Source organism: Schistocerca nitens, chromosome 12 (assembly GCF_023898315.1).
Source record: "Schistocerca nitens isolate TAMUIC-IGC-003100 chromosome 12, iqSchNite1.1, whole genome shotgun sequence".
In the NCBI taxonomy this organism is placed as follows: Eukaryota; Metazoa; Arthropoda; class Insecta; order Orthoptera; family Acrididae; genus Schistocerca; species Schistocerca nitens.
Genome location: NC_064625.1, coordinates 179,812,393 through 179,884,481, shown reverse-complemented (window position 1 = coordinate 179,884,481; position 72,089 = coordinate 179,812,393). Strand labels below are relative to the sequence as shown.

The window sequence follows — 72,089 nt, the reverse complement described above, 5'->3', positions numbered from 1 at the left end:
AACTGCTTACCATAGAAAAATAATGTATACTGCTCTGCACCCTCCACCCGCCCTGTGCAGCAACAGATGTCCCTTTCTCCAAAAATGTACTCAATAGGACCGTAATGTTGCTACCACACACAAGTTGACCTGCTTGAGGAAAAAACGAGTACATTTCATACATGAAAAAGGTCGTTTTAAAAGCAACCTGAAAAACCAAAATACCAAAAGTATAAAACACAAAAAATGCTTACCAAAGAAAGAAAATGAATACTGCTCTGCACCCTCCTGCCGCCCTGTGGAGCATCAGATGTCCATTTCTCCAAAAATGTACTCAATAGGACCGTAATGTTGCTACCACACACAAGTTGACCTGCTTGAGGAAAAAACGAGTACATTTCATACATGAAAAAGGTCGTTTTAAAAGCAACCTGAAAAACTAAATAACAAAAGTATAAAACACAAAAAATGCTTACCAAAGAAAGAAAATGAATTCTGCTCTGCACTCTTCTCCCGCCCTGTGCAGCAACAGATGTCCCTTTCTCCAAAAATGTACTCAATAGGACCGTAATGTTGCTACCACACACAAGTTGACCTGCTTGAGGAAAAAACGAGTACATTTCATACATGAAAAAGGTCGTTTTAAAAGCAACCTTCAAAACCAAAATACCAAAAGTATAAAACACAAAAAATGCTTACCAAAGAAAGAAAATGAATACTGCTCTGCACCCTCCTCCCGCCCTGTGGAGCATCAGATGTCCACTTCTCCAAAAATGTACTCAATAGGACCGTAACGTTGCTACCACACACAAGTTGACCTGCTTGAGGAAAAAACGAGTACATTTCATACATGAAAAAGGTCGTTTTAAAAGCAACCTGAAAAACCAAATAACAAAAGTATAAAACACAAAAAATGCTTACCAAAGAAAGAAAATGAATACTGCTCTGCACCCTCCTCCCGCCCTGTGCAGCAACAGATGTCCCTTTCTCCAAAAATGTACTCAATAGGACCGTAATGTTGCTCCACACACAAGTTGACCTGCTTGAGGAAAAAACGAGTACATTTCATACATGAAAAAGGTCGTTTTAAAAGCAACCTGAAAAACCAAAATACCAAAAGTATAAAACACAAAAAATGCTTACCAAAGAAAGAAAATGAATACTGCTCTGCACCCTCCTCCCGCCCTGTGGAGCATCAGATGTCCATTTCTCCAAAAATGTACTCAATAGGACCGTAATGTTGCTACCACTCACAAGTTGACCTGCTTGAGGAAAAAACGAGTACACATCATACATGAAAAAGGTCGTTTTAAAAGCAACCTGAAAAACCAAAATACCAAAAGTATAAAACACTAAAAATGCTTACCAAAGAAAGAAAATAAATACTGCTCTGCACCCTCCACCCGCCCAGTGGAGCAACAGATGTCCCTTTCTCCAAAAATGTACTCAATAGGACCGTAATGTTACTACCAGACACAAGTTGACCTGCTTGAGGAAAAAACGAGTACATTTCATACATGAAAAAGGTCGTTTTAAAAGCAACCTGAAAAACCAAAATACCAAAAGTCTAAAACACAAAAAATGCTTACCAAAGAAAGAAAATGAATACTGCTCTGCACCCTCCTCCCGCCCTGTGGAGCATCAGATGTCCATTTCTCCAAAAATGTACTCAATAGGACCGTAATGTTGCTACCACTCACAAGTTGACCTGCTTGAGGAAAAAACGAGTACATTTCATACATGAAAAAGGCCATTTTAAAATCAACTTGAAAAAGCAAAATTCTAAAAGTATAAACACAAATAATTGCTTACCATAGAAAAATAATGTATACTGCTCTGCACCCTCCACCCGCCCTGTGCAGCAACAGATGTCCCTTTCTCCAAAAATGTACTCAATAGGACCGTAATGTTACTACCACACACAAGTTGACCTGCTTGAGGAAAAAACGAGTACATTTCATACATGAAAAAGGTCGTTTTAAAAGCAACCTGAAAAACCAAAATACCAAAAGTATAAAACACAAAAAATGCTTACCAAAGAAAGAAAATGAATACTGCTCTGCACCCTCCTCCCGCCCTGTGGAGCATCAGATGTCCATTTCTCCAAAAATGTACTCAATAGGACCGTAATGTTGCTACCACTCACAAGTTGACCTGCTTGAGGAAAAAACGAGTACATTTCATACATGAAAAAGGCCATTTTAAAATCAACTTGAAAAAGCAAAATTCAAAAAGTATAAACACAAATAATTGCTTACCATAGAAAAATAATGTATACTGCTCTGCACCCTCCACCCGCCCTGTGCAGCAACAGATGTCCATTTCTCCAAAAATGTACTCAATAGGACCGTAATGTTGCTACCACACACAAGTTGACCTGCTTGAGGAAAAAACGAGTACATTTCATACATGAAAAAGGTCGTTTTAAAAGCAACCTGAAAAACCAAAATACCAAAATATAAAACACAAAAAATGCTTACCAAAGAAAGAAAATGAATACTGCTCTGCACCCTCCTCCCGCCCTGTGGAGCATCAGATGTCCATTTCTCCAAAAATGTACTCAATAGGACCGTAATGTTGCTACCACTCTCAAGTTGACCTGCTTGAGGAAAAAACGAGTACATTTCATACATGAAAAAGGCCATTTTAAAATCAACTTGAAAAAGCAAAATTCTAAAAGTATAAACACAAATAATTGCTTACCATAGAAAAATAATGTATACTGCTCTGCACCCTCCACCCGCCCTGTGCAGCAACAGATGTCCCTTTCTCCAAAAATGTACTCAATAGGACCGTAATGTTACTACCAGACACAAGTTGACCTGCTTGAGGAAAAAACGAGTACATTTCATACATGAAAAAGGTCGTTTTAAAAGCAACCTGAAAAACCAAAATACCAAAAGTCTAAAACACAAAAAATGCTTACCAAAGAAAGAAAATGAATACTGCTCTGCACCCTCCTCCCGCCCTGTGGAGCATCAGATGTCCATTTCTCCAAAAATGTACTCAATAGGACCGTAATGTTGCTACCACTCACAAGTTGACCTGCTTGAGGAAAAAACGAGTACATTTCATACATGAAAAAGGCCATTTTAAAATCAACTTGAAAAAGCAAAATTCTAAAAGTATAAACACAAATAATTGCTTACCATAGAAAAATAATGTATACTGCTCTGCACCCTCCACCCGCCCTGTGCAGCAACAGATGTCCCTTTCTCCAAAAATGTACTCAATAGGACCGTAATGTTACTACCACACACAAGTTGACCTGCTTGAGGAAAAAACGAGTACATTTCATACATGAAAAAGGTCGTTTTAAAAGCAACCTGAAAAACCAAAATACCAAAAGTATAAAACACAAAAAATGCTTACCAAAGAAAGAAAATGAATACTGCTCTGCACCCTCCTCCCGCCCTGTGGAGCATCAGATGTCCATTTCTCCAAAAATGTACTCAATAGGACCGTAATGTTGCTACCACTCACAAGTTGACCTGCTTGAGGAAAAAACGAGTACATTTCATACATGAAAAAGGCCATTTTAAAATCAACTTGAAAAAGCAAAATTCTAAAAGTATAAACACAAATAATTGCTTACCATAGAAAAATAATGTATACTGCTCTGCACCCTCCACCCGCCCTGTGCAGCAACAGATGTCCCTTTCTCCAAAAATGTACTCAATAGGACCGTAATGTTGCTACCACACACAAGTTGACCTGCTTGAGGAAAAAACGAGTACATTTCATACATGAAAAAGGTCGTTTTAAAAGCAACCTGAAAAACCAAAATACCAAAAGTATAAAACACAAAAAATGCTTACCAAAGAAAGAAAATGAATACTGCTCTGCACCCTCCTCCCGCCCTGTGGAGCATCAGATGTCCATTTCTCCAAAAATGTACTCAATAGGACCGTAATGTTGCTACCACTCACAAGTTCACCTGCTTGAGGAAAAAACGAGTACATTTCATACATGAAAAAGGCCATTTTAAAATCAACTTGAAAAAGCAAAATTCAAAAAGTATAAACACAAATAATTGCTTACCATAGAAAAATAATGTATACTGCTCTGCACCCTCCACCCGCCCTGTGCAGCAACAGATGTCCATTTCTCCAAAAATGTACTCAATAGGACCGTAATGTTGCTACCACACACAAGTTGACCTGCTTGAGGAAAAAACGAGTACATTTCATACATGAAAAAGGTCGTTTTAAAAGCAACCTGAAAAACCAAAATACCAAAAGTATAAAACACTAAAAATGCTTACCAAAGAAAGAAAATGAATACTGCTCTGCACCCTCCTCCCGCCCTGTGGAGCATCAGATGTCCATTTCTCCAAAAATGTACTCAATAGGACCGTAATGTTGCTACCACACACAAGTTGACCTGCTTGAGGAAAAAACGAGTACATTTCATACATGAAAAAGGTCGTTTTAAAAGCAACCTCAAAAACCAAATAACAAAAGTATAAAACACAAAAAATGCTTACCAAAGAAAGAAAATGAATTCTGCTCTGCACCCTTCTCCCGCCCTGGGCAGCAACAGATGTCCCTTTCTCCAAAAATGTACTCAATAGGACCGTAATGTTGCTACCACACACAAGTTGACCTGCTTGAGGAAAAAACGAGTACATTTCATACATGAAAAAGGTCGTTTTAAAAGCAACCTGAAAAACCAAAATACCAAAAGTATAAAACACAAAAATGCTTACCAAAGAAAGAAAATGAATACTGCTCTGCACCCTCCTCCCGCCCTGTGGAGCATCAGATGTCCATTTCTCCAAAAATGTACTCAATGGGACCGTAATGTTGCTACCACTCACAAGTTGACCTGCTTGATGAAAAAACGAGTACATTTCATACATGAAAAAGGTCGTTTTAAAATCAACTTGAAAAACCAACATTCCAAAAGTATGAAACACAAAAAATGCTTACCAAAGAAAGATAATGTATACTGCTCTGCACCCTCCTCCCGCCCTGTGGTGCAACAGATGTCCCTTTCTCCAAAAATGTACTCAATAGGACCGTAATGTTGCTACCACACACAAGTTGACCTGCTTGAGGAAAAAACGAGTACATTTCATACATGAAAAAGGTCGTTTTAAAGTCAACTTGAAAAACCAACATTCCAAAAGTATGAAACACAAAAAATGCTTACCAAAGAAAGATAATGTATACTGCTCTGCACCCTCCTCCCGCCCTTTGGAGCAACAGATGTCCCTTTCTCCAAAAATGTACTCAATAGGACCGTAATGTTGCTACGACACACAAGTTGACCTGCTTGAGGAAAAAACGAGTTAGTACATTTCAAACATAAAAAAGGTAATTTTAAAATCAACTTGAAAAACCAACATTCCAAAAGTATAAATCACAAAAAATTCTTACCAAAGGAAGATAATGTATACTGCTCTGCACCCTCCTCCCGCCCTGTGGAGCAACAGATGTCCCTTTCTCCAAAAATGTACTCAATAGGACCGTAATGTTGCTACCACACACAAGCTGACCTGCTTGAGGAAAAAACGAGTACATTTCATACATGAAAAAGGTCGTTTTAAAATCAACCTGAAAAACCAACATTCCAAAAGTATGAAACACAAAAAATGCTTACCAAAGAAAGATAATGTATACTGCTCTGCACCCTCCTCCCGCCCTTTGGAGCAACAGATGTCCCTTTCTCCAAAAATGTACTCAATAGGACCGTAATGTTGCTACCACACACAAGTTGACCTGCTTGAGGAAAAAACGAGTAAGTACATTTCAAACAAAAAAAAGGTAATTTTAAAATCAACTTCAAAAACCAACATTCCAAAAGTATAAAACACAAAAAATTCTTACCAAAGAAAGATAATGTATACTGCTCTGCACCCTCCTCCCGCCCTGTGGAGCAACAGATGTCCCTTTCTCCAAAAATGTACTCAATAGGACCGTAATGTTGCTACCACACACAAGTTGACGTGCTTGAGGAAAAAACGAGTACATTTCATACATGAAAAAGGTCGTTTTAAAATCAACCTGAAAAACCAACATTCCAAAAGTATGAAACACAAAAAATGCTTACCAAAGAAAGATAATGTATACAGCTCTGCACCCTCCTCCCGCCCTGTGGTGCAACAGATGTCCCTTTCTCCAAAAATGTACTCAATAGGACCGTAATGTTGCTACCACACACAAGTTGACCTGCTTGAGGAAAAAACGAGTACATTTCATACATGAAAAAGGTCGTTTTAAAATCAACTTGATAAACCAACATTCCAAAAGTATGAAACACAAAAAATGCTTACCAAAGAAAGATAATGTATAGTGCTCTGCACCCTCCTCCCGCCCTGTGGAGCAACAGATGTCCCTTTCTCCAAAAATGTACTCAATGGGACCGTAATGTTGCTACCACACACAAGTTGACCTGCTTGAGGAAAAAACAAGTTAGTACATTTCAAACATAAAAAAGGTAATTTTAAAATCAACTTGAAAAACCAACATTCCAAAAGTATAAATCACAAAAAATTCTTACCAAAGAAAGATAATGTATACTGCTCTGCACCCTCCTCCCGCCCTGTGGAGCAACAGATGTCCCTTTCTCCAAAAATGTACTCAATAGGACCGTAATGTTGCTACCACACACAAGTTGACCTGCTTGAGGAAAAAACGAGTACATTTCATACATGAAAAAGGTCATTTTAAAATCAACTTGAAAAACCAACATTCCAAAAGTATGAAACACAAAAAATGCTTACCAAAGAAAGATAATGTATACTGCTCTGCACCCTCCTCCCGCCCTATGGAGCAACAGATGTCCCTTTCTCCAAAAATGTACTCAATAGGACCGTAATGTTGCTACCACACACAAGTTGACCTGCTTGAGGAAAAAACGAGTACATTTCATACATGAAAAGGTCGTTTTAAAATCAACCTGAAGAACCAAAATTCCAAAAGTATACAACACAAAAAATGCTTACCAAAGAAAGAAAATTAATACTGCTCTGCACCCTCCTCCCGCCCAGTGGAGCAACAGATGTCCCTTTCTCCAAAAATGTACTCAATAGGACCGTAATGTTGCTACCACACACAAGTTGACCTGCTTGAGGAAAAAACGAGTACATTTCATACATGAAAAAGGTCATTTTAAAATCTACTTGATAAACCAAAATACCAAAAGTATAAAACACAAAAAAATGCTTACCAAAGAAAGAAAATGAATACTGCTCTGCACCCTCCTCCCGCCCTGTGGAGCAACAGATGTCCCTTTCTCCCAAAATGTTCTCAATAGGACCGTAATGTTGCTACCACACACAAGTTGACCTGCTTGAGGAAAAAACGAGTACATTTAATACATGAAAAAGGTCATTTTAAAATCAACTTGAAAAACCAACATTCCAAAAGTATGAAACACAAAAAATGCTTACCAAAGAAAGATAATGTATACTGCTCTGCAACCTCCTCCCGCCCTATGGAGCAACAGATGTCCCTTTCTCCAAAAATGTACTCAATAGGACCGTAATGTTGCTACCACACACAAGTTGACCTGCTTGAGGAAAAAACGAGTACATTTCATACATGAAAAAGGCCGTTTTAAAATCAACCTGAAGAACCAAAATTCCAAAAGTATAAAACACAAAAAATGCTTACCAAAGAAAGAAATTGAATACTGCTCTGCACCCTCCTCCCGCCCAGTGGAGCAACAGATGTCCCTTTCTCCAAAAATGTACTCAATAGGACCGTAATGTTGCTACCACACACAAGTTGACCTGCTTGAGGAAAAAACGAGTACATTTCATACATGAAAAAGGTCGTTTTAAAATCAGCCTGAAGAACCAAAATTCCAAAAGTATAAAACACAAAAAATGCTTACCAAAGAAAGAAAATTAATACTGCTCTGCACCCTCCTCCCGCCCAGTGGAGCAACAGATGTCCCTTTCTCCAAAAATGTACTCAATAGGACCGTAATGTTGCTACCACACACAAGTTGACCTGCTTGAGGAAAAAACGAGTACATTTCATACATGAAAAAGGTCGTTTTAAAATCAACCTGAAGAACCAAAATTCCAAAAGTATAAAACACAAAAAATGCTTACCAAAGAAAGAAAATGAATACTGCTCTGCACCCTCCTCCCGCCCAGTGGAGCAACAGATGTCCCTTTCTCCAAAAATGTACTCAATAGGACCGTAATGTTGCTACCACACACAAATTGACCTGCTTGAGGAAAAAACGAGTACATTTAATACATGAAAAAGGTCATTTTAAAATCAACTTGAAAAACCAACATTCCAAAAGTATGAAACACAAAAAATGCTTACCAAAGAAAGATAATGTATACTGCTCTGCACCCTCCTCCCGCCCTATGGAGCAACAGATGTCCCTTTCTCCAAAAATGTACTCAATAGGACCGTAATGTTGCTACCACACACAAGTTGACCTGCTTGAGGAAAAAACGAGTACATTTCATACATGAAAAAGGTCGTTTTAAAATCAACCTGAAGAACCAAAATTCCAAAAGTATAAAACACAAAAAATGCTTACCAAAGAAAGAAAATGAATACTGCTCTGCACCCTCCTCCCGCCCAGTGGAGCAACAGATGTCCCTTTCTCCAAAAATGTACTCAATAGGACCGTAATGTTGCTACCACACACAAGTTGACCTGCTTGAGGAAAAAACGAGTACATTTAATACATGAAAAAGGTCATTTTAAAATCAACTTGAAAAACCAACATTCCAAAAGTATGAAACACAAAAAATGCTTACCAAAGAAAGATAATGTATACTGCTCTGCACCCTCCTCCCGCCCTATGGAGCAACAGATGTCCCTTTCTCCAAAAATGTACTCAATAGGACCGTAATGTTGCTACCACACACAAGTTGACCTGCTTGAGGAAAAAACGAGTACATTTAATACATGAAAAAGGTCATTTTAAAATCAACTTGAAAAACCAACATTCCAAAAGTATGAAACACAAAAAATGCTTACCAAAGAAAGAAAATGAATACTGCTCTGCACCCTCCTCCCGCCCTATGGAGCAACAGATGTCCCTTTCTCCAAAAATGTACTCAATAGGACCGTAATGTTGCTACCACACACAAGTTGACCTGCTTGAGGAAAAAACGAGTACATTTCATACATGAAAAAGGTCGTTTTAAAAGCAACCTTAGAAACCAAAATACCAAAAGTATAAAACACAAAAAATGCTTACCAAAGAAAGAAAATGAATACTGCTCTGCACCCTCCTCCCGCCCTGTGGAGCATCAGATGTCCATTTCTCCAAAAATGTACTCAATAGGACCGTAACGTTGCTACCACACACAAGTTGACCTGCTTGAGGAAAAAACGAGTACCTTTCATACATGAAAAAGGCCATTTTAAAATCAACCTGAAAAACCAAAATTCCGAACGTATAAAACTCAAAAAATGCTTACCAAGGAAAGAAAATGTATCGTGCTCTGACCCTCCTCCCTGGCCTGTGGTGAAACAGCGCTCGAAGTATAAAACTCTCCCCTGACGTTTCGTCTCCGACTGCGGGAGACATCCTCGGAGGTACATCTTGGATGTCAGCGTTGCACCGCAAGCGTGACGATCGATTACTTTCAATCGACAATGCGTACAATGCGCCCTCGTAATTTTTTCACGTAAAAAATGTCTAATACCAATCCAACAAACTTAACATCCTCGAAGAACAGAAACATGAATAATTTTTGCAAGTACCTGTAAGCACAGCCGCTAATGATAATACAGTCCTGGAAATTTAAATAAGAACACCGTGAATTCATTGTCCCAGGAAGGGGAAACTTTATTGACACATTCCTGGGGTCAGATACATCACATGATCACACTGACAGATCCACAGGCACATAGACACAGGCAACAGAGCATGCACAATGTCGGCACTAGTACAGTGTATATCCACCTTTCGCAGCAATGCAGGCTTCTATTCTCCCATGGAGACGATCGTAGAGATGCTGGATGTAGTCCTGTGGAACGGCTTGCCATGCCATTTCCACCTGGCGCCTCAGTTGGACCAGCGTTCGTGCTGGACGTGCAGACCGCGTGAGACGACGCTTCATCCAGTCCCAAACATGCTCAATGGGGGACAGATCCGGAGATCTTGCTGGCCAGGGTAGTTGACTTACACCTTCTAGAGCACGTTGGGTGGCACGGGATACATGCGGACGTGCATTGTCCTGTTGGAACAGCAAGTTCCCTTGCCGGTCTAGGAATGGTAGAACGATGGGTTCGATGACGGTTTGGATGTACCGTGCACTATTCAGTGTCCCCTCGACGATCACCAGTGGTGTACGGCCAGTGTAGGAGATCGCTCCCCACACCGTGATGCCGGGTGTTGGCCCTGTGTGCCTCGGTCGTATGCAGTCCTGATTGTGGCGCTCACCTGCACGGCGCCAAACACGCATACGACCATCATTGGCACCAAGGCAAAAGCGACTCTCATCGCTGAAGACGACACGTCTCCATTCGTCCCTCCATTCACGCCTGTCGCGATACCACTGGAGGCGGGCTGCACGATGTTGGGGCGTGAGCGGAAGACGGCCTAACGGTGTGCGGGACCGTAGCCCAGCTTCATGGAGACGGTTGCGAATGGTCCTCGCCGATACCCCAGGAGCAACAGAGTCCCTAATTTGCTGGGAAGTGGCGGTGCGGTCCCCTACGGCACTGCGTAGGATCCTACGGTCTTGGCGTGCATCCGTGCGTCGCTGCGGTCCGGTCCCAGGTCGACGGGCACGTGCACCTTCCGCCGACCACTGGCGACAACATCGATGTACTGTGGAGACCTCACGCCCCACGTGTTGAGCAATTCGGCGGTACGTCCACCCGGCCTCCCGCATGCCCACTATACGCCCTCGCTCAAAGTCCGTCAACTGCACATACGGTTCACGTCCACGCTGTCGCGGCATGCTACCAGTGTTAAAGACTGCGATGGAGCTCCGTATGCCACGGCAAACTGGCTGACACTGACGGCGGCGGTGCACAAATGCTGCGCAGCTAGCGCCATTCGACGGCCAACACCGCGGTTCCTGGTGTGTCCGCTGAGCCGTGCGTGTGATCATTGCTTGTACAGCCCTCTCGCAGTGTCCGGAGCAAGTATGGTGGGTCTGACACACCGGTGTCAATGTGTTCTTTTTTCCATTTCCAGGAGTGTACGTCAGTCTCATCCTGGGCTACAAAAGAGGAGTATCTCTTACCTTCATGCCGAGTAGATTTCTGCTGGACGGTGGTAACAGAAAATAAAATCTTCCGTTACAGAAGTCCTTTATAGAATACTGGAAGTTTGGAATTCGCCTTGTATGTAACTGTCGAAGGCGGAGCAAAAAAGACAAGTTTTGCGAAGTGACAGCTACTTGTATACATAACATCATTCAAAGAGCAGTTATTCCTTGCGGGAAAACAGAGAGTAATTAATACGTGGCGGGAAAACAATCAAAGAGTAAATGTACGTGGCGGGAGAAACAATCTCGTAGCGAACATGACTAAAAGCTACGTATCAGTCGTACAGATTTTTGACATGAGCTCAAAATATAATATATGAATTCGAGTAATGTACTGTTCTGTCAATAGCAACGTCGATTGCAGTAGCCCTCTGTCGACCTGTATGTTTACAGAAATTATGGCCAAATTCTTCCATCCATTTATAAAGACCAGCTATTTATAAAGACCAAAGATTCGAAATTCATTTTTGCTTGACTCAGTGCCGTAACTTTAAATTTTTAGCTGACAGTTCGTTACACCGATAGCTAAACATGTACGCAAAAGAGCTATCAAATTTTAGTTTTCCTTTGTTTGTTACAGACTTGCGTAGTAAAGAAATAAACTTTTGCAAAACCCTTTGTTTATTTTCATAAAAAGCAACCTTTACACATGATTCATGTGGTTCTGTATTATTAACGATTTATTCCTATTGAGTATGTGGATTTTAAAAGTAGTCTCACGGAAAGAGGTGTTACCAGGAACTACGATACGTGTCAAAGACAAAATAGAAAACTCAGCATACCACATTATTCATAACCGACATTTGTTTGCCCAGTCGTAGCTCAACAAGTTTTAATGATAACATAGTGAACGGTCTGCTACGAGCTCACATTGATTTCTTGTCTCAGAGTATGTGCTCTATTGTGGTTAGCCGACATCAACAAGGACGAGAAACATCCCACTTGTCTACATCTACATGGTTACTCTGCACTTCACAATTATGTGCGTGGCAGAGGGTTCATCGAGCCACCTTCGAGCTATTTCTGTACGGTTCCACTCTCTAACAGCGCACAGGAAAAACGAGCACTATGCGAGCTCTGATCATGATTATGATTTCTAGCTATGTGGGTGGGTGCCAACAAAATATTTTCGAATTCGGAGGAGAATGTTGGTGATCGAAATTTCACGAGAAGATTCTACCGCAACGGAAAGCGCCTTTTAATGACTGTCACCCTAATTCGGGCATCATGTGCGCTGCACTCTCTCCCCTATTTCGCAACAATAAAAAACGAGCTGCCCTTCTTTGAACGTTTTCGATGTCCTGCGTCAGTCCCACCTGATGCGGATCACACACCGCACATCAATACTCCAGTAGAGGGCGCACAAGCAAGGTGTACGCAGTCTCTTTAGTCGATCTGTTGCATTTTCTACATTCTCTACCAATAGATCGCAGTCTTCAGTTTGCTTTACCCACAGCATTATCTATATGATCATTCAACCTGAAGTTATTCGTAACTGTAATCGCCAAGAATTTAGTTGAGTTTACAGCCTTTAGATTCGTGTGATTCATAGCGCTACCGAAATTTAGCGGATTTCTTTTAGTACTCATGTGAATAACTTCACACTTCTCTTTATTCAGGCTCGACTGCCACTTTTTGCACCATACAGATATTTTATCGAATTCCTTTTGGTCACCTTTTGACTTACAAGACGGTAAATGTCAGTATTTTCTGCAAACAATCTAGGAGGGCCTAAACACTTCCTTGGGAAACACCATACATTACTTCTATTTTACTAGATGATTTTACATCAGTTACTATGAACTGTGACTTGCCCAACAGGAACACACGAATCCAGCCGCACAACTTACACGATACTTCATAGGCACGCGAGTTGATTAGAAGACACTTGTGAGGAACGGTGCCGAAAGCCTTCTGGAAATATAAAAATACGGAATCAGTTTAACAACCCCTGTCGACAGCACTCATTACTTCATGAGAACAGAGAGCTAGTTGTGTTTCACATGAACGATGTTTCCTGAATCCGTGCTATTAGTCAGTAAATCGTTTTCTTCGACATAATTCATTATGTTTGAACACAGAGTACGTTCCAAAAACCTACTGCAAATGGACGTTAGTGATAGGGGTCTGTTATTCAACGGATTACTCATGTTTCCTTTCTCGATGCGAATTGTACGACTTTCCAGTCTTTAGGTACCGATTTTTCAATGAGCGAGCGTTTGTGTATCATTGTTAGATGCGGAACTGTTGCTGAAAGGAATCCGACTTTTATGCAATTTGGACCGGATACCTTGCCTTTATTAAGTGATTTAAGATGCTTCACTACACTGATGATATCTACTTCTAAGAAACTCAAGTTGGCAGGTGTTCTGGATTCGAATTCTCGAAGGTTTACTTCGCCCCATTTGGTGAACGAGTTTCTGAAAACCGTGTTTCATAACTCTGATTTAGAGGCACTGTCATCAGTGGCATAGCCATTGTTATTGCGCGGAAAATTATTATACACGCTATGTGATCAAAAGAATCCTGCGCGTTGTCTGCGCGCATTGTCACGGTCCGTGCGGCTACCCCCGGCGGTGGTTCGAGTCCGCACGCGGGCCTTGGTATGTGTGTTGTCCATAGCGTAAGTTAGTTTAAGTAGTACGTAGGCTTAGGGACCGATGACCTAAATAGTTTGGTACTATAAGACCTTACCACGAATGTTTTTAATAGTATCCTGACACCCCCAAAAACATAAGTTTTTCATGTTAGGTGCATTGTGCTGCCACCTACTGCCAGGTACTCCACATCAGCCACCTCAGTAGTCATCAGACATTGTGAGAGAACAGAAAGCGGAACTCACGAACTTTGATCGCAGTCAGGTGTATGGGTGTAACATGTCATACGTCTGTATGCGAGATTTCCACAATACTAAACATCCACAGATACACTGTTTCCGATGTGATAGTGAAGTGGAAACGTGTAGGGACAAGTATAGCACAAAATCGTACAGGCCGACCTCGTCTGTTGACTAACAGAGACCGCCGACAGTTGAAGATGGTCGTAATGTGTTATAGGCAGGCATCTATCCAGACCGTCACACAGGAATTTCAAACTGCATCAGGATTCACTGCAAGTACTATGACAGTTAGGTGGGAGGTGAGAAAACTTGCATTTCGTGGTCGAGCGGCTGCTCATAAGTCACACATCACGCCGGTAAATGCCAAACGTAGTCTCGCTTGGTGTAAGGAGCGTAAACATTGGACGCTTGAACAGTGGAAAAACGTTGTGTGTAGTGACGAATCACACTACACCAGGGCTTCACGACATACGTGAGCAGCAAGGCGCGAGCACGGAGCAGCGCGAGCACGCTACCCCCACTACCGGACCAGAGCGGAGAGTGGGGAGAGTCAGGTGGGGCACACAACAGCTGCCGCCAGTCTATGTAAATCCGCGGCCAGCTGCAGGGATATCACTCACGAATTATTACTGCGACAAATGAAACAAATAAAGGAGAATGTACACGTGCCACATAATTTTATTAGCTTAGTGTATGCCTCTACCATCTGTAGACACTGAAACTAAAGAATTCCACGACAATCCTATATTTTCAACACTTTCTTTAACACTACTTAAAATATCACCTCCGGTTGTAGTGTTCTTCATGGCTACTACATCGAGGAGCTCCTCCCTCACCTGAAGATCTCTATTAACACCTCTAATAAATATGGCAAGCTGCGCTGTTCCAGTGATATCAACACTTTCGTCCAGAGCTAGAGAATACGCCATAAAATCTTAACAGATATTTGCAAGCTGGCTCTGGACGTCGTCTGCCACGTCCTGTATGCGACGCATAATGGTCATGTTAGATAATGGCAAAATCCGAAACTCTTCAAATTGAGATGGACACAAATGTTCCGCTGCAACTACCAAACATTCTTTTATTAAATCGCCAGCAGTTAAGGGGCGCAGGGATTTTGCTAAAAGCAAAGCAATTTTGTAACCCACTCTGAGAGCTGCCTCAGTTGATTTTTCTTCGTCGTCCAGATCTCCTTCGGATAGCTTCCTTTTATGTTTAATAACTTCCTGTGCACGATCTGGTCAATCACATTTTCCACGTCCGTAGTCTTTCGCGTGGTACGACATATAATGTCGCTGCAAATTAAATTTCGTAAAAGAATTCACCGTTTTGTGACATACTAAACAATTTGCAACACCATCTTTTTCAGTAAACAGATAAAATTCCTCCCAATGCGGGTTGAACTGCGAAAGCATGGTTGGGGTTACACAACGGCGGCTTCACATGATTCTTAACCAGCGAAGTGACTGTTAAGAGCTGATCGTAGTACTTTAAACGTTACACAGTCGGCGCGAATTCAATAGGCACGCTGCGGCCCTATTCAAACGTGCGAGCGCATTTCCCCTCCCTCCCCTCCCACCGTACTCCACGACCTTGTAGCTGCTCGCGAGCACGTGCCCAAGCAGACGCGAGTACTCGCGCTCAAAACCGGCCAGTTGTTAAGGCTAGGCGCAAATTGAGACGCGTATAGCGCGACGCAGCGCAGCGCGTGGTTTTGTAACATCACAGGTTCAAATGGGACCGCACAAATTGCGACGCGACGCGACTGGGACGCGACACGCGCCTGCGCCAGGTCGCGCGGCGTTGTGGTTGAGGCACAGTTTCTCGCGCCGCGCGTCGCGCTTGTTTCGCTAGCACCGTGGGAAATTTGAGGCGGGGAGCGGAAAAGTAGCCCGGCCATATACTCACATCGCAACGGCGCATTTGAGTATTGCCCATACGATAAATTTTACCTTACTGTGTACTAAATTTTATTGCCTTTGGGCAGTGTTTCGTTTTTCGCCATTTAAACGCTCCAAATTTCTTCGTTAGTATGTTATACTTTTCTGTTATTTATATCTGTATAGTTTTGTTCTGTTTTTCTTCTGTTAAGAAAAATGCATACTTCAGTAACTGATAAGCCATTGGCCGTTGGAATTGCATCATACGCCTCCGCGATGTTTTCAGATTGCAAGAAGGGACAGAGGGTAGTGAATAAGGAAGCAAGGGATATTATAAAATCATGTGATTAAGAATCAAGGCTGGAAAGTGAAACAAGGTTATCTTCTCACTGCCTAGTATGCTGGCGTATCTGTACGATGTGTTCAAAAGTAACCAGTATCTGGCATGTGCCTGTCATTCCGCCTGAAGGAACGCTCGTCATTGTTTTAATACTGCTCAGATCAAGAGAAGGAATAAAATCCTTTGGTAAGTTTCCATTCCAGTCGCTCAGTGTTAAAAATACGATGGATTACGGGGATTCCACCAAAATTCCAACAGATTTGCCAATCTGTTTTTGTGTGAGTTGTTAACCTTTGCCGGTGTGGCCGTGCGGTTAAAGGCGCTTCAGTCTGGAACCGCGTGACCGCTACGGTCGCAGGTTCTAATCCTGCCTCGGGCATGGATGTGTGTGATGCCCTTAGGTTAGTTAGGTTTAATTAGTTCTAAGTTCTAGGCGACTGATGACCTCAGCAGTTAAGTCGCATAGTGCTCAGGGCCATTGTTAACCTTTTCTCATTCAAAGAAGCATCTCCATTTATGAGTAACGGCCACATTTCTCTTGGTAACTGGTTTAATTGTACTTCCTTTGTCACAATGTAATTTGCCAAACTCATTTCACAGCAGCTATTGAGACAGAATTCCGAAACGGAGGGCCTCATTAAACAAGTAACTGGCAATCACAGAGCTCAATAGCTTACGAAAAACCTCATAGTATCGGTTTGAAGTAACATAAAAGAAGAAATTTCATGTTTAATACTAGGAAGCTCTTGTTTCGCTAGCTGTCGATAACTGTCAAAAAATTACAGTCACTGGAGTGAAATAAATAAAAAAAGAAGTATAAGTACTGATATATCGCCACAGATAAGAAGGTTCCGTGTGTTTAATAATTGGCAAAACACTCTCCTCCTTGTGTGCTATCATTCGCCAAACTTTCGTTTCGATGTCTCGAGCGGTTTAGGAGATACGAGAGATGTTGCGAGTATTTCATTCTCGCGGGCGTGAGATCGGAAGTGAGCGCGCTACATGGGATCCATTTTCTCGAGATCGGAGGCAGATAGAGATCTCCTCCCAAGTCTAAACAAAAATCCAGCATATTAGCTAAATTTCATACGCAGCAACATATGGTGTAATACGCACCAAACGCAAAATCATAGCGACCCCTAATTTTCGTTGCAAACTTTTTGAGTTTTGCGTTGTGTCTTACTAAAATGCGTACATCACTATAAGAATGGTCATTAGCGAGGTGATGGGCACTTCGCCACGAAGCTGACATGTAACGCTACAAGTAAGGCAAAAATCATATATTTTCAGAGAATAGTTTCTGTAAAATCGTTTGAGAAAGATAACAGGTAGCGCGCGCTTCGGCTCAGTAAGTGCAGAGCGTCGCCAGTCGGAGCGTGCGAAGTATGGTGTACGCGTCGCAATATGCGCTGCACCCGCGCGACTCGTGTGGCACGTGCGTGTCGCGCTGTAGTCTAGTGTCACGTCAGACGTGCTATACGCGTCCCAATTTGCGCCTAACCTTTAAGCCCTGCACTACACAATGTGGCGATCCGAAGGCAGGGTGTGGGTATGGCGAATGCCCAGTGAACTTGATCTGCCAGCGTGTGTAGTGCAACGTTAAAATTTGAATGTGGTGGTGTTATGGTGTGGTCGTGTGTTTCATGGAGGGGGCTAGCACCCCTTGTTGTTTTGCGTGGCACTACCACAGCACAGGCCTATATTGATGTTTTAAGCAGCTTCTTGATTCCCACTGTTGAAGAGCAATTTGGGAATGGCGATTGCATCTTTCAACACCATCGAGCACCTGTTCATAATGCATGGCCTGTGGCGGAGTGGTTACACGACAATAACATGCCTGTAATGGACCGCCCTGCACAGAGTCCTCACCTGAATCCTATAGAACAGCTTTGGGATGTTTTGGAACGCCGACTTCGTGCCAGGCCTCACCGACCGACATCGATACCTCTCCTCAGTGCAGCACTCCGTGAAAAATGGGTTGCCATTCCCCAATAAACATTCCAGCACCTGATCGAACGTATGCCTGTGAGAGTGGAAGCTGTCATAAAGGCTAAGGGTGGGCCAACACCATACTCAATTCCAGCATTACCGATGGAGGGCGCCACAAACTTGTAAGTCATTTTCATCAGGTAGTGTAAGGGCCGCTTAAAAAGTTTCCGCTTGAGGAGCTGCTGCAGCGTATATGCAACATCGCGCGACTCGGATGAGAGCATACAAGCACCAACACGTTGGTAAGGGGTTAGTGTGACATTCGTGTCTTCCCGACACTCGTGTTGTAAATGAGGAAACCTGAAATACGACGACGTTATTACCAAATGTGTCCAAAAGCACCAACCTTTTGTTATTCTGCTCGTGACTGCTGAAGGACGAACACCAGTAGACATCCACCAGAGAATGGAGAATGTGCCGTTGTGGAATGGTGCAAGACTTTTTGTGCTGGTCGCGATTCGACACGAGGCACATTTCGAACTGGGAATCCAGCCTCATTTCAAGGAACCTGTGGCGTCCACCATGGGGGAACATTAACTGTGCAACGCTGGAGACTGTGTAGGATTTTGCTTCGACGGATGTTCTACAATGGCGGGCAGAGAGAGCGGTGTACAAGCCATTTTAAGACAGAACATTATCGATCCTCACACTTTCTTCGGTCAAGCCACAAACTCAATCTTGTGGCTTGCTGTGTCGTCTGAACAAGACACAGTCAGGGCAAAATCACCACAGGCGCAAAGATGCGAGCCGAGCAGCTCTCGCCCAGTTGGTAATAGATCATCGTCCAGTCCTGACTCAGTCAGGGAACGTCGTTTAGCGAACTCTTAGCGAACAGAGTGTTGTTGCCGGCCGTGGTGGCCATGCGGTTCTAGGCGCTTCAGTCCGGAACCCCACGACTGCTATGGTCGCAGGTTCGAATCCTTAGGTTTAAGTAGTTCTAAGTTCTAGGGGACTGATGACCTCAGATGTTAAGTCCCGTAGTGCTCAGAGCCATTTGAACCAAGACTGTTGTTGTAATTGCATTTGCTATGTACTGTGAAGATTACCTACAATTATTTTCATTTAGCCATTGAGGGTCTTTTTGTGTTATATTACAAGCAGTGTTGCAGACTTCATTGTTCAACAAGTGACAAAGATAAATCAACCTTTTCAACTCATTTGTGTCACTTCGTTACTAATTTGTTAGGGTGTTGTAGAACGTATCCTGCTACCTGGCCCTGGCGCACAGCTGTGTAACAGTGGCAGGGAGAAATTGTCTTAGCGTTGTATTGCACCAGAAGCCGTTTCACCAACTCACAAGCTCGATCTCCACAGCAGTAGCGACGAGACCTTTACAAAATTGGCGACGAGGCTTTACAAAATGGGTTACGATACAAACACAGTGCCGAAAATTAGGAATATTGTTGCCATTGTAAAAGACACTATAAACATTTTTAGAGAATCGACTACACGCTGTAAATATGATTCGAATTTATCACGAATGTATAAGACGAGCTGGCCTGAGAAATATGAAACCATCAGACTATTTTCTCAACATCGTGGGAGCTGGAAAAAAAAATTCTACAGACGGATATTATGCAACGAGAGTATCTGTGTATCAGTTACATTCAGACAAACCAGTGTTGATCTTAGCTTTACAAACAATAACCGAGTGCCCAGCAGTTTTGGAACCAGTAGTTCATGTCCAACTATCTAACAAGTCTATAGATATGACCTTGGCGAGGGAAAACATCACAGGAATCCTTCACGTTCTCAGTAACGACCGGAATGAAGCAGACAGAATAATTACAGCATTACTTGGAAAAACACGAACTACTCTAGGGGATCATACAATGTAAGGTTTCACGGCCAGTATTGTCTTCACTTAAAACTTCCGGCCTGATAGGTCGTGGTCGAAGTATAAAACTCTCCCCTGACGTTTCGTCTCCGACTGCGGGAGACATCCTCGGAGGTACAGCTTGGATGTCAGCGTTGCACCGCAAGCGTGACGATCGATTACTTTCAATCGAGAATGTTGGCATTACCAGAGACAATCTCATAGCCGACGCCACGTGATCGACAGTGGCGCCTTCTGTACTGCCTATATATAATCAGCGCTTCCTCGAGTTCTCTTAGCAGTTCGCCGCTGTACCTCCGAGGATGTCTCCCCCAGTCGAAACGTCAGGGGAGAGTTTTATACTTCGATCACGGCCTATCAGCCCGGAAGTTTTAAGTAAATACTGCAGAGGAATTGAAAATAGAAATTAATGTTCTATGTTCTGGATGCTAGCAAAAATTCAGAAGCAATCCGGAAAATGACACCGAATACTGGCGTCGTTCACTGATAATACAATACATCGAATCGCTCATATAACAAACTGTGCGGATGAGATACCGATTTTGTAATATCCAGTAATACTGATAAAGCACTTTGAATGAGATAGTTTGCCTCGGAAAGTTTTCACAGTGGTTGGCAGAAAATAATGGACATCCAATATTCCGTTTAAGTAATTATTACACTATCCGACCCAAAGTTTCAAATCAAAGTGTACAATTTTACCCCAAACAAGGCAGCACTATTTGTGATGAACGTATACGCCACTAGAAGGAAAGTGCTTGTTTCTCCCTAGGGTCATGCCTGCCTTACACGTGTGAACATCTGTGGGCTATAGGCAGGTCGGGCAAGGATCATTTAATACCTTTTAAATGCCCGACACTAGGCCAATCACCAAAATCATTTATGCGTGTCGAATTAGATAGTGTTTCAGTATTTATTTCTGTTTCCATTCTTTTTAATGTCATCACCGCCTACTTTGGGTGGTCAAGATCAACCGCTCTTGCTCCACCATTTCCTTCACCATCCGGGTCCATGCAACAGCGCCCCTGTCATCCCAGTCTCGATGCGTTCGGAACTGGGAAACTAAAATACGGCGTCTGAGTCAGACCTGTCACTCCTACGGTTTTATGCAGAGCTGGACTGAGTAACGTCTGCTAAGCTTAGCGATCGCAGGCGCCAGGCAGTTGGCTTGGACCACGGTCAACATAACCTCATTCAAACATAAGTCGATTTGTGTCTGCATCATAAAGTCGTTCTTGATTGAAAATGTCAGTTTACGAGCCTAATTCTCGTCATTTGCGGAGGTGTTACTGTTTTGTTTCAGTATGAAGAAAACAGCGGTTGAGTATCATCGAATGCTCTCAAGTACTTATGGTAAGGACGCTATTAGCGACAGAACGTGTTGTGAGTGGTTTCAACGCTTCAAGAACGGTGGGTTTTAATGTCGTAGACCGGGAGTGGTGGAAGAGAGAATGTTTTCGAGGATGCAGAATTGGAGACATTGCTGAGTGAAGACTCGCGTCAAACTCAAGAAGAATTGGCACGATTAGTGGGAGTGACGCAGTAAGCCATTTCAAAACGTCTCAAGGCTATGGGCACGATTCAGAAAGAAAGATCGTGGGTCCCGTGTGAGCTGAAACCGAGAGACGTTGAATGGCGTTTGTGTGTCTGTGAACAGTTGCTTCAGAGGCAAAAACGGAAGGAATTTCTGCATCGTATTGTGACCGGAGACGAAAAATGGGTTCATTATGATAACCCTAAACCCAAATCAATGGGATATCCCGGCAATGCTTCCAAACCGAATATTCACGGCTCGAAGATCATGCTCTGCATTTGGTGGGACCAGCTCGGCGTCGTGTACTACGAGGTGGTAAAACCAAGTGAAACATTCACAGGAGCAGAGCATTAAAAGACAAACGGCCGCAATACAGCGAGAGACTCGATAAAGTGACTTTCCAGCACGACAACGATCGACCCCACATTGCAAAAGAGGTCAAAACGTACTTGGAAACGTTAAAATGGGAAGTCCTACCCCACCCGCCATATTCGCCAGATATTGCTCTCTCTGACTATCACCTGTTTAGATCAATGGTGCATGGCCTCGCTGGCCAACACTTCCGGTCTCATGAAGAAATCACAAATTGGATCGATCTGTGGATCGCTTCAAAAGATGAACAATTTTTTCGAAGCGGTATTCGTACACTGTCCGAAAGGTGGGAGAAAGTAGTGGCCAGCGATGAAAAATACTTTGAATGAGACATGAGTAACCACCAAATGTTGGGGAAAAAACGGCGGAAGCAAAGTTGCAGAGCTTGTATTTGCCATGCAGATATAAAATTAATTTTCAGGGTTATTATGGGCTCATGTGCTGCTCAAAGTATTTTAAAGAAGATCCGTCTTACGTGTATGTAGTAGTGTAATCTATTGGCAGTTACGGGTAATACAAGTATTGAAGCCCACCTAGAATTAGGTTCTATGTTTCCGGCCTGGCCTTGAATACGAGGGCGAAGGGGAGCTAGCGACATCTGCCAGTAGATGCTCTCACAAACTGCAGCCCGCTGCTAGCCTCAGTCGTATGGTGACACTCGTTTCAGTAAGGCGTTGCTTGCTGCGGTGCTGCAATGGATAAAATCGAGTACCGTGCAGGGATAAAGTTCCTCGGGTTTCCACTGGCTGAAATCACAGTGCACTTGGATGGTATTATGGTGATGCTTCCCCTTCATACTGCACAGTGAAGGAATGGTCTAAACAGTTTCGTCTAGGCAGAGAGAGAGTTGGTGATCCCCCCTCCATGCCCATGTGCCTTTGTTCTCTATAGTGCAGTGTTTTCCGTGAGTGTTCAGGGTTGTGCGTCCCCTTTTGAAAGTGCTGCGTACAGAACCAGACTGTCGCCGTGTTTTTTAATTGTGCCTGGCTATTTCCTAAGTGTTTTTAATCAGCATCACTGACCTCTTTGTTTTTTATGTTTTCTTCACTACTTTTTCGCCATGTACCAGTTTTAAACAGTCACCGGTTTATCACCTCTTTTTATTGTTATGTCCCCTCATTATGTTTTTAACTTTATCTGTAGGCTGCAGAGCGGCGTATTACACTGCTGCCAGCCCGCCCCCCTCCATCTGGGGGGGGGGGGGGTCGACATATAATAAAAAAAAAAGCTGAGATGGTGACTGAGAAAACTATAGCTATTTCTGAAAGTGAAGTTCTGAGCGACAGGCGGTTGAAAGTTAAGGACATTGCAGCAAGGTTAGAGTTATCTAAAACAAGTCGGGTGCCCAGACTTCTCTTTGCAGTGCGGAAGGAACAGTGCGTGACTCGTGCACCGAGTTTTTGGAGCTGTGCCGTGGCAACCAGAAAGAAGTTCTGGAATGTATGTTACAGGGGATGAATCTTTGGTTCTTTATTATGATCCTCTGTCCAAAAGAGAATCTCTCGAATGGCAGATAAACCAGATGATGCTCCTCAAAGAAAGGCGAAGGCTACTCAGTCCACAAAGAAGGTGGAACAATCTTCTGTGATTCCAAAGGAATTCTTATAGTTCATTTCAAAGAAAGGTATACCACTGTGAACGCACAATACTATGCTTCACTTCTGCACAAATAACACGAGTCCATCATACTACAGGGGTGATGAAGGTCGTGACATGGCATTCGTCTTCTCCACGGCACTGCGCCAGTGCACACAGGGGCAGTTGTGAAGGCTGCAGTAAAGGGATGTGGCTTCTACGAGACTGACCACCCACCTGTAGTCCAGATCTAGCCAACAATAACTACTCCTCCAAACTAAAGAAAGTTCTTCGAAGAAGGCCATCTGTTGTGGCCGAGCGGTTGTAGGCTCTTCAGTCTGGAATAGCGCGACCGCTACGGTCGTAGGTTAAAATCCTGCATCGGGCATGGATGTGTGTGATGTCTTTACGTTAGTTAGGTTTAAGTAGTTCTAAGTTCTAGCGGACTGATGGCCTCGGATGTCAAGTCCCAAAGTGCTCGAGCCATTTCTTCGAAGAAGAAATTTGATGATGATAAAGTGAAAGCTGCTGTAATGGGAGATTTTGCCGACACAGTATAAGATTATTTTTTGAAAGGCATAGAGGTGTGAAAAGTATATTGACATAAAGAGTGGTTAGGTTGAAACATAGTACCATTGAATGTAGTCAGGCAAGAGAGTTGTGGGACCTACGCGGTATAAGCAAACACCGTCTAAAGAGCTGTTGATTCACTACTGCTTATTTGATATAGAGTTCCATTCGTAATCCACCTCATCGGCATCTCTGTTTATGCATAAAGAATACGTTATTCCGAGACATGAGATACTTTGTCTCTGTTGTGGCTATTCCGAATATGTAGAGACGCGCAGGGCGTGGAACAATAAGTACAACGCAATATCATATACGTCTCCAAGAAAATGTTTCGTGTTGAATGCAGGGTGAAACATTGACGAGGGTGAGAAATTTCAGATAAATCTGGTTAACGTCACCCATAGCAAACTAACAAAACATGGTAACATACGTGTACGTAACTATGTGTTAGTGAGAATGAAGCCATGTTCAAAATAGTTTCGATTATCGAACGTTTTTTCTTCATAAGTGGCGGAACGACAGTAACTGTCTCCGAGAAAATGTTTCGTGTTGAATGCAGGGTGAAAGACTTATCAAGGTGAGAAACTTCATATAAATCTGATTAACGTCACCCGCAGCAAACTAACAAAACATGATAACATATGTGAACGTAACTTTGAATTTTGAACATGGCTTCATTCTCACAAACACAGTTTCGATTATCGCACTGTAACAGCATGCGTTCTCAGAAATGATAAGTTCACAAAGGTACATGTATCACATTGGAACAACCGAAATAAAATGTTCAAATGTACCCACATTCTGTATTTTAATTTAAAAAACCTACCTGTTACCAACTGTTCATCTAAAATTGTGAGCCATATGTTTGGGACTATTACAGCGCCATCTATCACAAAGCGAAAAAAGTGGTCCAACTAAAACATTCATATTTCTTCACGTATTAAACGAATATGCAATAAAATGTGGGGGTTCCTATTTAAAAACTACAATTGATATCCATTTGACCTATGGCAGCGCCATCTAGCGGGCCAACCATAGCGCCATCTGGTTTCCCCCTTCAAGCTAGACGAGTTTCGTTCTTTGTAGTTTTTTCGTTTGACGTTTATTTTGTGAGATATTTGCCCCGGTCACTATCAATGGACGACCCTGTATAGCAGTGAGAACATTTGTGTTTCAGAGATGTTTGTTGAAAACAGGACTTAACGATTTCCAGGAAGGGTGCCACGTTAGGAGCATCAGGAGGAATATATTCAGCGTTATTCTAGGCTATTTTCGTAAACAGGTTCTGTCAGGTCAGGAACTTCCGTGCGGACAAGCTGAGACATCACGAAAGCTCCTAAAAAGCGACCATTAACTATTTCTGCGACACTTTACAGTTTCCGAGAGGTTATTTACATAGCCATGTGACGTCAGTACAATATTGAGAACTTTTAGATGGTGAGTCACTACGCTAACATTTTGCAGTGATGCATCAGCCACGTTGGGCAGGTAAACACGCGTGCGCAGCTAGACACAGCTTGCATTTCCCATTAGGATGACTAGGAACACTGCACCCTGAGCAATGCTGGTAAGCATTGGAACAAATTTCTGAAGCACTAGACCTGCAGTTTTGCATCATCGCGCCAGCAACGGTGCCTAGATGAATACGTAGTTTGATACTTACTTCTCAGGTGTCAGGTATCACAGGTATGCTACCACCTCATCCTTGCAGGACCCGAACTGACACCTGCGCTCGGTTTGGCTGCTGACGGCCACGTTGTCACTTTGTGGGGGCCACCGGTGCATCCCGACTCCCGGGAGCATGTGCGGTAGCGTCCTGTCCAGTCGGTGGGCGCTGCATGCTTCGCGATCGAAAGATTTTTAACTATGTGTAATTACGTGTGACGTGTGTTTCATGATGGTATTCCTCGCGCAATCGGAATAAAAAAAGAAATGTGATCCATGTAATTACTTCTCACAAGACCTGCATCTTTTCAAACAGCAGAGAATGATGAGAGAGTGAAATCCAAGCCCGGCAAACTGATTTTTTTTATAAAAAGAACGATGTACCCTTGAATTTCCCTTCGTGACATCCTTCCTCTCCACTGCAGAGCCGCCAGTTTCCAGGTAGAGGAGGGGAAGGGGAAGTGGGGAGGGGGTGAGGGAGGTGAGGGTGGGGCGGCAGTGGTCGTGATCATTTTCCTGATAAATTCTTTAAATAAATAAATAAACTATATTCCATACACTGCCATGAATCCCCTAAATTGTTTAAATAAAAATATTCCACACATTGTCTAATTTGTTTAAACAATATTCCATAAACAGCAATCTACTTCCAGACAAATTCTTTAACTGAGTAAATAAACTATATTCCATACACTGCCATAAATAACTAAACAATATTCTATACAGAGTTTAAATTGTTTAAACAATATTCCATCCACTGCAATCGAATTCCCTCCAAATGACAGACCAACTGAGTCTGAGGGTGGGACGGGAGGGGTTTTACCAGAGGGGGAGAGGTTAATTAATTGACCAGTTTAATTAAGTAGTCAATCGAATTGATAAGAGTGAGAGGGGCTATTACAGTAACTCAGACCTGAAAGTATACCAGTAGCAGCGAGGGGGGAGCTTTCCTAGGAGGTAGGGAGGGGGGGGGGGTAGGAGGCAAGGAACAATAAGTTAAGGACCTGTCAATCAAAAGGAAGGATCCTTTTAGCAGAACAATAGGTTAAGGGCCTGTCAATCAAAGGAGAACAATAGGTTAATGACCTGTCAATCAAAGGAGAACAATAGATTTGCCTCTGAGTGCATACCTGCGCCTTATGTAGGGAACTGGCACTAGCAAAATGCGCTGGTGGCTGCTTTGTCCCACTACTCACAAGCTGCTAAGTGAGCGTTACAAGAGAATCGTAAATGATCTATCCTATGACTTACCAGTTGACAGCAACAGAAAAGCTGAATCACAAGTAACTAGTTTTGTTTTAAGGAGATCAGTAACACAAAATTTGAATTTCGTCTTTCAGTGTGGACGAGGAAGTTTCCTTGGCATAAAGGTTAGATTATATTAACAGTAAGAGAGTGTGGACAGCTGAGATTGTGCCCACTAAAAACTGCAGGTCTTCGAGATGTGTGTTACTTCCATCCAGACGAGCTACGAAATGTGATGAAATTCTCACATGTAGTCTGTGCAACATGTATGAGTCACACATATACTCGAAATGCTGACATTTCAAGAGTTCTCGCTCTTTCACGGCAGTCGTTATCCATCACGTTAACCCATGGGCAAAACCTATATTGTAAGTGAAATTGCTTTTCTATTTATTGACTGTGCGTCGGAACAGGTAAAAAAGTCAGGTGTGTTGTTATTAATGACGTAACAGCGTTCCATTGCAGTCATTTCGAATATTACTTGTCGCTTCCGTTCTTCCGATGTGAGAATCAGGAAATACAAGACACGAATCTGATGACGTCTATTTTGAGGCAGACGACAGTTTTATGTTCATCTTATGGTACATTGTGACACGTTAGCGATCTGGATTCGAAAACGCTATGGTGAACAAAATGACTACTTTGGAAGTCGTGTCGGTGACGCCCACTTGGTGCAATAATACCGTACAGTTATTTCCACAGCGTGAACTGACTCCGTCAGGCTGTTGTGTACGTTAGAGCTTTACGCTAGAATATATCTGACATACGCAGGTGTCCAGTCCAGTGAAATTAATGATCCGTGATCGTAATCATCCCTGTAGTTCCAGTTTTTTTAGTGTGTTGCATGCACTGGCCTCCTCTTATAAAATCCAAATCTCGTCATTGGAGCGCATGTGTGCACTCGGCCATGTTTGAGCAAACCAGCCGAAATCATGGCAAAATCCTTTTCCCCCACATATCTCCCGTCCAATGGAATTTCGGTTAAAATAGCCTGAATAACTTTTGTAGATGATAAAACTTACGACAAAGTTGTGTGTACAATTCTTTTATTCCTTGCGTGTTTCTAGATATCACGCCTTAAAAATGCGTATGAGTTTGCCAAAACACGTATTTTGCACTAATAGGTTTGATTTGTCTTGAGTACTTCGTTCCCAGTGCAATTTTGAGAAAAATCAACTGTCAAAAATATAGTACAGCATAAAAGTTGATATAAGCAGTACCGAGGTAATCCTGCGCCCTTCATAGATCTGCCAAAACTGTACCCAAAGAAGGTTGGAGGAGGATGGGAAGGGTTGGCAACAGGAAGGGGCATCGTGCTCCCTGTACCACTGATAAATTAACATACTGACCCCGTGAAGATACGGCATACAGACTAGGAAAAAGAAGAAGAAGGGCAGATAATTTACATCTGAACACCATCTTAGTTAATGTGTTACGGTTTCCAACCGGAAAGTCAAAACTATCAAACTGGTGGTCTCCCTATAAATTTTATTTTCACAAACATCTACTTTTCTCAAAACTTTGTGTATGTTATTCGGGCCCTTGTGGTTCTCAATGCCTCAATTATAGTCAGAGTTTACGTGAGTAGTCGTGAAAGAACCATATACGATATTTACAGTTCACTACAATATTACGCATAGTAAACACGTAATGTTATGGAATAGTGGTACTTCTTAGTAATAGGTATTGAATCTAACGGGATTAACGTGCGAAGGTGGGGGTTTTGGGCGGGGGCAACTAACATCTAACACAACACCTGCAAAACAGAAAATATACAGAAACCGTAACAAGGACATAAGCAGGAAATAAGGAGAAAAAATACTGAATTCCATAGAGTAAGGGCACTACACAGGTAACGAAAATACACAAACAAATCTTGGAATCGATAAATGGAATGGAGCTATACAGGACAGTTCTACTTATCGATCCCAACATTCATTATTTTCAGCGTTGTTTTCGTACTAGGTGTGTGCAGTTCTTTGCTACAGGATTTCTGTACTACCGTGATAAATAAAATATCTAGGAACCGGTAACTTGATTTGACCTACATTGGTCAATTCCAGTCGTCGATTCCACGGTTTGCTATTTATAGCGTTTTTGCAGTAGTACAGGAAGCAATATCATAAGTTGAATCCTAAAGGAATTAGCAACCCTCACGTAAAGAAAATGACGTAATAAAGGAACGTAGAATCGGCAATTAGAGCGGTACCACATACGAAAACTCTAAAAGAATGCACTGTAGATTATGCTTTCTTGGTGTTGCTTTCTGTACTGCTGTTGTTACAGTAGGTGTGTATTGTGCATTCTTTGGGAATTGTCATCCATGCTATCACTCTTAATTGTTGATTCCACATTCCGTTATTCTTCATTTTTACTGGCTGTTAATTATTTCGTTAAGGAATTGACTTGTTCGTATCGCTCACCAAGCTACTGGTAAAACGCTAAAAATAACAAATGTTGGAATCGACAACTAGACTGGTATAGAGACACAAAAAAAGTCGCAGCAGAAATAAACACAAACACTCTATGAAAAATAGCGACTTGACTCGTATAGAAACACAAAAAAACACGTAGCAGAAATAAACATAAACACTATGATTTGCTCTTAGGTTCTTACTTAAAAGTCCCCTTCCGAAATCATGCCATACTCGGAAAAAAATAGCCATATATATTTAGGAGAACCAAGATTATAAATACGATTGCTACTTGATTCAGTGACACCAATTCGGGCTGTTCACTTTGGTTCCTGCCTAGCCACACCCTCGAAAATAGCGACATATTTGCAAAAAACAGCATATTTTAAGTCAGTTACTAAGAGAACCACAGATAACATTTAATAACAACGCCAGTACATCAGGCAGTACATTCTTCACATCGTGAACTCATGGCGTCACACAGGGCGTGACAGGTAAAAGCTGACAGTTGGAATCGCAAATAGCACTTAATACCAGAAATTCATCTACAGCCCGTTATAAATTCTTTTGAAGGTATATTATTTCTTACGATAGGACCCTAGAAAACGTGTGTTTCAAGACAGCCTGGCGATGTACCAAACTTGTCGAACGTTATTTAAACGAGCGAATACGACAAGCACGTGGCACGGGCAGCTCCATATGAGCATTTATAATTTGCAGCATTCCGATCTCACTCTAATTACAAGGTATATATAAAATTAATTTGTCTCCAATACAAACTGCTTTAGACTAACCGCGATAAACAGTCTGGACGATTGGTTTGCAGAATTAAATCACCCTGAATATAACTGCTGTGTCGAAGGTCTCCATATTCATTAAACATATCTGACGTGAGAATTTGTGTTATGCGTCCGCAGAAAGGTACAATTGATTCGACGCCTCTTGTTTTAGCTGCTAAGGATTCGCAGAAATAAGAGGCTGGTTCGTGACTTACCAGACACCGCCATAGTTGCCCGCGCCCCTACTGCATTTCACGAATTTTGAAGGTTTTGCTGAATGCGGTCACGAACACTCGTGTTGCTCGCCATTCGAATCGTCTCAGACTGTTGCTAAGATACGGCCCGGGCCGTTAAAGAGACCGCAGTATTGTTGAAAACTGCGTCACATCGCGATTTGTGTTGTTTACTCTAAGAGGGTATGCGGACAATTATCACCGTACAATTAAAGAAACTGCGAGCGATAATGGCAGGGCCACGAATCGTTGTGGCGTCTGGGGCAATGCCGCCGAGAATTAGGTCTGCCTAGTGCCCGAACGAAGGAAAGAAAGAAAACATATAATGAAACATTAAAACAGGAGGGAGAGATGGATAAAAATGAATCAGCCAGAACAAATTTTTCGCTACTTTAACGGAATCAAAATAATTCATTGAAGCTTTTCGGCAGATTAAAAATTGTTTTCGGGATCGAAAACCTAAATCAAGGACACTTTGAAGTTTATGTTTGACAATAACTATGCACGATCTAAGCCGTTTGTGGTACAGGACTTCATAGAAGAAGCAGTGTACAGTTGAGGATATAGGTTCGAATCCTGCCTCGGGTATGGATGTGCGTGATGTCCTTACGTTAGTTAGGTTTAAGTAGTTCTAGGGGACTGATGACCTCAGAAGTTAAGTCCCATACTGGTCAGAGCTATTTTTTTCTTTGTTCGACCAGTAGTAGACTGTCTATCTTAAGCTAAAGAATCCCGAAAAATGTGATCTAATTGTGGAATTATACACTATGTGATCAAAAGTGTCCGGACACCTGGCTGAAAATGACCTACACGTTCGTGGCGCACTTCATCGGTAATGCTGGAATTCAGTACGGTGTTGGCCCACCCTTAGCCTTGATGACAGCTTCCACTCTCACATTCAGGTGCTGGAAGGCTTCTTGGGGAATGGCAACCCATTTTTCACGGAGTGCTGCACTGAGGAGAGGTATCGATGTCGGTCGGTGAGGCCTGGCACGAAGTCGGTTTTCCAAAACATCCCAAAGCTGTTTTATAGAATTCGGGTCAGGACTCTGTGCAGGGCGGTCCATTACAGGGATGTTGTTGTCGTGTAACCACTCCGCCACAGGCCGTGCATTATGAACAGGTGCTCGATGGTGTTGAAAGATGCAATCGCCATTCCCAAATTGTTCTCCAACAGTGGGAATCAAGAAGCTGCTTAAATCGTCAATATAGGCCTGTGCTGTGGTGGTGCCACGCAAAACAACAAGGGGTGCTAGCCCCCTCCATGAAACACACGACCACACCATAACACCACCACATTCAAATTTTAACGTTGCACTACACACGCTGGCAGATCAAGTTCACTGGGCATTCGCCATACCCACACCCTGCCTTCGGATCGCCACATTGTGTAGTGTGATTCGTCACTACACACAACGTTTTTCCACTGTTCAATCGTGCAATGTTTACCCTCCTTGCACCAAGGGAGGCGTCGTTTGGCATTTACTGGCGTGATGTGTGTCTTACGAGCAGCCGCTCGACCATGAAATTCATGTTTTCTCACCTCCCACCTAACTGTCATAGTGCTTGCAGTGGATCCTGATGCAGTTTGGAATTCCTGTGGATAGATGTCCGCCTATTACACATTCAACTGTCGGCGGTCTCTGTCAGTCAACAGACGAGATCGGCCTGTACGCTTTTGTGCTGTGCGTGCCCCTTCACGTTTCCATATTACTATCACATTGGAAACAGTGGACCTACGGATGTTTAGGAGTGTGGGAATCTCGTGTTCAGTGACATCCGATCACCCGCCCTCGTTCGAAGTCCGTGAGTTCAGCGGAGCGGCCCATTCTCGCCTCTCACGATGTCTAATGACTACTGAGGTCACTTATATGGAGTACCTGGCAGTAGGTGGCAGCACAATGCACCTAATATGAAAAACGTATGTTTTTGGGGGTGTCAGGATACTTTTGATCACATAGGGTAGCTGAAATTCATCCGTCGACCAGTAGCAGTCTGTCTATCTTACGATAAAGAATCCCGAAAAATGTGACCTAATTGTGGAATTATACTGAACATTCTGTCGGCAATGTCAGTGATGTAACTGTTATGAAAACAAGACTTGGAATGTTCCCTCACGTATAATCGTCTGTGGATATACGGCTATTGATATTTATGAGGGGCAGCCTACAGCATGCAGTGGATGTGGTTCCACGCGACATGCGCCCTTCCAGTGTCCGGAGCGCCGAGTGACACAACTACGGACGAGGGAGGCAGCTGTCCCACCCACTATGTCGCAACTAACTACTCATAACTTACGTCCCAGCAGTTCCTGGAACCCTAGCTAAGACATCAGAGGAAGTTACTGATGACCCTGCGGGCCACGTCGAAGAGGACACACGAATGGAAAAGACCAAAGCAGAAAATGGAGATATGCGACCCCGCGACAATGAACGAGGCAGTGGGGCAGATATTGCGCACAACAGCGCAAGCGACGACCACATGACCGCAGCTCCAAATACTCAACAGAAGTCCGCACATGAGACTGTATCACAGATGACAAACGACGAAACGACAGAAAGCTCCACCACAGGAAACAAAAAACGGAGGATTGCCCATCACGGAATTGAAAAAACTGCGCCCACCTGAGAGGAAAAGCGAAGCAAGCACTACAGAAACTACATGACACACCACCGGAAATAAGATCATCAATAAATGGCGAAGAAATCACGGGTGGCAGAACTGTCAGACCGTGAAATAGGAAAATTAGAGGAATACAAAAACACCATAAAATTTTTAAAAAAAGTTTAGCAAATATGAACATCCAACATACGGAGGCACGAAATGAGAAAAAAGGAACACGGAAAGCCAACCATCCACAGGCATCGGAAGACGATAAGGAAGAAGGTGTTTGAAACTAAGCAATGGTGGCGACTCTAGAAGACGACGCTCGAAGAATCGGAAAACATTTCTGAAGAAAGCATTCGTAATAAATCCCAAAGCAAAGAATGCCAGATGGCTCGCGTAGAACGCAGGGACGTATCGAAAATCTCACTCCGTACAGCAAGGACTTGTCTGCAACATTACACGACAACACACCTAGGCAACACACGGCGGCGGACGCGATAGAGGGACGCTTGGTGGCTTCGGTGCAGACATGGGAGACAACTTCTATTAACGCACAGCTGTGAATCGAGGACTGACCGAAATGAGTACTGGCACTGATTTACAATCATATAGAACAGCTTATAAGACATGAGTTTCTCCTGGCGTATACAATTTTCGTATAACTTCCGGGATTTCAGCCAGGTAGCACATTCAGTGACCGTCGATATTTCGGCGGGAGAACACCCCGCCATTTTCAAGGCAAACTGCAACGGACAGGCGACGTACATGCAAATTATGTTATATAATAACACAGAGATATTGACATGCACGTCATGCTATTGGGACAGTGATATTAAGGAGGCAGTTGAGATTAAATTAGCGAGCAACCTCGGTAACAGGGATGGAGGTTTTTGTTTAAACTCTGTTTGGAATCCGGCTCTCTCCCTTGTCAAAAAACAGAGGGTCAGAGTTAATGCTACCTCACCTGCGAGTTCGTAGTCTCACTATCGACAGCTCTGACTTCGATCATCTTTGGTGGCACTAATGTTCAGTGTGTGTGTTATCTTTCCTGCATCAGTCCGAGAACCGAGGTTTTAAATTTGCATGTACGTCGCCTGTCCGTTGCAGTTTGCCTTGAAAATGGCGGGGTGTTCTCCCGCCGAAATATCGGCGGTCGCTGAAAGTGTTACGTGGATGAATTCCCGGAAGTTATTTGAAATATAGAAAAGCTACCGTTAACATTAACAGAATCTCTAATCTGACTGAAATAGAGTGAATACGAGATTTTATATATACTTTCGGTAAGACAGTCATGTTGCACGAAGTGTGAGTGAACAGGGTGGGACATATCGCGATATACAATGCTATCCTCAATAGAGGACCTAAAAGCGGTACCCCCACGTTATTCAAGGATGGAACTAGACGTGTTAAAGATTTAGGAAGTGGACGAGGAATTTCTGTCGAAACAGTTTTAGCCAGTGTGGCTTTCGAACCGAGCTGTGTCTATCTTCTTTCAGGAAAGCATAGTTCAATTAATCAATCCTGCGAAACAAAACTCCAACCTTGCTGGAGATTTCAACTGTGTTCTTTCCGCCGCCGACAAATCACCCGATCCCAACATAGGATTAGAATGGTTCAAATGGCTCTGAGCACTATGGGACTTAACATCTGAGGTCATCAGTCCCCTAGAACTCAGAACTACTTAAACCTAACTAACCTAAGGACATCACACACATCCATGCCCGAGGCAGGATTCGAACCTGCGACCGCACAGGTCGCGCGGTTCCAGACTGTAGCGCCTAGAACCGCTCGGCCAACGCGGCCGGCTAGGATTAGATCTGGGAGACTTAGTGAAGGGATTGCACCTCGTTGACATCTTGCACGGCTAGCCAAGAGGGAACCCAGGGTTCACCTATATTACTCTAGCCACTCTATGAGCAGAGTAGACCAAATCTACGCCTGTAGTACCCTGAAAGTGTATTCAACGCAGAAACTTGTCCTGTCAGTTTTTCTGCTCATTTGGCAGTTGTGACTAATATTAACATGCCGAGGCAAAGGACATTTAGGGGTAGGAGTGTGTGGAAATTCAATATCTCACACTTGATGGGCACAGCTTGAGCACGAGTTAAATTGAGGTTGGTAAGTGTGCTTAAGGAACATACGGCGCTGCAGAACTAAGCTGGAATGGTGGGTAACACACACAAAACCTAATATACGAAATTTACTAAAAAGTTATGCTTTTGAAAAGAAATGATGGGAAACACACACAATGGAATTCTACTTCCGGTGTCTAAGAGAATTACATGGAGATGCTGCAAATATGCCACGTCACATCATGAAAATAAAACGGGCCAAAGCCAAATTTACGCTGTGAAACGTCAACAAATATAGGGAGTTAAAATAAGATCGAGAGACAAAAGCGACGTCGAGCACGAAATGGTGATTGATGGCAACTTATCCACCTACAGTACACCAAAAATTTTGTCCAACGAGACTGTATTCTGCAGAAAACACTGACGACAACGACAATTTGGAGGGTTTTTTAAACTGCACTGAACCGACTATAACGGAAGCAGAAAATGCAGATCTGGACTCTCAGATTACTGAAGAGAACTGTACGAAGCGTTGAAAGGAACCCCGGGAAACAAACACGCTCAACCTGATGGATTACGTGTAGGGTTTTACTTAAAGTACTGGAATTTGATCGGCAGTATGTTGACTGCAGTGCTCAACGAAAAATGTACGTCTGCCGCCGGCCGTAGTGGCCGAGCGGTTCTAGGCGCTACAGTCTGGAACCGCGCGACCGCTACGGTCGCAGGTTCGAATCCTGCCTCGGGCATGGATGTGTGTGATGTCCTTAGGTTAGCTGGGTTTCATTAGTTCTAAGTTCTAGGGGCTGATGACCTCAGAAGTTAAGTCCCATAGTGCTCAGAGTCATTTTGTACGTCTGCCACACTTCCTCGTGAGTTTTTAGAAGAGCTCATAATGTTGATCCCTAAAGAGAACTGCGCTAATGATTTGCAAAACACTCGTCCTAAATCGCTTCTAAACGCTGACTACGAAACTAGCTGTTATCGTATTGCTTCATCGACTGAACACCGTTGTTGGTCTCCTTATAGATCAGTATCAGACGCGTACCGTCCCTAGGAGGACAATACAGCAAGCGCTGTAGGAATACCGTGATCTAACGGCTGTCGCTTCTGCATCCAACTGCACAGTGACCATCATGTTGTTAGACATAGACAAAGCGTTTGACAGGGTCCATCACAACTACCTGCTGCGTGTCATGTCGAAAATGAGATTGAAGCCATTTTTTGTAAATCAGGAGATTATACATTCATGTAACTTCAAGAATTCTTGTATATGGACAATTAACATAAAGAATTCCCATTCTAGCATCGATACGACAAGGCTGCCCCCTCTCGATGCTACCGTTCTCAATATCAATCGAGCAAGTTCTACGACCACTATCTGAGAAGCTTAATGCAAATGAAAATGGAGGCAACAAATATGTTTGTAGATGTTACAGTGATGACCTGGCCGTGTACATGTCTGATCCAACCGATGTTATGAAGATACAAGACGTGATTCAGCTATGTAGTTACTATTCTGGAGCTAAAGTCAATGTAAGGAAATCCAGCATTTTGCAGTTAGGTCGTGGGATATGATTCATTGAAACTGGACCAGTAGAAAAGCAGATAGCATCAAACTTGTAGGGATGTGGTTCAGCGAATGCCCTACCAACAGCCGCATCCGGTAGGCGCACGGTGTACGGCGTCTTGTCACGGTCCGCGAGACTCCCCCCGTCGGAAATTCGAGTCCTCCCTCCGGCATGGGTGTGTGTTGTCCTTAGTGTAAGTTAGATTAAGTAGTGCGTAAGCTTAGGGACCGATGACCTCAGCAATTTGGTCCGATAAAACCTTACCACAAATTTCCAATTTCCTACCAAGACAACAGCCTTGAATTTTAAAATGAAGCTCAGTAACATCTGAGCGATATTAAGAAAGAATTCCACTCGTCTTCTAGTAATAACAGAAAAAATCACGCTGATAAATCATGCTATGCTACTTAAGGTGTACTCCCTCGCAAGTATTTTCCCCTTGCCTCCAACAATACGGAAACGCAATGAATCTGTTCCAGCGTAGTTCATATGGACATGGTGTGTCCTTATGGTTAATTACCAAACCATGAATCTACCTGAAACAAATGGTGGCTTAAGGGGCTCCGGAACGCCCTATACTTGCAATGTTAAAATAACGCTTATAAATTACATCTTTCCTCACAAAGTATTTGAGGTAGGAAGTTGAACTTTTTACAGATTATTTATTGGAATATGAGCTACAACTTAACACAGGGATTTTACAAAATTTTAGTTCAGTTATTAAAGATGATTTTTTTTTCAATTGTAATGAAAATTCACAACATTTTTTGCAATTTTTTATTTATATATTCAAAAATATACAGTTTTTTGGAAAAAGGCTGTGTTAAATTATGCAGAAGGTAATGTGTAACATTTACTGAAAGTTTGAAACAAATATGTTTGGAAGATCCTTAGAAAACATGTAATTAGTATGAGAAAATAAAAGTTTTGGGAATCGAGCGACAAAGATTGGATTAACTTTTTAGTGTATTCCAGGTCCATAGGATGGATTATCTTCATCCTCTGCAAACTCCTCCTCTAGCTTCCTCTTGTTCCTCCTCCTGTTTACTCTTGCTTGTATTTCTAGACTCTTTACAGCCCTGTCTGCAGCCCGAAGGCGTTCCTTGTCTAAAGCAAGCATCGCTCGTACCATGTTAGAACCTATCTTCATTCCCATATTTCTAAATACTTTTGGCTTTCCAACATTTCTCCTTTTCTTAAAATCCTTTAGAGGATTTCTAATAACTTTACTTTTACTCTTTATTATACTTCAACAAAACAGAGACTCAAGAAACAGAATTAATTACGAATATTTTCGAGATAACGACAGAGTAAATAAACATGAAACAATCGACAATCACACCAGCGATATATATTGAACCATCACAGGTTAGCCACAACACATACTTTATCTCACATCACTAAAATGTACCTGATGAACACGGACGTTAATAATAACACCATTTGACAGCAGTTTAACAGCGCCACAGTGGGTCACGCCCATGTAGAACACATTTCAAAAAAAATTTAAAAATAGTTGTAGTCTTCGGAATTGAATAAATTATATATCTATTAAAAGGTAATAGTCTGCAGATTCAGAAAACGCAAAAAAGTAAAAATTGAACTTTTCATGATTTTGAGCCTTTCCGGAGCCCCTTAAGGCTAACCAACGTTAGAGATAAATGCAGAGCTCTGTTGATATTTAGGACAGCAAATGTCCTAGCAACAGGTGACGGAAATCCCACAGCAGACGTTGTGAATGTGGCGTCTCCTCCAGATAGCAGGTTTCCAGCTATGGTCGGCCATATTAGTTATAGGTTGTTGCATATTAAAACATATATTATAGAGAATAGCTACGTCAGATAAAGGGTAAGGAACTGAACAAGCAAGGAAGTCTATAAAGTGCTGGCAGAAGATAAGTGTATAAGCAAATTAGCAAAGAACTTCCCCACAATCACTTGGAGTAAAGTTTGGCAAAATATTCATGTTACAACCTTACTGTCGCATGTATGAGCTACGTGATTCAAATGGTTCTAAGCACTATGGGACTTAACATTTGAAGTCATCAGTCCCATAGACTTAGAACTACTTAAACCGTCACACACATCCATGCCCGAGGCACGATTCGAACCTGCAAGCATAGCAGCAGTGTGGTTCCAGGCTGAAGTGCCTAGAACCGCTCGACCACAGTGGCCGGCAGCTACATGGTATTGCGCTTTGTACAACACCACAAGCACAAATGAGCGTCTATTCGTGATCGGCTTGTCAAATACTGGACTGTCAGAACACTGATACACTCCTCCACCGTTTTATTTGCAGTGCTGCTAACGAGATATGGAAATGGACATGACATAAACTTGCCATTATGATCTGTACGACTGACAATAATATATGTGCTGGCTTAAGCTGTCGCTAGCGCACCAAGTGGCAAACAGGTTGCGAGAAGATCGATAGTAGGCACAAGCAATGCACCTACGAAGAGAGAGGCCAAAAACAGACTCGCAGGCGACGCGCCGCCAACGGCCTCTCGGCCGCCAGTATTTAGATAGCCGCTGTAGACCGGAGGGCTACCTTGGCGTCACCCTCGACCGTCGCCTCTCCTGGACTCCCCACCTCCGGACAATCCAAGCCGAGGCACGCTCCCGACTCAGTCTCCTCCAGCTCCTCTCTGGCCGTACGTGGGGTCTGGACCCCTCCACCATCCTCCACACCTATAAATCCCTCATCCGCCCTATCCTTTGTTATGCCCATCTGGCTTGGATCTCCGCCCCCCCTCCCCTTTATAAATCCCTCCAAATCCTTGAACGCCATGCTTTCCGCCTCGCCTATCGCATCCGTCTCCCCTCCCCCACGCACATCCTGTATGATCTCATCCCCTTCCCCCATCTCCTCCTTTTCCTCGAAAGGATACGGATCCTGTACACCTCCCGTAAACTCGACCCTCCTCACCCGCTCGTCTCCCCGATCCTCTCCCACCCCCGCCCGCTGCCGCTCCTGTATTCGCACGTCCCACCCGATCTCCGTCTCTCCACCCTCCTTACCCTCTCCCGAGGTGGCTTCCGCCAGCTCCCCCTCCCTGATGATGTCCTCCTCCCCTGCATCTACCCCTCCTATCAACTTTGATCCTTCCCCCACCTCCTGTGTCCTTTCCTTTCGGCACCCTCCCTCCCTCCCTTCCCCTCCCTTCTCTTTCCTTTCCACCCTCCCTCCTCCCCTCTCCCCCGGGCTTCCCCACCCCCTTCCTCCCTCCCCCTCTCTCCTTTGCCCATGGCATCTCTGCTCTCCCCTCTCCCATTCCCCTTCCCCTTCCTCCTCCTCCACCTCCTCTCTTGGCAAGTCCCCGGACTCGTACACGCTCAGTGAACATTCGCGCGCCGGAGATCGTCGCCGTCAGTGTTTCGTGTGTGTGCCTTCGTTTGTGTGTAGTGTTGTTCGCCGTCACGCCACCACCGTTCACGTGCCGTCGCCATCATCCGTGTTCTGTGCACCGTGTCGCCCAGTGTTAGTGCTGTTTCTCGTCCAGCGTGAACGGCTCCATGTTTTTTCGATTTTTAGTGTCTACATTTTTTGCCCACCTTTTTTACTGTCTACTCTGTGCCACCTTTATGTACTAATTGTTGTCAAACTCAAGGCTGAAGAGCGGCGTATTGTGCTGCTGACAGCCCGCCTTTATATAAGGTGTATAAAATCACAATAAAGAAAAAAAAACCCAGAGGGCCTGGTCAATCCTGGGCAGTCATCCAGTGAGTGAACGAGTCGAGTCATCAGTCGCAGCCCAAAGGGAATTGCATTCGCAGTTAGCTGAGCCTCTAACCCGGAGTCAGTCAGTACCTAGTGACCAGGGTAGTGTGCATAGCGGGACGTGTACTTCACCAGCAGTGAGGCTAACGTGGACTATTACAGAAGAACTGGTACCACAACACCTGGACTGTCTTAAGTGACTTCTTGTTCTTATGAATAAAGAACCTTGTTAATACAAGCGTGCAGTTTGTGTTATTCAAGGAGATACCGGCCACCAAACAACATTGTCTCCTTGCTTCCCAGGGTACAAGCCTACAGTGACAATGAGTCGACACAAAAACTGGCGACGAGTACAATTCAGTGCAGATTTACTTGCTTTTCTTGCGTTTTTACTTGTAGGACTGCTCGTATTCAAGTATTGCTAATCTCTTATTGTATTCTTACATGTATTCCAGGAGGGGAGCCGCAGAACTAATCAAATTTCTCTTTTCAGAGGCTTTGATTGCTTTTTTGGTACAACATATTTGTGTAAGCCACGGCTACCCCACCCCTTCTACCCCAGCCCCAGCGCCTCAGCCGCAGACGGCCAGTACGATGGGTCTAACACAAGCTTTTCAGTTTCAGAACCAACAAATTGCTGCTTTGATGACGACAGCACAACAACTTGTGGCTGCACAAGCCACGTCGGCCACACAACAGCAACCGACCGATTGACTAGCGCAACAAGTGCCGCTACCCAGCATACCGGCGTTCCGGCAATTTAACGACACGGAAGAGGAATGGCTCGAATACCTGATACAGTTCCAAGCACATTATCAATTTCATAGTGTAGAACAGGGCTTAACAACTGGCCGGTTTTGAGCGCGAGTACTCGCGTCTGCTCAGGGACGTGCTCGCGAGCAGCTGCATGGTCGAGGAGTACGGGGGGAGGGGAGGGAGGGGAAATGCGCGCGCACGTTTGAATAGGGCCGCAGCGTGCCTATTGAATTCGCGCCGAGTGTGTAACGTTTAAAGTACTGCGATCAGCTCTTAACAGTCACTTCGCTGGTTAAGAATCATGTGAAGCCGCCATTGTGTAACCCCAACCATGCTTTCGCAGTTCAACCCCCATTGGGAGGAATTGTATCTGTTTACTGAAAAAGATGGTGTTGCAAAATGTTTAGTATGTCACAAAACGCTGAATTCTTTTACGAAATTTAATTTGCAGCGACATTATATGTCGTACCACGCGAAAGACTACGGACGTGGAAAATGTGATCGACCAGATCGTGCACAGGAAGTTATTAAAGTTAAAAGGAAGCTATCCGAAGAAGATCTGGACGACGAAGAAAAATCAACTGAGGCAGCTCTCAGAGTGGGTTACAAAATTGCTTTGCTTTTAGCAAAATCCCTGCGCCCCTTAACTGATGGCGATTTAATAAAAGAATGTTTGGTAGTTGCAGCGGAACATTTGTGTCCATCTCAAGTTGAACAGTTTCGGATTGTGCCATTATCTAACATGACCATTATGCGTCGCATACAGGACATGGCAGACGACGTCCAGAGCCAGCTTGCAAATATCTGTTAAGATTTTATGGCGTATTCTCTAGCTGTGGACGAAAGTGTTGATATCACTGGAACAGCGCAGCTTGCCATATTTATTAGAGGTGTTAACAGAGATCTTCAGGTGAGGGAGGAGCTCCTCGATGTAGTAGCCATGAAGAACACTACAACCGGAGGTGATATTTTAAGTAGTGTTAAAGAAAGTGTTGAAAATATAGGATTGTCGTGGAATTCTTTAGTTTCAGTGTCTACAGATGGTAGAGGCATACACTAAGCTAATAAAATTATGTGGCACGTGTACATTCTCCTTTATTTGTTTCATTTGTCGCAGTAATAATTCGTGAGTGATATCCCTGCAGCTGGCCGCGGATTTACATCGACTGGCGGCAGCTTTTGTGTACCCCACGTGACTCTCCCCACTCTCCGCTCTGGTCCGGTAGTGGGGGTAGCGTGCTCGCGCTGCTCCTTGCTCGCGCCTTGCTGCTCACAGCTTGCTCCGCGAGCACTTATGTTGTGAAGCCCTGGTGTAGAAGGTGCTGTATAGCTACCTACAATACTTTCTTCTGATTGAGGGGTCCCGATTGGTCAGGTTAATACAAAAACTATTCCCAACTGTATCTCCCTGTAGCACAGGCTCATCCCGTGCCCCGCGGGCCCACGGCAGTGTAGTTCAGCGCCCCGGCCGCGACCGTGTGTCGCTAGTGTCGCCATAGGAGCGAGAGAGAGAGAGAGAGAGAGAGAGCTGCTGAGCGAGTGAGACTGCACAGCACTGCTCTGCGGTGGACTCTCCCACGGTCAGATCCAAAGAAAACAAAATAATAGAGGAAGCGCACCTCTGTAAAAGTTGCCGATGAGCAGTAAAACAAGCAAACCATTTACCGTGGAGGTAAGAATAGAGGGAGACGCCGTGGCGTCACAGCTGTGAAGCTATGTGAAGCCGAGGGTAGCCATCTCAATCCGACCAAAACATTGCTGCTGTAAGCTTGTGTGCATAGGCTTGTCGCTCGCTATTGGAAGGATTTTGCGCTATTATGGTGACTTGTGTGGTGTTCGGATGTACGAATCGTTCTGATTGTGATGCGAAATCGAAGGGAATAACATTTCATGTGTAAGTTGTCCCGTTAAGTGTGATTTTACAACTTCATTGTGAATGAACGTGTGCTACATCGGTACTCGTACTACAGCGTGTTTTTCTCCTGTATGATTTTAGATTTCCTAAAAATGAAAGTCGGAAAGCTCTGTGGGAGAATGCCGTGAGGAGGAAGAATTGGCGTGTGTCTAAATGGAGCACTATATGTTGTCAGCATTTCCGAGAAGAGGATATAGACCGAACAGTAAGGCTCGGAGAAAATGCTGTACCATCAGTTTTCCCTACACACCCAAAACATTTGCAAAAGGTATGTTAATTCAAAGAATTAAATTCTTAGTTTTCAAGTTCACGTTTCAGTATAATACGTACGTATCGTCGATAATCGAAGTGTTGAGTAACTCACTTTGTCTTCATCATGTACCAAATTAAAAGCTAACACTACATTAACTGGCGTAAAGTATAGGCCTAAACAAAACACTGTGTAGATTTGCCATTCTATGTACGGTATTTCAGTAAATATTGCTGGTAATGAACAGTGTTTCCCAGTAGTGTAACGTAACTGAAATGTCCCAGTATGTATTACACACAAGGTGTATTTATGGGGCTTTGGAGGGAGGGTATAGCTAACTTAGTTTTCAGTTTCTATCATTTAGTTTGTGATACACGTTTATTACTGAATTAACAAAATTGTATCGTTTACATTGAAGGCTAGCTATTCGTAATATTACATTAAAAACTATTTTTAATCAGAAGAAACGCGGAATTTCGCCTTTACGAGATTTTATTTTAAACAAAAACTTTGAAACAACCAATCTGATAACGGTACATGCGTATGTGGTGCAATTAGCGACTGTAATACACGCAGCGCTATAGCACACTGGCAATGTTTTGGTCAGAGTGTCATGGCAGCGAGCCACGCCCCCATGGCTTCAAAACGTAGTACGGCTGGGATACGTAGCGCCATCTCCCCTTATTCTTACCTCCATGCCATTTACCGTTTAGGTAACAACTAGTGATCGTGTGGCAGAGTTACTACGCAAAGCTTTAGAAAACAATATGCAAAACAAGAATCTAAGAACATCTTTGTTGTTTTCTGACCCTCAGGATCATTCTATTAGTACTGCACATGTACACTCGTCATATGTACAATAGGCGTCTTGTGAAAAGTTTATCAGTTTCTTAAATGAACTAGAGTCATAAATATTCTATTTTAGAAATAATTTTACGTAAGGGATATAGTCTTATTCTTACTGTTAGCAGTTACAAGTAAATATTTTTTATTATACTTCGAGCTACATCTTTTTGTATCCCTTTTCAGAGTTTAGAAATCGGATCCTTAATTTGCTGTTTTCTACAAAATAATTTTAGCCGACCTAGTTTGAAAACTTATTAAAAATAGGATTAAGGTTATAAAGCTCTTTAATTCTTACAGTCAACATTGTTAAAGACAATTAACGTTTTACACTTTTTTCTTTATCGAGGAAACGATTTTGTCTATGTTTGGTACAATATTCCGTGAGACTGATAACGTCAAGTCAAATTTTTATCGCCAAGTAATGAACGGTTCTTAGTTTTAGCAAGTTTTAAAAGAGAGAAAAAGCGCTCACAGACATATGTGGAAACAAACATTGGGAGAACTTCAGCCGCGTGCTTCTGCAAAAGAGGATATTTCTCTCGTGGAAGGCGGCTGGAAAAGTCATCCAAAGTTTGACACATAAGAAAGCGGTCCTTCAGGCGGATATCGCACTGCAGGTAAATCAGCTCTAGTTGAAGCACTTGTGAGACGTCGTCAGCCCGAAGGGAAATTGGGCAAACAAATATATCTAAGGCCGGTTGATGCTCACCTTTCTCCAAAAATCTGTTTTCAAACTGTTCTTGTAATTCGCAAATGATTTGAACATAATCTGAAAAATTCACATCTTCTTTAACGCTGTCTAGTGCACGAAAGTGACCGAGTGAGGTGGCGCAGTGGTTAGCACACTGGACTCGCATTCGGAAGGACGACGGTTCAATCCCGCGTCCGGCCATCCTGATTTGGGTTTTCCGTGATTTCCCTATATCACTTCAGGCAAATGCCGGGATGGTTCCTTTGAAAGGGCACGGCCGATTTCCTTCCCCATCCTTCCCTAACCCGAGCTTGTGCTCCGTCTCTAATGACCTCGTTGTCGATGGGACGTTAAACACTAATCTCCTCCTCCTCCTCCTGCACGAAAGTGTCCACAATTCTCGCGCATTTGTTTTTCCCACAAAATAAGTTTTTTGTCTGAAATGCTTGACTCGTCTGCACTAAACTTTTTTAAACACATCAGGTTCCGATGACTTACTAAACATTTGGCACGATTTTCGACAGCAGTACACAGGAAATTAATTTCCCTCTCAGGTTTAAATAGTGTGGATGCGCCGCTCCTTTTTCTCTTTGTCTGCTGGTGTTGACTATTCATCTCGATCCACTGTAGCCTTGCGTCTGTTGACAAACGGCTTTGTGTCGCTGTAAGTTACGTTGTGCAAGACGCGGCAGTTGACTGCGACGCTGCCCCCTCCTCTTTTCCCACCCTGGCAGACGGCGACACGGCCGCAACACGACTGGAGTCGCCGCTGTTTCCCAAGCTCCGGTCGGCGGCGGTGGATTCAAATACATAAGAAAAATAAGAATTCCGATTTTCTTGCTGTAAAAAATACTGTATGTTAATGCAACAAAGTTACATCGGCTCCCAGAATTAGTTTTTCGATACAAATTCTCCTTTTACTTTAAAAAATTGAAAAGTATCTCTTCCGGTTTTGCGCGTTTTTTCCCCTGTATATTACTTCTCTATCAATTGTGAGGAAAGTAAAAGGCACAAAAAATTGATGTTTGTGTATCTTACAGTTTCACATCACAGCTTGATAATGAGGTGTCTATTTTTCCGATATTCGTCACAGTTATTCCGATACTTAATTTACAAGTAACCTACTGCATAAAATTTGAATTGTGTACAGTGAAAAATGTGGTCGCTGGCTACTTTACGTATGGTTCACGTTAGGTCATACATCGTTGCCGATGAAAAGAAGCTAACATATCGAAATTATTTTTAAAGTTGACATCAGAATGATATCGATCTCCGTTTTCGAGATTTGGGCTCATATATCTCCGGGAGCGTCGCGACTAGCCGCCAGTTCTGTCGAAGCGCAACGAGAATCGTGTGGTCATCACACGATAGAGAATGCATTTGTTTTGTTTCGCTGACACATTTGGACCTAATGAAACCATTTTATGTCATATATTTCTCCGGTATGAGTTACTAATATTTCTCCATATGCTCTTGAAAATTTCATTTAAAATGCCACGAAATGTAGGTTTCTTAAAGCCAAGTGATCAAGCAGAACCCATTTTCTTGGTTTTGCTGAGGCATCTGAACCTGTTCCAAGCTTTCTTTCTCGTTTATTTCTCTGATACGAGTCCCGAATATTCCTCCATCTGTTTTTGCACATTTCACCTAAAATTCCAATGAAAGATAAGTTTATTGACAATAAGCGCACGCTAGCGTCATTGCATTGTTTCAAGTTCGTGACAACAAGATAGGGTTACACCTTAAACATCTCTAGAATTTTCATTCTGAACGTCTACAGTATACACTGGAAGAAATGTAGAAGAAATAATGTCCGTGCTTGTTCACAAAATTTCCCCAAATTATACTTGTCAGTTTCTCCCATGCAGAAACTTTTGGAAGAAGCTAAGGCAACTTTCATAGCCGACTGACTCTTTATTCCCATCCAAATGAACTTCCATATTCTTATATTCTGACAGCATACATCGCTATGGATGACATGAACATTTAATCTTGCCAAGCTGCACTCAAAAGATGACTCCAGGATTTACAAAAGACGAATTTCAATTGTGAACTGTGTCAGACCAGAAGGGCCTTGTAAAACAGTAGTGCACTTTTGACACAAGTCTTTTGAGCACCATCTTCTACCAATGAATTGTAGTGAATGTGACAAATTACTTATTGCAGCATACTGTTTGCGCAATCTGTTGAGAAACTCCTTCCTCAAAAACGAACATCTATTTATTACAGAAAGCTGTACAACAATCTGCTGGTGGTTTTTCACAACTAGAAGGTATCATCAAGACACCAATCTACCGTCTACTTTCAAAGTGAAGGTATTGTAAAATGTAACTTTCTCGTTGTACTTTAGATTGTTCATTTTATAATGTACTTGCCGTTTTCAATTTTTATCGTCACAAAAAAGAGTAATGCGAAAATTGACCTCCAAGTTCATTTTCATCATTCTAATTCTACATCTGCATGGATTATACTGATTTTCATAACAGGCCTGAAAATTTTGCATTAATGGGAAATTTTATATATTTCACTCACCTGCCAGTTTCAACTGTGCACCAATTTCTTCCCAAATTCTGAACATAGTGTCTCTATATTTAGGGTTCTTCAAATCGTAAAGGCAAGGATGTTGCGAGACCAGCTCACAGAGCATCACATCCTGTGAATGGCTCATTTCAGTTTTCCTTGACTGGCTCGACGCCTTTCTGGCAGCCGTACGTCTTTGTGTCGTGCGACTTCCGTCGCAACACTGCTCACTGGTGCAGTGCTGCAGCAGCTGCCGCAACAGTCGCGCGTCGCATCCCAGACTCGAACTGCGCATGCGCCAGCAGGCAACTTCTGACGTCACGTAGCGACCCGTCGCAGTCGCTAGTGTGCGTCGCGCCTTGGACAACATACCTTAAGCGGCACGGCTCGCCCACTGCGACAACACACGAATTCGCCCGGGGCGCTGGCCGCGGGCGATCGCGGGCGCTGGCGCCCCAGGGGCACAGTTTCGACGAGCCTGCTCCAGCACTACAGAAGAAATTTGATTTAATACGAGCATTCTTATCTTAAAAGAAAGATATGAATCCTTAATATTGTATGGTATGTTAACCGGGGGTCTAGAAACGACGGAGGGGCTCCGTCCCCGCCGCAGCCGCAGTGGTCCACAACCCCACGACGACTACCGCAGTCCACTTCACCCCTCCGCCGCCCCACACCGAACCACTCTTTCAGGGTTACTGTGCGGTTCGGCCCCCGGTGGACCCCTCCCCCCATTGAACGTCTCACATCAGACGAGTGTGTAACCCCTATGTTTGCGTGGTAGAGTAATGGTGGTGTATGCGTATGTGGATGGAGAACTTGTTTGCACAGCGATTGCAGACATAGTGTAACTGAGATGGAATAAGGGGAACCAGCCTGCATTCGCCGAGACAGATGGGAATCCGCCTAAAAACCGTCCACAGAGTGGCCGGCTCACCGGACCTCGACACAAGTCTGCCAGGCGGATTTGTGCCGGGGACCAGACACTCCTTCCCAGTCTGGAAAGCCGTGGGTTCCACCGACGCACGGCTAACCGGGCGGGCATCCTTAGCTTTCTTTTATACACACATAAGGAATATGTTTAAATTTTCAGGAAGTCTGTTCATTTATGGGTGCATAACTCACTGTAAGTGTACTTAGAACATGTTTTATTTTTCGAGGAATGTAAGAATGCATTTCAGCTCTAAGGCAACAGAGATACCTGAAACCACCATTTCTGTTTGATTGTTGTAGTATCATCTGGGTTTACTTCTCTGTCGAAAGCCACATATGAAAAAACAGAAAAAAAATTTCTAGCAGAGATCTTCATCATTATCAGCGCCAACGAAGATGGAAATGTGCACCTCCTGGCGAGTGGCGCGCTCCATGTTAGGAGAAGTGGAATTAGTAAACAAAGAAAGAATAGTCCTTCAGGCATGACAATTAATTGTACTTGAAAACAAGTGCATTGAAAAATATGGCTCTGAGCACTATGGGACTCAACTGCTGTGCTCATAAGTCCCCTAACTAACCTAAGGACATCACACACATCCATGCTCGAGGCAGGATTCGAACCTGCGACCGTAGCGGTCGTTCGGTTCCAGACTGTAGCGCCTTTAACCGCTCGGCCACTCCGGCCGGCTCAAGTGCATTGAAGCTAGGTGTGTGTGTGTGTGTGTGTGTGTGTGTGTGTGTGTGTGTGTGTGTGTGTGTGTGTGTGTGTGCGTGTGCGTGTGCGTGCGTGTGTGTGTGTATAAAGTGTGGTATAATGGTTAGCACTCTGAATCCAAAGGAAACAAAAGTCTGCAGAGCACATGCCTGCAAAAGGCAACGGTTCCGATTCGATTATCAGTCCGGCATACAGTTTTAACCTGCCAAGAAGTTTCATATCAGCGTACACTCCGATGCTCTATGAAAATTTCATCTTGGAAACATCCTGCAAGCTATGGTTAAGCCATAACTCCGCAGTATTCTTTTTTCCACGATGCTAGTCATGCATGTTTCGCAGTAGAGCTTCTATGAACTTTGGAAAGTAGGAAATAAGGTATCTCCGCAAGCAAAGCTGTGAGAAGGGGCAGTGAGTTGGGTAGCTCAACTCCAAGAAAACAAGACCAGATCCCTCAACTGCTTCCAACGAGTGCAGTTTATAAATACGTATGTTCTTAGTAGAAAGTGTGGTGTCACCGCTAGACACCACACTTGCTAGGTGGTAACTTAAATCGGCCGCGGTCCTGTAGTACATGTCGGACCCGCGTGTCGCCACTGTGTAATCGCAAACCTAGCGCCACCACATGGCAGGTCACAAGACACGGACTTGACCTCGCCCAGTTGTACGGACGACATAGCTTGCGACAAGACGTATCACGTCTTCCTCTCATTTGCCGAGAGACAGATTAAATAGCCTTCAGCTAGTCCATCGCTTCTACCTAGCAAGGCGCCATGTGTATCATTGCTAATTGCTTACTACTATGCAAGAGATGTATTTCAACAAGAACAAGACTACATTAAAGTTAAGTATATTAAAATCTCTCTTCTTTTCTTTATAGTTTTTCATCCAGTCTCCTGTTTCAGAATTTACGCCCGTCTGCGTTAGTTTCGCGTGCACCTAGCCACTCATTGTGTCGAGACCTTAGGGAATCGACACAACAATATTTTGGCGCCGAGGAGTGGTGCCGCGCCCACGTTGCAGTCTTTGTGTTATATTTGCTCTAATTTGCTTGTGTCATGGCTTCGCCGCATTCTCCAGATGTACTGTCCGAATTTTTTCGCTTGCAGAATCAGCAGACGCAGGCGTTATTGGAAGCCCTTGGACAGCTCGTCCAGGGTCAACGTGCGCTGCAAACCGATGCGGCGGCAGCCGCTTCTTCGCTACCGCAGCCACACAACGCTGTCGCACCGCCATTTAGGCCCTTTGAGGCCACAACCGAGAGCTGGACTGAGTGGGCCAGCCAGTTCCAGTTTCATCTCACTGCTTATGGAATTCAAGGTAAAGAGCGGCAGCCGTTTTTGCTTTCTTGTGTCGGTGTGTCTACCTACCGTGTGATAGTGAAATTGTTTCCCCGACGCGACGTAGCAACTCTGTCCTACGAGGAAATTTTGTCGGCTTTGGATGCCTATTTCAAAGAAACAGTAAATGTAGTTGCCAAACGGTATACGTTTTTTCGTACAAAACGTACGGCCGGTCAGACTAACAGGGAGTGGGTAGCAACTTTGCAAGGCCTTACTAGAGACTGCGCGTTTGCCTGTGAATGTGGCCTCCCATATTCAGATACTATGGTGCGTGATGCAATTGCACAGAACGTTTCTGATGTTCGCATAAGGGAACAGATTTTGAAATTAGTTAATCCCTCCCTGCAACAAGTGATAGACATATTGGACAGGCAAGACACACTTGACTTTGCTCGGGAATCATTTGAAACTTCGCCAGCAGTGTGTCACATTAATCGGCCCGCCCGGCCTGCTGCACGGGACGCTAAGCGGCCCTCGCGCCCGACTTCGCAGCGGCAGCCTAGCTTGCAACCACGTGCGCCGCGTAAGCAAGCCAATGCAGTGAAATCTTGCCCGCGGTGTGCAACTAGACATTCGCGTGAAAATTGCCCGTCACGCCAAGCTATTTGCTTTTACTGTCAAAAGAAAGGACATGTACAAAGTGTTTGCCAGAAAAAGCTTAGATCAGACACTCGCAATAATTCCAGGCCTTTTGCTTCGCGCCGGAATCGAACCCAGGACAATCAGGCTCGTGGACCTTCGCCCATGGACATTCATGTAGTTCATGCCCACCCGTCCAGTGACACTTTAGCTAACAGTGACTGTGTTCGTCCCACCCAACGTGTGCGTCGACGTCGCCGGAAATCCCGTAAAGTCGCAAGTGCTTCTGTACCTGTCTCAGTTCAAATTGCACGAGACAGTCGCTCTTGTCGTCAACAAGACAATAAACTTTTTGTGGACTTAGACTTTGCAGGAAAAGTGATGCCATTCCAGCTCGATACCGGAGCTGCAGTTTCATTGCTCAATCACGACACGTACAAACAACTGGGCGCCCCGCCATTGCGTGCCGCAAATGTTAAGTTAACTAGTTACTCAGGACAGCATATACCTGTGTTAGGACAGTGCAGCCTTCTTGCCACATACAAGGGACAGACAAAACTTGTGTCATTTTATGTTCTTCGTTCCTCTAGTGCAGTGAACTTGTTTGGTTTAGATTTGTTTCAATTGTTTAATATGTCTATTGTAAATCAGGTCCTATCAGTGAATCAGACTGTGCCTTCCGCCAGTGTTTCTAGTCTTTGTGAAGAATTTGCAGACATTTTTGCACCGGGCCTTGGTTGCGCTAAGAACTATGAAGCGCATTTGGACCTGAAAGATAACGCGCAACCAAAATTTTTCAGAGCGCGCAATGTTCCCCACGCATTGAGTGATGAGGTCGCAAGAACATTAGCCGAATTAGAATCTCAAGGTGTAATTGAACGTGTGCAGGCTTCTCTCTGGGCCTCACCCTTAGTCATTTTGCCAAAACCTTCCGGAAAACTGAGACTTTGCGTGGACTTCAAGGCAACTGTGAATCCGCAACTTGTGACTGCTACTTTTCCTTTGCCCCGCCCGGAAGATCTTTTTGACAAACTGTGCCCGGGAAAATATTTTTCAAAATTGGACCTAGCAGATGCGTACTTGCAAATACCTGTGGACGAAGAATCCCAGCGCGTCTTGGTGGTAAACACGCATCTTGGCTTGTATCGCTTCAAAAGACTGCCATTCGGGTGTGCATCCGCCCCTGCTTTATTTCAGCAATATTTACAAACTATTTGTGCGTCGGTCCCTACTGCTGCGAACTATCTGGACGATATTATGATCTCAGGAAAGACAGAAGCCGAACATTTGCAGAATCTCCGGACATTATTTCAGGTCTTGCGTCAGAATGGTCTTCGCTTGAGGAAGGACAAATGTGTGTTTTTTGCTCGTGACTTACCGTACCTGGGGCATGTCATAAATGCCCAAGGTATACATCCGAGTCCAGAGCACCTTCGTGCCATTCAGGACTTGCCGTCACCGCAGAACTTAAAACAGCTGCAGAGTGTGCTGGGTAAGGTAAATTATTATCATAGGTTTGTGTGCAATGCTTCTTCCATTTCAGCTCCGCTTCATCGCTTACGCCGTAAAGGTGTTCCGTTCGTCTGGACGACGGAATGCGACCGCGCCTTTCGCCAGTTGAAATCGGCGTTACTTTCAAATACTTGCCTTACGCCATTCGATCCCCGAAAACCCCTTTTGTTGATGGTAGATGCATCGGCTTTCGGGATCGGTGCTGTGCTTGCGCACAAAGATGGCTCGCATGATCGCCCTATTGCCTTTGCGTCCAAATTGCTCTCCTCTGCGCAAAGAAATTATTCACACATAGAGAAGGAAGCTTTGGCTCTTGTGTTTGGTGTAACAAAGTTCCATGATTTCTTGTATGGTCGTCACTTTACCATAATCACGGACCACAAGCCTTTGACATCGCTTTTTCATCCGAACAAGCCTGTACCTCCACGTACAGCGCAGAAATTCATTCGCTGGTCACTTTTTCTCTCGCAGTACCGCTACGATATCTTGTATCGGTCCACTGCTAAGCACGGCAACGCTGATGCGTTGTCCCGTTTGCCTGTTGCTGAGGATAAAGCATTCGATTCTTCCGAACTTGCTTGCATGTTCATTGATTCGGAAGCCGATGACGTGGTCGCATCGTTTCCGATTGATTTTCGTCGTGTAGCTACTGCCACAGCTGCTGACCCTGTCCTTGCTTCCGTTTTGCGTTTTGTTGCTACGCAATGGCCCTTGTCAAAGTCACGGATCGAGGATCCTTTGGTTCGCCGTTTTTTTGCTCACAAGGAGAGACTTTTTGTCCGACGTGGTGTTTTGTTGTTGCGTTCCGATAATGATCAATCCCGAGTCGTGGTCCCACGTTCGTTACAGTCCTCTGTCTTACGGCTTCTTCACCAAGGACATTGGGGTATAGTGCGAACTAAACACCTTGCTCGACAGCACTGTACTTGGTTCGGAATCGATGCTGCGATTACGAATATGTGCTCCTCTTGCGTGGCGTGTGCCGAACAACAATCCGCACCGCCGCGGAAATTCTTTGCATGGCCGAAAGCCACTTCCCCTTGGCAACGCTTGCACATCGATTTTGCTGGTCCATTCTGGAATGCTCGATGGTTGGTTGTGGTCGATGCTTTCAGTACTTTTCCTTTTGTTGTCCGGATGTCTTCCACGACGTCTTCTGCCACCATCCAAGCCTTGTCTGCTATCTTTTGCATTGAAGGTCTTCCGCAGACTATTGTTTCCGACAATGGCCCACAATTCATGTCCGCAGAATTTCAGTCGTTCTGCAAGGCCAATGGTATTCAACATCTGACATCCGCGCCGTTTTCGCCTCAGTCAAACGGTGCCGCTGAACGATTGGTCCGGACTTTCAAGTCCCAGATGTTGAAATTGAAAGAGTCGCATTCTCGGGAGGACGCTTTGTTGCTCTTTTTGTCTTCGTATCGCTCTCAGCCTCGCGATGGTCGATCGCCGGCTGAATTGCTCCATGGTCGTCCTCATCGAACTCTGATGTCTTTGCTGCATCCGCCACATCAGGTTCCGGTGCAGCGGCAGACTCCTGCTTTTGCTCCTGGCGACGTTGTCTATTATCGCAACTATCGCGGTTCACAGCGTTGGCTCGCAGGGCGCATTCTTCGCTGCCTCGGCCGCGCGATGTATTTGGTTTTGGGGGCCTCTGGTGAGGTGCGTCGGCATCTCAATCAGCTGCGCCTCTGTCGTCGCCTGGGTTCTGCCGCTCCCCGTCTGCTTTCAGCGACGGAGCCGTCCGGTCAGCGCCTTGGGGACCCATCTACTGGCTCGCCTCATCCCCAGGTGTTACCGACGATGCCTTCCATTTTGCCTCATGGCGTCGCGCCGCCGCAGCCGCCGCCGGCGCCGCCAGCAGCGGACGCTTCGCTGCAGCCGCCTCGCGCCTCCCTGGGTCACGCGCCGCCGCTTGCTTCCCGTGACCAGCCGTCCTCCGCCATGGACCTCTTGCCCGCTCCGGACCAGATGTCGTCTTCGCCCGTCGGGTGCTCCGACCACATGGAGGTCGACCCTTCTGTCTCATTACGTGCGCATACACCTCATGTTGCCGTGCACCCTGGACTAGGTTTGCAGGCGTTTCCTAGCTCCCCTCGGACCGAATGGCCGGGTGCGGGTGGCACAGCCTCGCCTGTTGTTAGGCTCCCCACCTCATCGCATACGTCAACATGGGGTCCTCCCCACGGCGGGCGGAAGCCTTATCTCACGACCGTTCGCCGATTTGCGGGGGAGGAATGTGGTGTCACCGCTAGACACCACACTTGCTAGGTGGTAACTTAAATCGGCCGCGGTCCTGTAGTACATGTCGGACCCGCGTGTCGCCACTGTGTATTCGCAAACGTAGCGCCACCACAGGGCAGGTCACAAGACACGGACTTGACCTCGCCCCAGTTGTACGGACGACATAGCTTGCGACAAGACGTATCAAGTCTTCCTCTCATTTGCCGAGAGACAGATTAAATAGCCTTCAGCTAGTCCATCGCTACTACCTAGCAAGGCGCCATGTGTATCATTGCTAATTGCTTACTACTATGCAAGAGATGTATTTCAACAAGAACAAGACTACATTAAAGTTAAGTATATGACAATCTCTCTTCTTTTCTTTATAGTTTTTCATCCAGTCTCCTGTTTCAGAATTTACGCCCGTCTGCGTTAGTTTCGCGTGCACCTAGCCACTCATTGTGTCGAGACCTTAGGGAATCGACACAACACTTCGTATCTGTTGATGTTACGTGATCTAAAGCGTTGTAGAAGTGGTTATGAAATTGCAGTGGTGTAGCACATGTATTTATATGAGTGATTGCCTTGTGTATTTTGCTAGTTTCTGCTCGTTCTAGAAAGAATTTTCTTAAATTGTCTACCTGTCCATAATGTAGGTTTTTTATGTCGATAAATCCCCTTCCTCCTTCCTTTCTGCTTAATGTGAATCTTTCTGTTGCTGAATGTATGTGATGTATTCTATATTTGTGGCATTGTGATCGTGTAAGTGTATTGAGTGCTTCTAGGTCTGTGTTACTCCATTTCACTACTCCAAATGAGTAGGTCAATATTGGTATGGCATAAGTATTTATAGCTTTTGTCTCGTTTCTTGCTGTCAATTCTGTTTTCAGTATTTTTGTTAGTCTTTGTCTATACTTTTCTTTTAGTTCTTCTTTAATATTTGTATTATCTATTCCTATTTTTTGTCTGTATCCTAGATATTTATAGGCATCCGTTTTTTCCATCGCTTCTATGCAGTCGCTGTGGTTATCCAATATGTAATCTTCTTGTTTAGTGTGTTTTCCCTTGACTATTATTATTATTATTATTATTATTATTATTATTTTGCAGGAACACTAGTTTTCTTATTTTTTATGAGTTATTTCTGATAGGTGACTGACCAGCCAGGTTAGTGGAGAGCGCTAATGCTCTGCTTTCTGGACTCAGGTAGGCGCGCCGGCTCCCGATCGAATCCGCCCGGCGGATTAACGACGAAGGCCGGTGTGTCGGCCAGCCTGAATATGGTTTTTAGGCGGTTTTCCACATCCCATTAGGTGGATACTGGGCTGGTACTCACGTTCCGCCTCAGTTACACAACTCGCAGACATCTGAACACATTCACACTATTCCATGGATTACACTATGTGCAGACAGCTGGGGTACACTGGTTCCGTCCTGGGGGGTATGGGGTGGCGGCAGGAAGGGCATCCGGCCACCCCTTAACATTAACTTTGCCAAATCCGATGGTAGCCATTCCGACCCTGCGCAATTGCGGGATAAAGGCCTAAGTGAAAGAAAAAAAGAAAGAATTTCTGATAGGTGGCTGTGCAAACTATGTTATATAGTTATAATATATCCTTGATTGTACCCTGAATGTATCGCCAAACTATTAACAAGAATACACATAACCACCTGTTCAATATTGTGTTCTTCCACTTTTCAAACACGGTACAACAGAGATTCTGCTTGGCATAGATTCTACGAGCCCTTGACAGGATTCCAGAAGTGTCAGGCACCATATGTCCACGCACAGGTCAAGAAATTACTGCAAGTTACGGGGCGGTGATTTACAGGCACGCAGCTGGCTCCCCATATATGTTCCAGCAGGTGCGTATCAGGATCATTTGCTGGATAAGACATAAATGTGAATTCACTATCATGCTTCTCAGACCACTGCACCATGATTCTGGCCTTGTGTTACCCTGCTGGAAGATGTCATCGCCATCAGAGAAGACGTCAACAAATAATGGATGCAGGTGGCCCGCACTGCAGGCTCACGTGGTTCACTCCTGTCGTGGTGTGTTCGAGTACTACCACACGTCCCATAAACGGCCAACCCAATGGACCCAATAGCATTATTCTGTCCTCACTGGCCTGCAGTGCACGTTTCGTGCGGCAGTTCGCTTGGATGACGGCGTGTAAGGACCCAGCCATCGACCTGGTGTAACAAAAATGCTATTCATTCGACAGGCGACACGTTTCTATTGGTCCACGGGGAAAAAATCAATTATTCTGTGCCCATTGCAACCGTAACTGACAACGTCCTAGGCACAACATAGGAACACGTGGGGTCGTGTGAGGTGGAGCCCCATGAACAATGGCCCTTGAACGGTGTGTTCCGAGACATTTGCGCCTGCACCAGCATTGTACTCTGTCGTCAGACCTACCACAGATCGCTGGCTATCCTGGATTACACAGTGGGATATTCTCAGACCTCGACGTTCTGGAATGCGACGTGGTCGTCCAGTACCATTCGGCCCAAACGTTACTTCGTTTTTCAACCACTTTCCATAGGTGTTCACGACAGCAGTACACCAAGAGATGACCAGTTTCACCATTTCAGAGATTCTCGTTTCGATCCGCAGGGCCATAACAATGTGCCCTTTGTCAAAACCGTTTATATCAATGATTTCTGCATTTGCGGACTAGTATCTTATCTATAATGACTGCCCATTCGTCTTTTTTGCTTATATTCTTTCGTTACTGTGTCACGTGCCTACAACACTACTAGAAGGCATTCAACCTTGCCATGGGCAGTCGTCATAACGTTTTGGCTCATCGGTGTACCCGTCTCAGTACTTTCTTCAAACCAGGCGAAAACTTCCCTTGTCCATTTGCCCTCTATCAGCCTGCCTACATGTCCCGTACAGTATTTCAACTTTTTTACAGTCATAATTACATCATCCCCCAATGAACCATGAACCTTTTCGTCGGTGGGGTGGCTTGCCTGCCTCAGTCATACGGATAGCCGTACCGTAGTTACACACAACGGTTGGGTGGTGGGGGCTGTCTGTTAACGGGCCAGACAAATGTGTGTTTTCTGAAGAGGGGCAGCAGCCTTTTCAGTAGTTGCAGGGCAACTGTGTGAATGGTTGACTGATCTGGCCTTGTTATACCAACCAAGGCGGCTTTACTTACTGTGCTGGTCCTGAGAACGGCTGAAAGCAAGAGAAAACTACAGCCGTAATTTTTCACGAGGACATGCAGCTCTACTGCATGGTTAAACGATGATGGCATCTTCGTGGCTAAAGTATTCCGGAGATAAAATAATCCCCCATTCTGATCTTCGGGAGTGGCTACTCAGATGGATGCAGTCATAAGGAGAAACAAAACTGACATTCTCCGGATAGGAGCGTCGAATGTTAGAGTCCTTAATCAGGCAGGTAGGTTAGAAAATTTAAAAAGCGAAATGGATAGGTTGAATTTACGTATAATGGGAATTAGCAGAGTTCGGTGGCAGGAGGAAAAGGAGTACAGGGTTATAAATTCGAAGTCAGATAGAGGTAAGGCAGGAGTGGGTTTAATAATGAATAAGAAAATAGGACAGCGGTAAGCTAATATGAACAGCATAGTGAACGCATTACCGTAGCCAAGACAGAAAGGAAGCCCACGCCTACCACAGCAGTCCTAGTTTACATGCCGACTAGTTCTGCAGATGATGATGAGCGTACGATGAGACAAAAGAAATTATTCATATAGTTAAAGGAGACGAAAATTTAATTCTGATGGGGGATGGGAATTCAGTAGTAGGTAAAGGAAGTGAAGGAAAAATAGTAGGTGAATATGGTCTGGGGGAAACGAATGAAAGAGAAGCCGTCTGGTATAATTTTGCACAGGGCATAATTTTGTCATTGCTAATACTTGGTTTAACTATCGGATCCAAACCATTCTATGAATCCATTTTGTTTTTCGCTCTTCCTTGCTGCCTCGGTAGTTTCCAACTAGAAGCTCTCCATTCTTTGCTGCGATTAATGGTATTTGGCAATGAACGTTCCTGTCTCATTGCCATAAATCTCATCGTCTGAAACTTTCCGTTTCACTCACATCAGATGTATAATTTGGAAATTTTCTAAGAACACCACCACCTGTTTACTATCTTTTTCCTGTCACCCACGGACATATATATCTACGACTTAATTAATATTACAGGGAAGAGAGAGTACCTGAGGGACAGCGTAGCTAGGGACTCAAAGTTCAAGTCGGTGTTTCGATCTAGAGAGAGACTTTAGAACCACTTGCAGTAATGCATGCAGGATAGCGCCATAACCTGTTTACAGCGTTTTCTACTGTCTTAGTTGTTGTGAGGCTTGAGGTTGTGTTTGTCGAGTGTTTGTAAATACACGGATACAAAAAGGCGCAACACCAGGAAAGAATTGTGGGAAATTAACGAAAATTGATAGGCCTGTTTCTACATCTTAAAGATTATGCCTATTCAAATATCACGCCATTCAGATAAGAGTGTCACTAGTAGCGCCACTGTGAGGGTCCAAATCAAGTTTGCTTTCAATAGGCGCTGTAACGGTCGTGAGCGTTAGTTACTTTTTAGATTGGACGTGGTGAGTTGATGTTAGCCAAGAATGCCTTTAAGCCGTTAGACGCCATTACCACTATCTCACTGAGTTTGAACGAGGTCTTGTAATAGGGCTACAAGAAGCAGGACGTTCCTTCTGCGATATTGCAGAAAGCCTCGGCAGGGATGCAGCCACTGTACATGATTGCTGGCAGAGGTGGTCGCGACAATACACGGTCGCAAGAAGACCGGGCCCCAGACGGCCATACTACCGAGAGAGAAGACCATCGTGTTCGGCGTATGGCTGTGACACATCGTACTGCATCTGTAGCAGCAGCAGCAACTTGAGCAACTGTTGGCACCTTAGTAACGTAACGAACTGTTACAAATCTGACGAAATAAATCTCGGGTGAAAAGCCTGGTATGAGTGTGCATAGGACACAATATTTCGGCAATCGACCACGTTGCCATCATCAGTTGCGCTGATGTACTGACCGGCGGTGGGCCGGCGCCAGGTTTATATAGGACAATCTCCCTCCTCCCTCAGGCGCTTCCTATGAGTCGGTGCGGTCCGCGCCACGCGCGGTCCAAGTACAGCGTCCGTTCTCCCGCCGTCTGGGCGCTGCATCCTAGGACTTCTCGTTCAGGAGGGTCTGCCGGCACCGCTCTCGTTATTCTTCCCTCCTCCCCCGAAGTCGGTACACTCTGGGAAATATCCTTTTTCTTCTTAATCTGGGTGATCGCGGGTTCCACGCCTTGCTAAGGATGTAACCGCTGTCACGATTTAGTTGTGGCTCCCTTACTCTAATCTCTATGGCTTCTTTGATGACACAGTCCCAGTATTTGTGTCAGGTCTTTGGTTTGGTCATAATCCACGCTGTGGAGATCCGACAGGCAATGCTCAGCGATTGCCGACTTACTGGGCTGTTGCAATCTAGTGTGCTGTTGATGTTCTCGGCATCGGTCGTCAATGGTACGAATGGTCTGACGTATGTATACACTACCGCATTGGCAAGGTATCTGATAAACCCCTGATTTACGTAGACCAAGATTGTCCTTGGCACTACCAAAAAGGCTCTTGGTTTTGGTTGGAGTACGGAAGATGGTTTTCAGTTGGTGTTTACGTAAAATGCGTCCAATTTTTCCGGATAAGGCCCCACAAAACGGAATAATAGCCAAGGCCGCCTCCTCCTGAGGTTCATCCTCAGTTTCCGCCGGTGCTGCAGATGTGGGATGTAGAGCCTTCCGAATTTGCCCTTCCTTGTAACCGTTCCTCCGAAACACGGTCATCAGATGGTCCAATTCTTGTTGGAGACTGTCCCTGTCGGAGATGGTGTGGGCTCTGTGTACAAGAGTTTCGAGCACGAAGAATGTGACAAATCTGTTACTTCAAGGATATCTCCGAGCACCCTTTGAGAGAGCCTATTAGAGAGCAGGGTGGAGGTCTGTGTTTTCTGATTGAAGTTGGTTCTGCCTCGGTGCCACTGATGGCGTGTGTTGGTTAGAACGAGGCCAGGTGAGGGCCTCCAACGAACCTCTGGACGTGCTAGCTACGCTGGACCTACACCTGTAGTTATGGTTTGGGGAGCGATTTCGTATAACGGCAGGAGCACTCTGCCAATTTTTACGTCAGTCTGGTGATTCAGTCTGTTGTGTTGCCATTCACGAACAGCTGCCAGAGGGTGTTCTCCAACAGGATAACGCTGGCCCACATACCGCTCTTGTAACCCAATACTCTCTATAGTGTCGACATTTTGCCTCGAACCGAGCGAAGTGGCGCAGTGGTTAGCACACTGGACTCGCATTCGGGTGGACGACGGTTCAATCCCGTCTCCAGCCATCCTGATTTAGGTTTTCCGTGATTTCCCTAAATCGTTTCAGGCAAATGCCGGGCTGGTTCCCTTGAAAGGGCACGGCCGATTTCCTTCCCCATCCTTCCCTAACCCGAGCTTGCGCTCCGTCTCTAATGACCTCGTCGTCGACGGGACGTTAAAAAACACTAACCTAACCTTTTGCCTCGGCTGGCTCCATCACCAGATACGTCTCAAATCCAACACATATGGGACACCATAGGGAGACAACTCCAGCGCCACCCACAACCAGCACTACCCGTCCCTATATCGACAGACTAAATACAACAGGCATGGAACTCCATCTCACAAACTGACGTCCAGCACCTATACAACATAATGCATATACTTCTGCATGCTTACTTTCAATATTATGGCGGTTACACCGATTGTTAACCTACCAGTATTTCACATTTGCAATGGCTTATCTAGCGCTTACATTGACCTCCGACCTTGCAATGTTAACCACTTACACGTGTTACTTAGAAAAATGTATTCCCTAAATTTCATTGCTCTACATTAATTATTTTTTGGTGTTCCGATTTTTCTCCGTCAATGTATTTTGAGCTCTACATATTTAAGTGTTGTATAACTATCATGTCTTAAAGTTATTTGGAAGTGTTTTTTAATTCTTCAGTTACAGCATTTTGTGGAGGGTAAAACTGTTTTTATTGTCAAAACTACTTATGTTACGTGTGGAAGGTTAAATCACACTTTGTCTGTTTTTCCACTATCTTGTATTTAGAAACAGAACTTCTTCTACAATCGAAAAAGTGATATCTGAAATAAACAGACTTTCTTTAACGCCTTAACAATTTTATCTGTAACGAAAATAGAATCTTGTGTTAGTTTTCAATATCTTGTATTCCGGAAGGTATCGATATTTAACTTGTAAATGGTTTTTTGATAATACTTCTACTTAATTTGACTCACTGACTTGCCATTGTCGTGTAGTAGAGTAATAATGTAACAGATGCGCTGTTAAATATGTTTTATCTGTCCACTCATCTAATATAGAGTGGCTAGGAAGCTGTTTTCTCGGGTTGCTTGACAACAATTCAAGCAAATCGGGTTAATGGAGTTTATTACAACAAATTAAATTGACAACACTTAACAGTGCGTATTCACAAAGGTGTGCCGCAAGCAAATGGCGACATGCAAATAATCAGTGTCCTTCAGTTTATACAAATTGAATACAAGCAAAACAATACAGATCACAAGTCACTGGTATAGCGTTTGTATGACGGCTAGCCGGTACGGCACTTATATTGTCTTCGAGTAGAGGCCGCTCATGTCTTGGTGCCGGCGTAATCAGCGTACTATGGGCTAACGTTGTATCACAGCCTTCTCTGTTCTTCCGTTCTGCATCGCCGTGCTGGCACTTGTCGTCACGCCGTAACAAAATATAGTACTCAAACTTCCTGGGAAGTTAAAACTGTGTGCCCGCCTGATACTCGAGATTGGGACCTTGGTCCTTTGAGGTCAAATGTTCCGTCAACTGAGCTACCCAAGCACAAATCACAACCCGTCCTCACGGCATTATTTTCCCCAGTACCTAATAACCTACGTTCCAAAACTCACAGAAGCTCTCCTGCGAAACTTGGAAGGCAGGCTGTCCTGGGAAAAAAAAGCAAAGGTCCCGAGTTCGAGTCTCGGCCAGGGAGTTTTATATCAGCGCATAATATCAGCGCACACTCAGTTACAGAGTGAAAATTTCATTCCGAAATACAGTACTCGTCTAGAACTTTTCAAATGGTTCAAATGGCTCTGAGCACTATGGGACTTAACTTCTAAGGTCATCAGTCCCCTAGAACTTAGAACTACTTAAACCTAACTAACCTAAGGACAACACACACATCCATGCCCAAGGCAGGATTCGAACCTGCGACCGTAGCGGTCGCGCGGTTCCAGACTGTAGCGCCTTGAACCGCTCGGCCACACCGGCCGGCTCTAGAACTTTTATGAAGTTCAATAGAATACCTGTTGCTAGATGCTTGAACATGTCGTACGAGGATCACTCTAAAAGAAATGCGTACTATTTTTGTAAAAATACAGATTTACAGTGTGTAGATACATCCTTCTCGCTTGTTTTCAAACTTAGTTCAACCTGTTCCCGTGAGTGGCGCCGTCACAGCATGTCTTCAACATGGCTGCTACACTTGACGTTCGTCAGAAGCAACGTGCTGTCATAGAATTCCTGTGCTGTGAAAACGAGACAGTGGGAAACATCCACAAGAGGTTGCAAAAGGTGTATAGAAATGCTGCTGTCGATTGCAGTGCAGTTAGTCGGTGGGCAATTAGGTTACGTGATGAAAGCGGGCACGGCAGTATTGAGGATTGTCCTCGCAGCGGCTGGCCTCGTACTGGACAAACTCCAGACAATCTGCAGAGAGTTAACGAATTGGTGACTGCTGACAGACGCATCACAGTGAACGAATTGTCACGCTACGTTGGGATAGGGGAAGGAAGTGTTTGCAGAATACTGAAAGTGTTGGGTTTAAAAAGGTTTGTGCCAGGTGGGTTCCCAGGATGTTGCCAGTGGCTCACAAAGAAACAAGAAAAACGGTATGCAGCGAACTTTTGGAACAGTACGAGAATGGTGGAGATGAATTTCTTGGAAGAATTGTGACAGGTGATGAAACGTGGCTCCATCATTTTTCACCAGAGACGAAGACGCAATCAATGGAGTGGCATCATGCAAATTCACCCAAGAAAAAAAATTAAAAACCACATCTTCTGCTGGAAAAGTTACGGCTACCGTGTTTTTCGATTCCGAAGGAATCTTGCTTGTGGGCATCATGCCAAGTGGAACCACCATAAATTCTGATCCATATGTGACGACAGTGAAGAAGCTTCAAGCTCGACTGAGTCGTGTTCGACCACATCGGCAAAAGCAGGATGTTTTGCTGTTGCACGACAATGCACGGCCACATGTCAGCAAAAAAACCATGGAAGCGATCACAAAACTCTGATGGACAACACTGAAACACCCCCCTTACACTCCTGACCTGGCTCCATGTGACTATCATCTCTTTGGGAAACTGAAAGACTCTCTTCGTGGAACAAGGTTTGAAGATGATGACTCCCTTGTGCATGGTGCCAAACAGTGGCTCCAACATATTGGTCCAGAATTTTACCGTGCGGGTATACAGGCGCTGGTTCAAAGATGGCGTAAGGCAATTGAGAGGGATGGAAATTATGTGGAGAAATGAAAATATTGTTCCTACATGTTCAAACATGTAGAATAAAATATGGATTAAAAAAATGGTGTGCATTTCTTTTCGAGTGACCCTCGTACCTTGGGACAGTTTCTATATTTGGAAAAACCTAATTTTTTCGAACAAATTTCTGTAGTTTCATAAAAAGGGTGGTACACACAAAAAATGAATGCCATCGTTTAGATGTGAATAATAAAAGCATTCCGAGTTTAACAGATAGTGAATGGGGAGAGCAAGTACTTTAGTGATCTGAGAATGTGTGAAAATATCGAGACGATGGCGTAGTTTAAGTTGGAAAGGTGTGATTAGAAAATAAATAGTAGGATTACGAATACGTTTCGCTGCAGGTTGTAAAGTATGGAACAGTCTTGCGATAGTAGATTTCTATAGACTAAAGATGCTGATTCTTGATAATGATGACGTTGACGATTATGACGATAATCGTGATGGCAATAATCGTTACTATGATGACGATCATGATGACGATCATGATGACGATCATGATGACGATCATGATGACGATCATGATGAGATTAGTCCTTTTTGTTTACCAGTTATTTTGAAATACTATATGCCAAACGCACGATTATAGTTTTCACTGGAAGGCCACATGAAATAAGAGAATAGAGGAAGTCGAAATAGGGACAATACTAGAGGTTCCGACCGTACTTTGGGAGACAGTTTCGTGTTGTGGTATGGAAGGTCTGGTTTAGGGGCAGTGCTGGGAGGTGGGGCGCGGCGGAGGCGCATGCATGGCCACGAGGTGAGCCGCGGCAGGACCTTGCGCACGGCAGGTGACGAAACAGCCAGGCGCGGCCAGACGTATATAAACGCATGGCGGGCGCGCTCCTCTCCAGATTCGCTCTGACCACCACTCACATCATGTTCAAGGTAAGAGCGCCGGACCTGCCGCTGCCGTAGCAACACCACTTGGTCGCACTGCACCATAATAGAGCCCGTTGCCTACTTTGGATGGAAACCTGCGCTACCTCTTTGTCTCGTGGATCGTGGATCGTGCAGCTAGCAACTGTGCTTTGTGCTTCTTTCGTCGCGTCTCATTTAATGTTTCTTGACCACCGTATCTACAGCTATAGCTTGTCACCCACTGAATACAAGCCATCGCTTGAGTGAAAAACCAAACTTCTCTGTCAACTGTTTATTTTATCCCTCCTGGAAGGCGGCACGTGGGTCCGCTCCTGAAAACTGAAAGGTTGGCCGAATGCAGTAAGTGAGTAGGAGCAGGAAAAGGTGAAAATCTCTCGGTACTGCTCTTAGAAATGGTTTTCCTATATCACAATATTAACTGAATACATAACTTTGCACTGAGGTGCGAAGCCTTAGGCCCGTCGTAAGTAGTACATAGTCTCAATAGCAAGTGAAGTGTCCCGGCCGTTTCCTCTTGATGAAATGGGTGAATCTGCAGCAGAGCTTGTAGCTCTGCACAGCGCCTGCTAGAGGGCGCTACCGTCGGTGTCGGTCGTAGTGCCAACTTAAGTACTTGAACTTAAGCAGTGGTATCTTAGCTATCGATACCACATATTTTACTGAAGTCCGATAACCGGCCGGCCAGGGTGGCCGAGCCGTTCTAGGCGCTACAGTCTGGAACCGCGCGACCGCTACGGTCGCAGGTTCGAATCCTGCCTCGGGCATGGATGTGTGTGATGTCCGTAGGTTAGTTAGGTTTAAGTAGTTCTAGGGGACTGATGACCTCAGAAGTTAAGTCCCACAGTGCTCAGAGACATTTGAACCATTTTGAATCCGATAACCAACCGACTGTTTTCCCACTTCTAATTTTGTAGTGGTACAATATGAAGTTTCAAGCTCTAAGGGAATCTCCTCAGGATATTCCCCGTAACAGATATCGACCAAAGAGGCACACATGTGAAATCACTCGCTTCCTTTCACATCGCTATCCTGACTTTCCCAAAATCAAGTCAGACAAATCCCGAGACGGTTCCATAGATGCAGTTGCAACCAATTCGTTTTCCGTTCTCCAGTTTACTTAGAAACCCCATAATTTTCCTGAAGACTAGTCTTTGAAATCTTTACCTCACTGAAACCTGGTGATGGAAGCCGCGACGAAGTACCTTTGGATAGTTTGTTTCTTCCCATTCTACTTTTAAAAAAATTCGATATGCTTCGTCAGTAAATATCAACAGAAATGAGGTATACCAAATTACTTTCCCCCCAGACACGGCTCAGAATATAGAAAGAGTGGACTTTTACGACTATTTACTGGGGATGTCCTCGGAGGAATACAATGACACCATTGTCTTCTTTTGTGATGACGGTGGTAGTCTTATGCTTCCAACATTGCCAGAAAAGTATTTAATTTTATATTCTGAGTTTATTACTAGAGAATACTCATATCTGGAGCAAAACTTCTGCGTCTTTTCTCTATATGTCATTGGTCAATCTTCACGTCTGTCGTTGACGCACTTGACGCACGGTAGTACAACATCTGTCAATCGACAGTTAGCTTATTGGAACCTGTTGGCGAGAAGCGTTTACGCAATCAGTATTTGACCGTCATGAGGAGATGTGACTCTAAATCTTTCCTGGTTGCCAGACTATGAGCCATTCACTAAAGTTACATCGCATTTTGTAGATCGAGGCCAGGCGACTGTGTTGATTGTGATCCGCCTGTTGAATCTCTCTCCACCTTTATTTTTCGAGATCTCGAATTGCTCAGATGAGTATATGGGCTTTCACTGTTCATCTTCCTAGTTTACATAATACCATGAAGACAGTCTACATCCAAGAAGACCATGTAATTCATTATCGTGTACAAAGTTACAAAATATATAGCAACTGGAAAAAGATAAGTACATAATTTAAGATGCAAAATGGGTATTTTTATATAAAACATACTAATCAAATAAAAAGCTACAAAATCAACAATACGAAATTTATCAGAGTTATAGCAGAATTTGGTGTAAGCTGCAGCTGTCTTGGTATAATTCAGAAGGTCCTCTTGAGTACAATCTCTGGGTGCATCCACTAACGGACAAAAAGATGGTTCAAATGGCTCTGAGCACTATGGGACTTAACTTGTGAGGTCATCAGTCCCCTAGAAGTTAGAACTACTTAAACCTAACTAACCTAAGGACATCACACACATCCATGCCCGAGGCAGGATTCGAACCTGCGACCGTAGCGCCTAGAACGGCTCGGCCACTCTAGCCGGACACTAACGGACACTTTCTATTATTGCATGAAGACTTTCTATAGTGTTCCATTGTTTGTGTTTCACCAAACTTACACTCGTCAGTGTCTGTGTGTCCCCATTGTTACTTATGTTTTGATCGCTCCGCGTCCTTAAGAAGTCGGTTCAACGTTTTCCAGTTTCGCCAGTCTAGTTGGAAGCCCTCGGACAGAGCTTACTCTGTGATAACGGCTTGGGGATGTTCTTATTATAACGATTTTATGGAAGATTCAGTTGGTTGCACTGGTCGTGAGTATATGAAACCTCGTCTAAATTTAAGCCTTTTTGGCATGAGTTGAAGGGGGTAACGCTAGTCATTCATATGTTTGTTCCTTTCTTTCAAGCTCAGGAATGATCTGACATTTGGTGGGACAGTAACCGATAAATGTCCACTCTAGTAGGTCTCAGGGAGCCAGTTATCTTCCTGTAGGTGTCGTTTAGGACCGCATCTACTTTTTAGTGTGACGAGACATTTTCCAAACTCAGCAACCGAAAAGCACGTGGCGAATGCTGTCGAACGGAGTACGTTAGCATTGGCGTCGTAACAGAAGTGCTCCCGATTGCTAACCCTGTCGAGTGTGGTACCTGTCTGGTGTCATTCCACGAACTTGCTACCCAACCGGCTGTATCTGACCAATATGCCGAAAAAATGAATTAGCCAAGCAAAGAGTCGCCTCTTTTTAGAGCTCACGCTGACAATTATCTCACTCAACATCGAAGAATATCCATTATAGCTTATCTCAGTGTCGAGGTTCACACTAATAATCAAACAATGCGCAGGGAAAAGGGAAGGTTTATTCCTCCATCAAGCATAAATCTACAGGAGAGATTCTGCGATACATTGTATTCAAATTTTAAAAAAAATTGGTGCCAAAATAAGCGCTGTAGTTTGATTTTTTAAAGTTATCCATCTTTATGACTTTGTACGCGGAGTGTGATGTATAAGGGTCGCATTAGTTGGTTGACTAACAGCCGAGAAACGTACTAACCTACAGACTAATCTTCAGTCTACTGAAGAGACTGTCAATATTCATAGAGCGGTTCCAGGATCTCGCTCTTCAATTTACGAGACCTCTGTCCAATGAGTTCTATGAAGCCTTAGATAAACTTTCCATGTCACATGATTTTAGGAACCTAGTTACATTTTGGGCTGTCACAGACTTCTGTGGCTACATAGCCTCTAATACCTAGTTGTTCATCATAGATATTACCATTTCTCAAACCGACTTATCTTTTAATTCTGACATTCATCGAGAGTTCACGTGAATTCTTTTTATTTCCTGATGACTGCAAGCTGTTTTGCAGCAACCGCCACACCCACATGTCCATTAGCAGGTTAATTCTCCGATTTCTCCAGACGCTACTCACTCCTAATTCCTTAATCTTTCCCCACAATCCAAGTAATTTGGTTCTTGTTACGTTTGGACTTTCCCTCTCTTCTATTAGGGCGTCATTACACCAACAATATATTTTTACAGTCATTACATTAAATTATTTAACTGGGGCGGAATAATTTATTTCTTATCTGTAGGTTTCTGTAAATTATTTACAGGTATTAAAGTTTGGTGTGATACATTCAGATAATATCGCAAGACGGCACTGTGCACTACATAATTTATTTTATTAGTTTTGTTCGAAGCCTCTTACAAAATTCTTTGGCACAATACACTATGTTTTCGTGGATGCCAATGGCGGTGTAGTTATTTCACAAGCGTTTTTCATTCCTTTCCTGTTTTCGGCGTTAATTACTAGTACAGTTTTATTAAAAACGGACAGAAGTGGTTTTATACCGTTGCTTTCGCCAGGTAAGTTTGTTTCAGTTCATGGTAGACGACATATCGGCTTACATGTAAGTTACTTTGATACACTGTTTTTTGCATTTGGTCCTAGCTCATTGTCTGTTGAATGACACGTATCAATGCTTAGATTGACTCTTAACGTTTCAGTTCATATTACGCGCCGTGCCGTAGTTGCAGTGCGCATCAGTAGGAGGCTGTCGTGCCGGAACATGTAACTCATCATCCGCTCCATATTGTCGCTTGTGTTTCGTAGGCGATCGACAACGAGGTTATCAGACCGTATTGTCGTATCGCGCCTGCAGATTCCCACTGAAATGTGTCTGTTTTCTGTATATCTTGTAGTTTTCACGTACTCGTTTGTGAATCCTTGGAGACATGAATAATCCTGTACTGCTGGAACTCCTACTTCACATCGACTCTGAAAGATAAGCCAGGTGGTAACAAGTTACGGATGGATTTGCTCTGTCCTCTCTCTCTCTCTCTCTCTCTCTCTCTCTCTCTCTCTCTCCTTGGGGTTAATGTCGTCTCGCCACCGATGCTGTGAAATATGCACTTATTTAGTTAAAACAATGAAGTAATCAAGTGCTCACATGTTGTAATGAATGAATTTAAATTTACTTGTGTGATTCATTGCGAAATTAATGGTTCTATTTTTTCTGGTTTTTCCTATTTTGAAGGCCAATGTGCATCCCCGCCCGTTATCCTACTGATCTGAAATTTCACGCAATTCTTTTTACATGGATTGGAGCCAAAATCGTGAGTAGACCAAGGAAAAGAATATCTTAAGAAGTTTAAAATGCCACACTACTGCTCAGGATTATTTTCATGATTATTTCCCAAGAATTAGTATGCAGGAGACAATATTGTTGATGATTTATCATTTCATATCAGTGTTTTAAATGTACGTAAAGCAATCCGTCGGTCTTCGTCAGAAATGGGTCTGATTGATCCCATGCAAAGTGGGATGGTCACAGTACGCAGCGTTACTACGTGCAAATACCGAGTACGACGCCACCACCGACTGTCCCGTACGTTACAGCTCGCAGTCTTCGCCGCCGTGCTGGCCGTGGCCCGCGCTGGCTACCTGGCCGCCCCCGCCGCCGTCTCCTACGCCGCCCCCGCCTACGCCGCCCCCGCTTACGCCGCCTACGGCGCCCACGCCGTCGCCCCCGCGGCCATCACCTCCCAGCACTCCAACATCCTGAGGAGCTTCGGCAACCTGGGACAGGTGTCCACCTACTCCAAGACCATCGACACGCCCTACTCCAGCGTCAGCAAGTCTGACGTGCGCGTCAGCAACGACGCGCTGGCCCATGTCGCCGCCCCCGTCGCCTACGCCGCCCCCGCCGTCGTCAAGGCTGCCGCCCCTGTGGCCTACGCCGCCCCCGCCGCCTACGCCGCCCCCGCTGTCGTAAAGGCCGCCGCCCCCGCCGTCGGTCTGCTGGGAGTCGCCTACTCCGCAGCCCCCGCCGTCGCCCACATGACCTACAGCAACGGTCTGGGTCTCGCCTACGCCTGGTAATCTGACCTCACCTCCTGGCATTCCGATGTGTCATGATGTGATGATTCAGAGCATTATATTTATTTGTAATTTATTGTAAAATAAATTATAACATTTTTAATGTGTCCCTTTCTTTGTGTACTGCCTTGTTCCATTCCTTACACACAGACCTTCACAGACAACACTATTTGGCTGTGACTTCTCAAGTTCTTATTTCTGAAGTGGGCTCAGTCTTCAGCCGGTCACAGGAGTTTTTCATATTACAAACAATTTTTTCGCCTTTTGGAATGTTTTTTATCGTGAAAAATGCTAAATCGCATTGTTTAGCAGTCTACATTAAACTATATGTTACTCAGCAACAGACTGGCTAAGTTAGTTCACCGTTGGAGAAAGGCCAGGGAATTTGGCATCCAGTAGGACCATCTCTAGTAAGGCATTAAATCATTGTTGTGTTGGTACAATTCTTCACGTTGATGGCAGTTTTACAACAAGTCTGCCTGATACCTTCTGGGCTTTGTTCGATCATGCTGCTGGTTATAGTTTGTCTTTGGTAGGAGGACTGACACGATTGCACTCGGCATTACAAGAACAATGTGGGAGATGCATGGAATTGCGACTTTTCGAAAGCTGACATTAAAGGTTACGCAATGGTGTTTAACGAATGTCGCTCCACACTACCTTCAAACGACGCACCAAACAGACGATGACACCATCATGCCAGGCCCTTGTGACAAGTGAGTGAAAAGGTGAAGGTGAAATACTTTCAGATAATTATGTTGCATTCATGTTAATAATGAATCATTTGGTGGGAGTTAAATCTATCACAGAATACCCTAAACACTGTCACCATCATATTCATAAGACTTTCTGGAGGAAGGCACCCCTGAAAAGGCAGACATACCGGTGCAAAATGAAGTCCCGATACACCTGACCTATTACAGTTGCTCTGTCAAAAAATATGAAGGGGTGTACGTGCACCAATCATAATCCCACCCCACACCATCAATCCACGACATCCACACAGGTCCCTTTCAAGGACATTGAGGGGTTCGTTTCTATTTCCTGGTTCACGCCAGATGAAAACCCGGCGAGATTCACTGTTCAAACTAAACCTGGACTCATCCGTGAACATAACCTGGGACCACTGTTCCAATGACCATGTACTGTGTTGTTATCACCAGGCTTTACGGGCTGTCCTATGACCAGGGGTCAGCGGAATACACCTTGCAGGTCTCCGGGCGAATAAACCATGTCTGTTCTGTC

General features: G+C 44.2%; 1 protein-coding gene across 1 annotated transcript; it reads left to right on the top strand.

Moving 5' to 3' along the window:
• The first annotated feature begins 70,259 nt into the window (after positions 1-70,259).
• Positions 70,260-70,891, top strand: LOC126215003 (cuticle protein 76-like). The gene has a single exon (XM_049941629.1). The coding sequence runs from the start codon at positions 70,260-70,262 to the stop codon at positions 70,845-70,847; it is 588 nt and encodes a 195-aa protein (XP_049797586.1). The 3' UTR covers positions 70,848-70,891.
• The last annotated feature ends 1,198 nt before the right edge of the window (positions 70,892-72,089 follow it).

Bases quoted from the DNA above. Each gene is read 5' to 3' on its own strand.
- LOC126215003 (XM_049941629.1), top strand. From the start codon at position 70,260: ATGGGTCTGATTGATCCCATGCAAAGTGGGATGGTCACAGTACGCAGC.